This window comes from Zalophus californianus, chromosome 11 (genome assembly GCF_009762305.2).
Source record: "Zalophus californianus isolate mZalCal1 chromosome 11, mZalCal1.pri.v2, whole genome shotgun sequence".
Lineage (NCBI taxonomy): Eukaryota > Metazoa > Chordata > Mammalia > Carnivora > Otariidae > Zalophus > Zalophus californianus.
The window spans coordinates 37312756-37384844 of NC_045605.1; positions in this window are offsets into that span (position 1 = coordinate 37312756).

Below are 72089 nucleotides of genomic sequence, written 5' to 3' on the forward strand. Positions count from 1 at the left end.
CCACTAGTTATAAGAACTCATGAAATTTAGGTCCTCTTGCCTTCAAAGCCAAATGTTATGGGGATTCATCTTCCTCATGTGGGCTCCCCAGTGTGATTGTCTCTTTCTCACCCTTCTTCGCACCCCTGGCTCCCTCCCAACCGCAGACGGCCAGGGCTCTTTTAGCTCACCACTGCATCTCCACCCTTCCTACCCTCTTTGATGTGGCCTCTTCTCTACCTTTAGATGTGAAGTTTGTTCTGCCAGTCTTCAGGGCATTTTCTGTGTTATTTACGCTGATGTGAGAGTTATCTAGTTCTATCCGTGGGACGAGGCGAGCTTAGGGTCATCCTACTTTGCCACCATTCCAGCCTCTAGCCAATCCTTTTGTTCTTGATATATTTCCATGATCAACAACAGCTTAGGGAAGGATGTCCATGATCAACCTTGACTTTTAATGATAAATATTGAGGCTTTATAAACAAAGCGCAAAGGGGTGAGATTTTAGGGTGTAGTGAAAATCTCTAGAGTCAGAGGACCTGAACTGGATCTTGATTATTTCCCCTCAGGCAAATTTCTGAGCCTTAATTTTCTCATTTATAAAATTTTGATAATAAAAATAACTACCTAATGAGGTTGTGAAAGTTGTGAGATAATAAAGGTAAAAGGTGATTTGTAAAATGTAAAGTCCAAAAAAGTTAGCTTTGATTTATGATGCAACATTACATGCTGTGTATTACATGCCCAAGAAAGCTATGTAAAAGTTTACTGGAAAGTTTTCATTATTTAGAAGGTGTAATCATTTTGTGAGATGAAAGCGGTGTCTGATGAGTTCTGACCTGATGAAGGCTCAGTATACTCAGGGAGAGTGTTTCCAGTTGATTAAAAGGAAAAAGGCATTTGAGTGATGAAAATGATTGAGTTAGTATGAAAAACTCACCTGATTCCCTTAAAATAGAAATGGGCATACATTTTTAAAAGAGAATGTAAGAAAAAAAATTGAGGAAAAAAAGGGTCTCTTAAATTTTATCAGGAATCTGTGCAAAGTGGATAGATTAAATAAAAGAGTTATATGTTTCTTCCTGGACATCAACATGGTATTTGCTGTTGATACAGTAATATAGTAAGCTTAATGTGGTTTATTTGTCTAAAAAGGAACAACTTATCTTTTGTTTGGAACATAGAAGCAAGCTGAAACCTGATCTGTGTTATTTCAGTGTCTGGTTGATTTGTACTCGAGGTTTCCGGAGCAAAAACTTTGTTACTACATACCTGGCACAATCCCACTGCAGGGGTAGGGATCAAAAGGTGGAGTAAAATCTCCTGGTTGGTATTTCAGAAGATAAATTCAGAATTTTATCTTCTGAAATATAATTCAGTTCAAGAAACATTTATTAAGATTTAGTATATGTCTGGCACTGTTCTAGGTTCTAAGAATATAAAGATGAATAAAGAATATGTTCCTTACTTTGTTGATAATTTTTTTCTTACAATTTTCTTCTATTCTTCTGGCCCTCCTTTCTTTTAGTCCATGTTTCAGTCTGCTTTCCTTACCTCATGGAAGGAAGGTCAGAGCTGAAACACAGAGAGGAAGAAGTTAGCCTTTACATTTTAGAAAATTAAACCTCAGGAGGATTGAAGGGATAAACTTGGGATAAACAACAGAAGAGCAATCACTGGCTGGAACTCCATCCATCCCTCAGCTGTCTTATTGGTTGCTATCCCCATTAATGCCTCGCAAAGGTTACAATAATATCCAGAGCATTGCTAGTTGACTGACTGGCTGATATCATCTATGTCCTGAGACTCTGCTCTGTCTTTATCAACTTATTCATACGGAGACCTATTTTCAACATCTCAGGACACAAATAAACTTCTGAGTTGGAAGCTGGGACTCAACATCTAGGGGAAGGGCAGTAATATAGAAAATGAGGCAAGACTACTAGCTGTCTCCCCAGTACCTTTTGTCTCTTTTTTCCTTATAAGGATAGACACCCATACCCAGCTCCCCACCACACACAACCCACGTATCTGCCCACAGTTTAAGCTTCAAACATGATTGCCCAGCTAGAGAGCTAGAAACCGTGTTTTATAGATTCCCTTGTAGGTAGATAAATCCATGTGGGGGCGCCAGGGTAGCTCAGTCGGTTGAGTGTCTGTCTTCAGCTCAGGTCATGATCCCGGGGTCCTGGGATCCAGCCTCGCGTCAGGCTCCCTGCCCAGTGGGAAACCTGCTTCTCCTTCTCCCTCTGCCCCTCCACCCCACTCGTGCTCTTTCTCTCTCCCTCTCTCAAATAAATAAATAACCTTAAAAAAATAAATCCATGTGTTTAAGATGTGAGCTGAAGTTGTACCATTTTAGGGCTTTGATATGGATTTAGAACATTGGGCATGTATTCCTTCATTCATCTTCCCCTTTTCATGGGCTGTAACACTAAATTGGCAAGACCCAGATTCAACCCTGTGGTTAGAGCAACACCTGAGGATGGCAGAACAACAAGGAGAAGAACTGGGTCTTCGCTGCTGGACTCTCACCTTCTCCTTTATTTAAGCCACTGTGATTTTTGGCCTTAGTTTTGATAGAAACTTAGCTCTTACCCCAAAACATAAAGAAAAAAAGTCCACTTCACCTGTGCTTGGGTAGGAATGAATGGAACCAGCCTGAGGTTTCTCCTAGAGGTATTGGCAGTTTATTAGAGGAAAGACACAGACACATGGGAACAACGGAATCATTTCCCATGGCTGAAAACCCAGGTAATGTGTTATAGATCCAGAAGGTACCAGGCAGGGGTATGGCAGGTTGAGTGAGACCCAACAGCTCTACCTCTCACAGAGTTCTGGGCAAACATGGACAAATTTGGGCTGATTTGGGCTTTCATTTATTATTTTTTTTCCTTTTATTTCATTAGCACTGTTTCTTCAGGCAAAAAACAGTATAATTAATTTAATATGATTGCAATCTAGGCAAGTCCCGTTCCCACACAAGAGTATATATGATCACATGCGGATGTTCTCAAACAATCTAAGCCAAGAGTTGAGCCCATTCTTGTTTCACTCTCAGAAGGTAATTGAATTTCCATGTTCTTGTGAAGAGAAAACCAGCTTTGTAAAGTGCTGAAGGTTTTACCATCCAAAACTGGATCTCAAAACTGAATATTGTTGTTGGCAGCGCGTGAGAACATGTTCGGTCACAAGAAAATGAAACATTTCTTGTGTGAAAAATGTGTCACACTCTTAATCTCCTTTTTCACCCTCTCTCCCACCCCAGCATTGAATAGTGTATGATGATACATTTGGCTGGTGGTTATATCTTTGTACATGATGATGTTTTGAGGCTTACTCCAGCTGAATCTGGAGGCAGCCTGCTGGCCTCTGAAAAATTTTTGTTTTTTGCTAAAAGTAACTTCAAAAAGTTAGTAGTCAATAGAAGGCATTGAGTCCCTCATTCTCCAAGCAAGTTCTTAAAAATAAATGATAATGAAACACAGAGGGAATAATAAATGCTCAAAATTTCACTCTCCAAACCTACTTGTCTCTGGATTTTGAGCTAGGGTACTAAAACACACTCTCTCGATGCTTTCTGCACTCACTTAAAACAGAACAACAAACTTTATTTGAAATAATTACAGTTTTATAGTAAGTTGCAAAGATAGTACAGGGTAATCCCTTGTACCTTCATCTACTTTCCCCCACTGGTTACATTTTATATAACTATATTACAATATTAAAACCAGGAAACTGACACATTGGAACAATGTGTGTGTATATCTGTGTCATTTTGTCATCTGTGTAGATTCACACAACACTGTGATCAAGATACAGAACTACTCCATCACCACAAAGGCCTCCTTGGAGCTACCCCTTTATGATCACTTCCACTCACCTCCCTCTACTTTCCCCAAACCCTGACAGCCACTAATCTGTTCTCCATGTCTTTCATTTTGTCCTTGTGAGAATGTTGCATAAATGGAATTGTAGACCATTTACATTTAACACAATGATTAATAGGTTAGGGCTTAAGTCTGCCATTTTATTTTTGTTGTTTTCTGTTTGTTTCTTCTATTTTTCATTTTTCTTTCTTTTTTTTGTCCTTCTTCTGGGTTATTTGAACAGATTTTAGAATTCCATTTTGATTATCAATAGCATTTTTTGATGTATCTCTTTGTACCAATTTCATAGTAGCAGCTGTAAGCATTATATTATACTTGTCACTTGTTTGGATAAAGTGTAGGAATATTACTTCCCTTTAAGTCCTTTTACCTTCTCCCATTTACAATGTAATTGTCTTAAATATTTTCTTTACTTACATTAAGAACCACATCAAATGATGTTATAATTTTTTGCTTCAATCATCAAACACAATTTAGAAAACTCAAGGAAGCCTATTGAATTTATCCATATTTAAAAATCTTTGTTATTCTTTCTTCTTCATTCCAAGTGTTTGAAGATTTAAGAAAAAAATCTTTTCCTTTCTGTTTCAAGACCTTCCTTTAGCCGTTTTTTTTAAGGGTAGTTCTGTGGTGAGAAATTCTTTTGATTTCCTTTATCTGAAAAAGTACTGATTTCCCTTTCATTCCTGAAATATATTTTCACTAGATATAAAATTCTGTGTTTACAATTCTTTTATTTCAGCACTTGAAAAATGTTGTACCACTTCCTTCCGACCCCCATGGCTTCTTATGAGGAATCCACTGTCATTGAAATTATATTACCTCTATAGGTAATATGTCATTTATCTCTGGGTGTTTTTAATATGCTTTCCTTGTCTTTAGCTTTCAGAATTCTGGGTATGATGTGTCTTGATGTGGATTTCTTTTAATTTATTTTCTTTGGTATTTGCTCAGCTTCTGAGTCTGTAAGTTTATATCTTTTGCTAAATTTGGAAAATTTTCAACCATTCTTTCATACATATATATATATATATATATATGTCTTTCATATATATATATATATATCTTAATTTTGCTAAGTTAACCCTTTAGTTTTTTTTCCCTATGAGTTTGGCTTTTTAATTTATTTTTTTCTAACTTCGTTGAGATACAATTGGCATATAATATTTCATAAATTTAAGGTGTACAACATGTTGATTTGATACACTTACATATTGTGATATGATTACCACTGTAGTGCAAACTATTTTTTCTTGGAAAACTTTTTCATCCCTGCCTCTTCTTGTATCTGATGACATAAATGTTAGACCTTTTGTCTTAGTCACTCAATTCCTAAGTTTTTTAAATTTTTTTCCTCAGTTTATTTTCTTTCTGTTTGTTCAGACTGAGCAATTTCTATTGTCCTATTGGTTCAAGATTATTGGTTCCTTTCTCTGTCCTTTCCATTCTGCTGTTTAGCCCATCCATTGAGTTTTTATTTTGGTTATTATATTTTACAGTTCTAAAATTTCCATTTTTTTCTTCTGTATATCTTCTGTTCCTTTGCAGAGACTTTCTATTTCTTCATTTGTTCTTGTTCATAATTGTTCACTGAAGCATTTTTTATGATGGCTTCTTTAAATTTATATTTAGGTAATTCCAACATCTGTGTCACCTCGGTGTTGGTGTATGTTGATTACTTTTTCTCACTCAGGTTGAGATTTTCCTAGGTTTTGGTATGATGAGTGACTTTTTTTTTTTTCGAAACCTGGATATTTTGAGTATTTTGTCGTAAAAATCTCTATCTTATTTAAATCTTTTGATTTAGCAGGCTTCTTCTGACACTGCTTTGGCAGGGGAAAGTGGGAGGGGCTGCATCGTTACTGCCATGTGGAAGTGAAAGTCCAAGTTCCTCTCTTGGCCTTCTCTTATACCACCCCAGCAGGGAGAGGTAGGAGTGCCTTGTTACTGTTGGATGGGGTCCCCATGTGGCTTCTACTGATACCTGGGATGGGGAAGGGCTCATTATCACGGATGGATATGAAAATCCTGGAATCCTGGCTCCCCACTCTGTTTTCTGGCAGCACAGGGTGGGAGGTGAGGTAGGAGTGCCTTGTTATAGGTAAGCTAGGATGGAAGTCTAGGTTCCCCATTCAGCCTTTACTGATGGGAGTGTTCCCCAAGGTTTTTTCCCCTCTGGGGGGGGATCACTTTTGTATAAAGTTTTCCGTTTTTTGAGAGTGCCCTATCTCTGGTTCTTTAACTAGAGACAGCAGGTTTTTCTTGGGGTTTTGTTGTCTGCTCTTACTGGCATCTCCAGGTGGCTGGCTTCTTCAGCTTTATGTTTGGGATATATGAGGCAAAAGGAGAACCCAAAAAACTCACTGTCATGGTATACCTCCTATCCAAGGTTTGTAGCCAGTCTGCCTTCTTTGCTCCACCTTTGAGTCTTACCTTTGTTTTATATATAATGTCCAGGGTTTGTAACTATACTTAGCAGGGGAAGCAGAAAGAAGTGTGTCTACCCACTCACTTGTTTTTGCCCATAATATTTCCATAACTAATAATGATAATGGTTGCTATGTTTTGAGTTAAACCTACATAGCCAAGACCATGCTAATTTATTTAATTCTCACAGTAATCCTATGAGGAAAGTACAATAGTTACTGATGCCACATCATACCCATACATGAAGAAATTGAAACTCAGAAATAATCATGTAAATATTTAGAACAATGCCTAGCAATATACTAATAAAGGTTTGGAAATATTACTACTTTAGAGTTGTTAACTTGTTTGATGGGCCCAACTTGTAAGTGGAGAATTCAAATTCTAACCCAGGACAGTCTAAGATTATGCTCATAAACTTTACGTTGTAATTTCTCTCATTTTGAATGCAAACATTTGCATTAAGCCATTTCTACTGCATCCCAATCTATATCTTTATCCATCTCCTTGATTTCACTGCCACTATTATCTTCCCTTCACTTCCTTTAAGCTATAGTTCAGTCTATATATGGTTGACAAAGTAATTTTATATGTATTATATTTAATATTTATTTGAGATCTCATAACAACCTCATAGGCAAGTATTATTCTTGTCACTCTAAAGCTGAAATTCAGAGAAATTCAGGGACTGACTCAAGGTCACATGGATAGGAAGTGGTTGAGACAGGACTCAAGCTTGGTGTTATTTCTGCCACCTTGTGCTGCATCTGTTACCCACAGTTCACTTTCATATCCTCCACATAGCTCTACATGCTCATAGCTTACCACCCTTTGGACCTCCTAGCAGATTGTGAAGGTCTTGGGAGAGGGGAGGAGGGAGGGAAATGGCCCAGAAATGAGGAGGTGCCTCTGTGCTTTGATACAGTTGATACTCTGAAGTTGTATTAGAAACACTGCCACATAATAACACACCTTTTTCCTGTTGCTTGCCTTTCCCATAGACTCATGTTTTTAGATCTAGTGAAGAATGGAGTGATGGAGTTCATGGAGGAAATAGAGATGGTTCAGAAACATGACTGCAATAGATTCTAGTCAGCAGAAGAGGAACGAAGGCAGAGACAGCTAAGATCAAGAACAGAGGACTGGAACAATAGCCAAACTGTGGAAGGAGCCAAGATGTCCATCGACAGATGAATGGATAAAGAAGATGTGGTATGTATATACAATGGAATATTATGCAGCCATCAAAAAGAATGAGATCTTGCCATTTGCAACGACATGGATGGAACTAGAGGGTGTTATGGTGAGTGAAATAAGTCAATCAGAGAAAGACATGTATCATATGACCTCACTGATATGAGGAATTCTTAATCTCAGGAAACAAACTGAGGTTTGCTGGAGTCGGGGTGGGGTGGGAGGGATGGGGTGGCTGGGTGATAGACATTGGGGAGGGTATGTGCTATGGTGAGTGCTATGAATTGTGCAAGACTGTTGAATCACAGATCTGTACCTCGGAAACAAATAATGCAATATATGTTAAGAAAAAAAAAGAAGATAGCAGGAGGGGAAGAATGAGGGGGAGAATCGGAGGGGGAGACGAACTATGAGAGACGATGGACTCTGAAAAACAAACTGAGGGTTCTAGAGGGGAGGGGGGTGGGGGGGTGGGTTAGCCTGGTGATGGGTATTAAAGACGGCACGTTCTGCGTGGAGCACTGGGTGTTATGCACAAACAATGAATCATGGAACACTACATCACAAACTAATGATGTAATGTATGGTGATTAACATAACAATAAAAAATTTAAAGAAAAAAAGAACAGAGGACTGGAAAGATTTTTACAAGACTTATTTGCGAGGTATTTGTTACCAAAATTTAGTGCTGTGTGTGTGTGTGTGTGCGCGCGCGTGTGCACGCGCGCACGTGCACGCGTTTTAGAGAGAAAGACAGAAGGGGGAGCATTAATGACAATGATGCTCCCGGTATCTAATTTGAAAAACTGGATGGGTCATTTTGTTTATAATTGAGGTCAAGGAAAAACAGTTTCAAGGAGGATGGAGTAGTGCATAGTGGAATGCTAAACAGAAAAGGAAAATAAAGATTGTATCAAGATAATTGGATTTGAAAATTAGAAGGTAATTAATGGCTTTACAGAAATACCTGCCATAGGTGGAGATAGAAGCTGACAGAACAGTGGGATGACATGGGCAAGTTGGGACATTATTTGGAAGTGAGAAGGAGAGACTGTTCATGCAGTGATGCTGTGGCATGCTCATGGGATTTGGAATTGGAAGATCCATTTTCAAAACTTGATACTACTTACTTGCTTATGTAGCCTTTGGCAAATTACTTTACCCATCTGGGTCTGTTTTCTAGAACATGAGCAACAGTTTGCTCTGTTCGTTTTCCTGTGATCTATTTCCTCATTGTGTGTCACAGGATAAATCATGTCATGAAATTGAGGCTTTTTTCTTCCTTCTTTTAAGTGGCTCCCCCAACCCAACAATGGCACCTTCAAGTTGAGATCAGCTGGAATCAATTTGACATTTGATCAAACCATGGTTAAATGTTGTGAGAATAAGTAAGGTTTTTTATAACTCTGTTATGATTATTCATAGAGAGGCTGCACATAATATAATCTTATTTCCCATTGGCCCCTGATTGAAAGTTAAACCTTGTCACTTGATAAGGTAATGCACATAATTAGCAGGTGCAATGTATTTCTTAAAAAATTTTTTAAAAATTTGTGATTCCTTCAGAAGATATTAATGTAATTTTTTTATCTTGTATTTTCTTACATATTAAACATCTACTGAGTACTAACAATGTGCCAAATCCTGTGTTACTTCAAGTTTATCTTGTGCAGAAATATAGGATCAGCTTCCATTTAATTTCAGGTCAAGATACTATGTAGATACTATATTTTATATTTCTTTTATATTCCTATTTCAGTTTAATTCAATAATAATAAAAATGGCCCAATTTATTTCTAATCTTCACTATAACCTTGGGAGTAGGTTTAATTGTCTCTAATAGATGAGAAACTGAGCTTTAAAAAATGACAAAACAAATTTAAACACCCATAATAGAGCTAAGCATAGTAGCTGCTGAATAAATATGTGATTAACGTTATCCTGTAAACAGTGTCTTCACAGTCTTAAGATTTGTAGAGAGCGCTCTCATTGCAGGTATACAAACAAGCCTAAACCAATATTTATGCCATCAGAGTTTCCTGGAATGTCCTATATCTCTGTCCTATTTCATCCATTTACTCAGTTATTCATTTTTCCACATGGCAATGAGAATGAACAAGTCACTATGCTAATTCATATGTCTGTTGGTTCACAGGTACTGTGACTACATAGATACATTCTGGATGCACCTGCCAATACAATAGTAGGAACGATAGGAGCACCCAGAGTTGTGTGGCAGTGGGTCCTAAGCCTGAGATACACTGGAATCCTTTCAGGGACTTGGGTACTAGAACAAGATCTTCATTACTCATCAAATCTTACTCCATCAGGTCTTCCAAAAGCCAGCCTTTATCCTTAGGATCTCAACTGCTGTTGTGGGCTCTGCTTCCTCTCTCTAGCAGCTGCACATCAGGGTACTACCAAAGGTTGACCCCTCTGCAATACCCTGCCAAGCCATATTGGAACTTAAAGCAAAAGGAAAAATTTGTAATATTAACACTGTCTTTATTTCTGTTCATCTTAATTTGGGTGGAGGGGTAGCATTAATCGAGATTTTGAATCAAGGTGCCCCTTAAATTTTGCTCCGAAAGCTAGTGCCTCACTTGCCTCACCCTAGTCCCCACCCTGCCTTTCTGCAAGAGGATTAAGAACGACTTAGGCCACATTAGCACAGAAAATGGCAGAGTTCCAAAAATATGTTCTTGAACTGACCCTCACCACATAGTTTGTATAGGAAACAAAGTCCATCGTGGTGTCATTCTTTACTCAATGTGCTCAACCCTCAGTGAACGCTTTTCCTCTCCTTTTGGATTTCAAAGTCCTGCTTAATCCCTATAGATGGAGCCAGATATTGTCCAGAGGAAATAATGTAAAATGGCCTCACTGGTTTAAACGTTAAGGAAATAAATCCAGATAACTAAATATGCAGTGTTGACTTCTAGAGGCTGACTAGTGGCAAATGTGCCCACAGGTGCTATCCCAGGAAGGAGGACCCGTCCCAAACCTTCACCTCTCAGGGGCAACAGTCAAACATAGAGGAATGTCTACGTGAAGACCCCATTAAGTCCTTCTGATCCTCCCTGGAAATGGCCCAATATCTCCTGGGTCTGATATGCCTCCTTCAGGTGTCTGCGGATAGCCCTTTGATTCTGGGCTCAGTTTTCCCCTTGAAGCTAAAAAATGAAACAACTCTGAAAGGAGGCTCTTTTTAGCAAGGTTCCATCCATTCCAGAAAACAGACAGGGCTCGAGCTGGCTCAGAACTGTTCACCACACTTAATTATTGGAAGGAAGAGACCAGATTTTGTAATTAGTGATGAGGTCATACCCTGATGGGGAGAGGGGTGGATAAAGGAATTCATAGAAACTCCCGTTTCCAATTGTGCCAGCAAATTTGCGTTTTAAAGTTCTGTCCTTTTTGGGGCACCTGGCTGGCTCAGTAGAAAAAGGATGTGACTCTTGATCTCGGGGTTGTGAGTTTGAGCCCTGTGTTAAGTGGAGAGATTACTAAAAATCAATAAATAAAACAAATTTTTTTTTTGTCCACCTTTTTGTCCAACTCTTTGTTGGATCTGACGATAGGTAGCTAAAGAAAACTGGTTGATTTGGACTTGACCTCCCTAGTCAGAAGAAGCCCTTCTACTATTTCTACCTCTGCTTCTTGTTCTGGGGTCTCAACTCAAAGCTGAATCCTCTACAAAGGATTCTTTCTTCAATCCTGATCTGAATTACTTCCCTCTTCTTTGGTGCTCACACAGCACTTTTCTTAGATATGATGAAACTTTTATTTCTGCTTTGGCTCATGGTTTTTGGATTATGGATTTATGGTTATGCTTTATCACTTTCTAACAGCTGAACATAGGCAATTTGCTTAATCTCTTTACCTCAGTTTTCTTATTTGTAAATGGGGATAAGTATTATTTTACCTGATTATTATGAAAGACCTGGACTCAAATTATGAATTCACCAGTTTCCAGTTCGTCTTGGAAATGTTATGTAACTTAACTTCTCTATGCCCATTTTATCCATCTGCAAAATGGGAATAAATATTGTATCTCCTACAGAAGTTCTTACAAAAATTCAAAGAAGGGCACCTACTGCATGGAGCACTGGGTGTTATACGAAAACAATGGATCATGGATCACCACATCAAAAACTAATGATGGGGTGCCTGGGTGGCTCAGTTGGTTAGGCGACTGCCTTCGGCTCAGGTCATGATCCTGGAGTCCTGGGATCGAGTCCCGCGTCGGGCTCCCTGCTCAGCGGGGAGTCTGCTTCTCCCTCTGACCCTCTTCCCTCTCTTGCTATCTCTCATTCTCTCTCTCTCAAATAAATAAATAAAATCTTAAAAAAAACTAATGATGTATTGTATAGTGACTAACATAACATAATAAAATAAAATTAAAAAAAGAAATAGTGCAGGCAAAGTAAAAAATATTAGCTGTTAATCTTTTATTGTTGTTATTGCTGTTTTCTTGATTAGACTGTAAGTTCCCAGAGAGGAGAAATCTGTTCTTATTTATTCTCCTATCATTCAGAGACTTTTCTAGTTGGTGGTCAGTAAGTGCTTATGGGATGCCGAATATTTTCTGTACTTCTACCTCAAGTTTATGTTCAGCTTTGTACTGGAATTTATTTATGTAGTTTCTCTTCCCTTCTCTTTTGTAATGTGCTTTTATGCAAAATAATCACTCAGAAAATACCACATAAATAAGTGAAATAATACCACTGAATTCAAAGTCTCTTCACAATACGGAATCACAATATCTTTCTTGATAACTGAAATGCTGCATTTAAAATTGACGAGTTAAATTTCCCCTTTTGAAAAGTGACAAGTGGAAATCACCAAGTGAGCAAAGAATGAGCAGGAGCCCTTCTCTTGTATAACCAGGACATACTCGTGCCACACTGATGGGCCACGTGCAAGCATATCTTTGGGTACCTTCTTCCTGCCCTCTTCATCCAAAGAAACAAAGCAGACAGTTAGAAACAGGTTTCTTTTTGTTTCAAATGATGCCATTTAGGTCCAGCACGAGGGATCTGCTGTCTGTTCTCATTTTTTCTGCTCTGAGGAGCCCTCTTGGTTCCCCTTGACACCGGCACAACAGAGGCTGAGGGCCGGGAGGGAGATCGAAAGGGATGATATACCACCAGCTCTAAAAACACATGACAGCAGAAAACTAGGCTATTACTAATGCTGATCAGCTTGGAGGCAATGCAATCAAAACCTTCAATTACACCTGGGTGATTTAATCAACTCCCTGTCAAACTCGGGCTGGAACTCCTCTGGTACTGTACAAATACAGTAATTACCATGCCAGCTTGCAATAAGATATCATTTCAGTGGATTAGAAAACACATTCTGTTGTCAATTACCAACAACCGATTTATAGGCCCTGAAACAAGCAATATTTTTTAATTGCTGCTTTTGTGTCATTATCACAAAATTACTTCTGTTATGAGGCATTAAATCATCTCAGCAATGTTGGGAGTGGGGGCAGGGGGGGAGATTAAAGTTTTCACTGTTCTTTCCTGATAAAACGGGAATAGAAGCATAAAACTTGTATCCTGCTGTGTTGGATTTTGAAATAAAAAAACAACCAAAAAGCCCTAGAGATTCTCAACTATGCAAATAATCACAAACAAATCCTGAAGCTACATGAATGGATCAAAGTGTAGGAAACCAGGAGTCAGATTTATTTTGACCTGTACTTTTTTTGTACCCGGGGCCTTCTTTTTCTCCCATTTGTTTGCCAATCTTCAAGCTTCATTTTGTATACATATTTATTTCTTTTGAAGGTATGTTTCCATTGACACCAGATGTGGCCATGGTCACTGGAGATCTGCAGATTTGAAGGTTTTGAAAATTTTCAACTCTACCCACCCCCTCCCAAGCCCATTTGACCAGTCCAAAGAATAACAGTGATTTGGCCTGGCCAGCTCCACTCAGCTTGTTCACAGATGTCCTAAGATCATTCTCTTCTTATGCAAAGGGAACATCTGACATACGCCTGCTAACCCCCTCTACCCACCTACACCATTCCAGCCTTAATAAAGCTTGACTGAGTTAGTTCTAAAAGGAGGCACTTTTATTCTTCCAGACAGCAGGGCATGGGCAAAATTTTATTATTGTTGTGATTATGATTGTGATTATTATATTTCATAGTAGCAAATCTTTATAGCACTTCATCTCAGGCATGGTTTTAAATGCTTTACAAATATTATGATCATCCCATAAAGTTTGTATTACTATTATTCCATTTTAGAAATGAGAAGCTAATGCACTGAGTGTTTAAAGCTTTTGGCCACAATAATATAATGGAAGGAACACAGGATGAATCTCAGGAAGAACTGGGTTTGAATCTTGACACTACTACTTTAGCTGTCTTATTCAGCCAATTATGTATCCACTCTTACCTTTACTTTCTTTCTCTTTGAAGAGGAGAAAATAGTAGTAATAATATTTATTAATCATGTCATGCATTCTTCTACACATTTTACACATATGAACTCATTGAATCCTCACAACAACTCCCTTAGGTAGAAACTATGGTTATCTGTGTTGTGTAGATGATGAAGTTGAGGTGTTGGGAGGTAAAGAAACTTGCCCAAGGTTACACAGCAGGGAAGTGTTGATGGTCCTGAGGTCCCTCCCTTAAACATTACCTCTTCATTAGCCAGTCTTCCTAACTATTGACCATCTCTGGTTACGTCCTTGCCATTAAGATCCAGATCTATAGTCCAACCTCCTACTATGCATCACCAGTTGGACAGTGTCACAGCCATCTCAAAGTTCCCACATCCCAACTTGAAGCCATCATTATCTTGCCCCCAAACCTGCCCATCCTTCAGTACTTCCCATTCTCTGGAATAAATACCTCCATCTACCTGGTTGTCCAAGCTAAAAACCTGAGCGTAATCCTGGGCCAGAATCTCTCACTGGGACACCTGCTATGATTTCCAATTGGTATTTCTGATTTTAGTCACAACACCTTCAGTTACACACAGATACCTCACCAGCCACTCTCTGCTCCTTGGCTATCATTGACAATGTCACTGCTCTGTCTTCAGAAGCTTGCAATTATTATCAAGATAAACTATCATCTAAAGTCCCTGTAGACCACTTAACTTATTTTGTAATAAAAAGGCTGTACCTTTTCTTCAGTGTCTGCATTCACCTTCCTGGTTCGGGATCACGTACATCTGTACATCAGGATTGTATGCTTATCTTCATGGTCAGCTTTCCTTCCTTGCGGTTGGGAGGCACTTGGGAAAGTAGACTACTACAGTCCACTGAATAGGACCGCAGCCCATTTTCTGACTTACTCAGGTAGCAGCCAACTAGGGCTTGAAAGCATTATAAAAGTAAAAAATTTCAAGGATTAGAGAATGAATGGGCCATAAACTTCTAAACTTGGAAAAGATCATATGGCTCATCTTGTCAATCCCCTCTTTTTCAAAGGACACACAGTGTCACTAAAGTCACCATAAAGCAAAGGTGATAAGCAAAGTCCACAGGATGTCAAAGTTCACAAAAACAGTATGAATAAATGCATAGCAAGGAAGTAAGTCTTAACTCCCTGCAGTTCACAGTCCAAAGACACATCTTCTCTCATGAAAGGCATAGATCTCTGCCTGGCATATTCCTTCTGGGTCTTGTTCATGTAGAGTCATTTCCCTAACGGTACTTTTAAAAGGTATGCTATGGAAACAAGATGTCTCCCGTGGTTAGCTATCGTTGCTAACTTGGCCTACAGCATCCCCTTCTGAGAAAGACATAAGGAACATTGTCGTGTTGAAACCTCTTAGAAATTATGCAGTAGAAAATAATTTTAGTGTATTTAAGTCAGAGTTCTCAAACTCACTACCATGGATTCCCACTCTGTTTTGAAGTTTGATACTAATCAAAATCTCATGAAGTTGAAATTAAATGGACTGTGATGATTTAGTCACTAGTCGCATTAAAAGTGCTCAGTAGCCACATGTGGCTAGTGGCTACTCTATTAGACAACACAGATGTAGATGACTGAGTCAAACTAAACTAATTAGAATGATCAAAATAGCGCTATTGTGCTACTTCCATATAGTGATTTTGTTCATTGATAGTTCTTTCTATGTCATGTCCCAAAGGAGGAATTATCATGGAGGATCAATCAGGTAAGGTGCCATGCCAAAAATATTAGGGACAGAGCCTGTGGGTGAATCTTAAATTCTACCAGATAGGTCCTCAACAAACATATGGGTCTGGACATCCCAGAATGGCTTATTTACATTAAAAAATAGAATCTCACTTGCTCATGCCCAATTCCTGGAATTTGTTCTGGTTACTGGTTGTGAAAATAGCTGACTCCATCAGTCATGTTAACACCATACCAGAGAGTTGGCAAGAGCAAAACATGCTTCTTCTTGCCCCAGGATGATGGAGTTAGATTTGCCACTATGGCACCTGGCCAATTCTGTGAAGGATGCCCTTGAAAGTGTTCCTCCCTATAGAGAAGGAATCAGAGAGAACAAAAATAAATAGCACTAGGTGGACTCATAAAACTTGTCAAAATCTTTCAAGCATGGCATATTTGATGATTCATGGGGTTTGCAAAGCATTACCAGATTAAAACAAGAAATATCATGCAGAGCGGTCATTCCATAGCTTCAGAACTCTGCGTGGCAACATAATCCTAATGGTGCGGCCCCCAGTCACCCCCCCACCCACATCCACTCACACCATCTTAAGTCATCTTAAGGCAGGACCATGCTCATCAGCAGAGCAGTGAGTTATCGGTTCCACCTTACTTTTTCTCCAGAGACAAAGACCTTATAAGCTCCCTCTGGAAATTTGTTGAGAAATAATTTGTTCAAATTTCTCTCCCTGTGGATTGAGCCCATTTTCTCTCTCACAGTCATCAGCAGGAAGGGAGAAGCACTGATTCATCAGCCCACTTATTCTAGCCCTTCACAATTTCAGAGATGGTTGTGATAAAGCAATTTTCCTTGTGCTGTCTCCTTTCTGTAATTTGAATGTTAACCCCTTTATTCAGACATAACTAAATTTGCTGTATTTCCACTCTCTGCACATTCTCACTCAAGATGATACCTTCTTCACCTTTCTGATCTGTGACCAGCCACTGCACTTACTTAACCAATGGAAAACAGCAGAGCTTTTTTATACCCAGGAGCTGGACTGAGATGATTGCTGGAGAGAGAAAGGTTAATCAGCCCCTGAATTCAGCCTGATCAGCTGCTGGAGGAAGACTTACCATTTTGATGAGCCCTCAGCTGCCACAAGGAGAGATTATTCATTTACAACTATATGCTTGACTATAGTGTGTGCTGGTGCACTGGTTGCAATCTTCCATAATCATCCTGCCTACACCCCAGCCCCCACCCAAAACCATTCTCTACATTGTCACAGAAGAAAATGATTTTCCATTTTTCTCTGTTTTTAATAAATGTTGACTGCATGTCTAGAAGGTGCCAGGCACTGTAGTAGAAACTAAAGATAAAATGATAAACAAAATAGAGTGCTTTCCCTTGATTATAGCCTCATGAAGGAGATAGAGAGTAGTAAGGAGTCACAAATAGACTTGTGTATATACTAGGGGATTAGGTCTGATAGATGTTAGGGGTAGAGTGGGAGTCAGGAAAAGCTTTCTCAAAGAAATAATGACTCAGCTGAGATCTAAAAGAGGAGCAGTTAATTAAGCAAAGGGGGAAGGGTTTCCTGGAAGAGGAAACAATCTGTACAAAGGCCCTGTGGTGGGCATGGTGTGATAACAGAAGATCAGTGAGGCTTACAAGCAGCAAGTAGAAGAGAGACTGGTTTAAAGATAAGGCTGAAGGGATAGGCAAGGGCCAGACTTTGCAAGGACTTGGAGACCACACTCAGAATTCTGGTCTTTATCTCATGAGTAATGAGGATCCCTTGAAGTGTTTTTAGGCAATAGGATACCAGCCACTGGAGTGCTTTCAGCTAAAATATAGATTACTCATGCCCTTTTTTAGTTGAAAATTGTTAATGATTTATGATAGCCTACAGATGAAACTTTAAATATCTTACGGTAGTATTAAAATCCTCTGTGTTTAGTTGCCAAGCTTTGTCCTTGCCTCATCTTCCCCTGTACTACGCCTACCATGATTGACCCTAGGTCCTAGCTTCACTGTTCACTAAACTTGTCAGGTACCTTCTGAGACTTCTATGTCTTTGCTCATGTTGTCTCTTCAGCCTGAAAGGAAAACACTGCATGCTCTTTGAAGACAGGAATGATGTCCTCTTCATCAGTGTCCCTGGGGCCTAGAACAGAGCCAGATACACAATCCAATCTCAGTAAATGCTTATGGAGTTGGGTTAATGAATGAATGCCTTTATTGCTTTATTCATCTGTTGAATTTTTGCTTATTTTTTTTTGGAAAGGCCTTAATCCAACTATAACCTCTTTTAGGCCATCTTACCTGATTCTCTAAGTTGAAATAAATTGCTCCTATCCCCAGGCCATTTTTTTATACTGGTTACATCACTATTTTTAAAATTATGTCCTGTATTAAAGATCAGATACAGAGAAACACAATCTGCATACCCACCTCAAGAGCTCTGAGAAGTCAAGGCAGACACTTTGAATGGTGGTTCTTGGGTCACTTGCGAGAAAGCAACATGGCTTAGAGACTGGGACTGGCAGACAGATCCTCTGATACTAGTGAGGTTGTAGCTAATCTAACTAGCTCCTTAACCTTGATGTAAATTTTGTCTGGTGAGACTAAGACATGTCAAAGCAGATTGGGTGGGTTAGGTAGATGGTACTGCCAACAGTCTATTTGCATTAGAGACTTTGAGAGAGCTTAAGCCAAGGGAAAAGTCAAGCTGACAAACGAAATCTAAACCCCCGAGGGTGGAGAAGAGAGAGAATGCTAAAAACAGGGCCATATTTCTTCTAAGGATTTGTGTCCTGGCCCAGTCCCCACAGCAGCTTTCCAAATCCTGTGGGGGGAAGAGGGATGTCAGATGCTAGTGGAATTAGGAAGAGCTGTTTCACAGGGCAAGGCACTGGGGCACAGAGGCTTGCTAAATGGCAGTGCCATGAAGCACTGAGGCCTGGGGACTGGGGCCACTCTTCTCTCATACTTGTTCTTATCCCCAAGAAAAATTGTCTAGTGCCAGATGCTAAGGTTGAGGAAGATTTTGGAATGAGAGTACAGGTAACAAACCCCATGAGACTGGAGTTAAGCTTCTTTGATTACGACCTTGGGCCTGATACAGACTTGTTTTCTCCCCTGACAGGTGTGACCTGGGGGAGACAAGTTATGTATTGCAGGCAGTTGGATGTTTGATGGCTATTTCCTCCACTGAAGGAAGCTTACCTTGCCAAGGTAAAGAAGGCTACGCAGTCCAAATATCTACAAGCTTGAGAGTTCCCACCTGAGCAGGACCCCAGCCAGCCTCTACAGAGTCCTTCCTCCCAATGCTACAAGGAGCGGAGATTCCCTGAGGGCGTTTTTGCCATTTTCCTTAAACGAGCCTGTTAGTTGTGGTATCATATGGCATCAGCTCAGTCTTTGTCTCTCCTGTTCCAGCTCCCTTTTGTCTCCATCAGCTCCCTCCAAGCATCAGGGCATGGCTTTCCATACCCATTACCCACCGAGAATGCCAGGATCACATTTGATCTGCTCTGTCCCGGTGCTCTCAAATCTCCTTGTACCAGAGGCAAACGGTAGTCAGGGGTGGGATGGAAGATGCTCCTTCCAAATTCTGTGTCACAGTTTATTGCCCAGGCCCCAGAACAGTTGTACTTGAACTCAGTTGCAGGATGAAATTGCTCTTGAATAGTTAAGTCAGTTTCTTCTTTTGGCTTTCTCCACATAGGGCTCAAAACCACCCAAAGTGAATCAGGAAAAGCTCCTTTTTTGAAAGGGCTGCTCTGCTGAATCTACTGGCAATATGACTAATTACGCCTTAGTTTATTTTTGCTAGACTTTTAAAGTAATAGGACTATGAATTGTTCTTTCCTACAAGACTTAAGAAGGAGGGAAAGAAAAAGCTCTAACAAGTTTCTCTCCCTAGTAAGAAGGTTTATGGTCAAGTCATTATTAAGTTCTAATGGTGGAGTCATACCACACGCATTAAAGGTGGCCAGTGTTGTTTACCATGTCCAGGCTTCATTGAAAACACACACATACAGACACACACAGAGACACACACACACAGCCTTACTCTCTACAGAGAAAATGGGCATTATTCTATTCCCTTAATACTCTGCTTCCTTTCTCTTCCCCCAGGTATATAGAAGAGTGGCTTTCCCTGCAGACATCTAAATAGAGACAAGTAAATAATGCAGTGAGTATGTGTTGGAGAGTGCTGCTTTTTTGTTTCTCCTGATCTATACCAGATGCTTTGCACAGAGTTGTACTTATATGTATGGGGATGGGGGTGGAGGGGTCCATAGATGTTTGTTGAATTATGCCTTACAACTGGAGAATGGGTCAGAATGACTAAGAGTTGAGCAGATGTGGCTGAGTGCAAAAGGCAATCTTTCTTATCCTTTAGAGTGTTTTGGAACTATATGAGATATATTACATAGGGAAACACCTCAAAACACTGCCTGGCAAAAGGCAGGTGCTCAATAAACATCAGTTTTCTTTTCCTTCCAATCTCCCTCTGTAAATAGACTGTCTATATAACAACCTTTCCATTCTGCTCACTTGTTCAACTCCCCTTACTCCAAGGCCCTTGGGGTTTCTTTACTCTATCAAAAAAAAAAATAGTTCTCAGGAAAAAAGAGCTGATATAAATTCACATCTTGGTATGTTATGCACTACCATGTTCCCCCTCTTGAACTGCATTTTAAGCCCTATATCAAATTGTAGAATAGAGGACTTTAATCTTCTGTTAAAGGCATTTCAGGAGTCAGAATGAAACTGAGGGAGTTATTTTGGGAAGAAAAGGGCTCTTCACCCAGGTTGCTAAAGTATGCCAATATAAGTGTTTGCCTCTCCCTCCATGCATAAGAGAGGGATTCTTCCAGATGTGTGATGGGTGTGGGTGTTTATGTGCACATTCCATGTGGGAACAGGCCTAGACACCACTGGTTGACAACAGAATACAGCTTAAAAGCATGTGGTATGCATCTTCCTTCAGAAGCTAATAAAGTGTGGCCATAACTCTTCTCACTATGGAAAGAAATATCGCAGAGCCCTTTCCGTCCATCCTGATGCCAAGTGGAAAGAAGAACAACTCAGAATTCTTTTATTAAAATAATCTGGAAATCCAAAATAAGAATTTTTCACATTGCCTGTGAATTCAGCATATCAGTCCTCTAAATAGGGTACTTTCTTCAAATTGATTTAAGATTGGAGTCACTTTTCAGTGAACTTTCATAAACCTCCAGAACATATTTGTAAGGGTTTCAAAACCATTATTATCTTAGCAGCTGTGTCCAAAATTCTTCTTTGGGAAGGAACTGCTTTTATATGGAAAAATACCTTAGTAAGTCGCTGGGGTTGAAAGGTTGAAAGTGTGGTACCCTGTGGGTATAGGTAAGCAGGAGACGATCAAAAGAAGAAGGAAAAGGAATGAAAGAAAACGAGAGAAAGAAAGAGAGCTTGATAATTTGTGCACCAGGAATGAATGAGATGGGGGAGGAAGGTGGGGTGAGGCCAGTGGCTTGGGGGGAGGCTGGTGTCCACGTTGGAGGGTATCTAAAAGGACTTCTTTGAAGACAGACATGGCAAATAAGCAATGTAAGTTGTTTATGTTGCTTTGTATTTATTTCTCTGCTTTCACCAACCTTCACAGAAGGCTCACAGGAGTAGATTTTTGTAAAACTTAGGGCAAGAGGCTTGGGATTCACGGGGTGAAATTCAGTGTAACCTGCTCAGCTCAAAGGTGAGCATGATCATGTGAATCCCCTGGGGATTTGCAGAAAGCTTAGGAAGGCATTGGACTTTCCACCGAACATAAATGGGGAAATCAAGTCAGTCATATCTTAGTTACCTAAGTCATATCTTAAGTTGTCATCTGAGTTGCAAAGCTCTTGGGCAAATGAGGCTCATGTGTGATGTTCTGAGCTTCCTAGCTTATAATTTGCATTTTTAGACTGACTCTCAATGGTCTTATAAATAAATCTCAAGGAGGCTCTTGAAAGGGCAATGGGATTTTTTTTTTTAAGTAGTTCATTTTACATACATTGGAAAGATGTGCCTTTGAATGAATTTCTCTGATTAAAATGTTTTCCAAAGCTCCTGAGGTTTGGGAATGGTTCTTTTTCTTTCTGGCTCCTTTCAACTTCTACACACAACAAACAAATCAGGACCTGTCTTGTTCACTTCACAAATCCTTAAATGAAGATTTTGGAAAGAGTGGGAGAGGAAAGACAGTCAAAAGAGAAGTAAGACACTCACTTACTCCTACTTGCTTTCAGGATGAAAAGGCTCTGCTCATCCCTGAAAATTCCACAGAAAATTGGAAGGAGGGAGAGAAACAAGATTACATTGTTTGCACAGAGCTATTCACAAAAGTTATATCATGGGGTCAGAATCGCATGCTGGGTAAACCTTGAAGAAAAAAACCCTGAGAAATTCCATAGGCTATGAAAGTGGGCCAAAAACTTTGTTGCTTTTCTCCCTGCACCCCGCCCCCATGAGACCCGCACATCAACAACTTTAAAGCACATAAAGGAGGAGAGTTAGTAGTACTTCCTGAAGAGCCACCCCTGACGTCTAGGTCTATCCAAATTCATCTCCAGTTCCTTGAGGCTATTTATATCTTCTTATTCAGAGCTTTGGGATCTTAAATAAGACACAGATACAATTTCAGAGAGGTGTTTAAGATCCAGTAGAAGTCCTAGAAATGTGCACATGTCCTTATTAGTCTGATCTTATTCCCAAGGTCAAATAAGGTGCTGTGCTTTGTGTGCCTTATTTTTCATGGCTCAAGAAAAGACAAATGAAAACCCAGAATAAAATAGAACTGAGTCTGGCTGGGCAGCACGTGACTAGTTACAAATGATTTCTGCTGAGAGACCGTACCTACAAGGACCAGATGTTGATGATAATGACACCAACTGTTTTTGAGTATTTACTATATACCAGGTACTACCCAGAGGACTTGATATACACTGTTTCATTGAATCCTCACATAATCCTATGAGGCAGCTCTTATTATTTCCATTATAAAGATGAATAAAGTGAGGCTCAACAAGTTCAGGGTAAATGAGCCTGGAATTTGAACTCAGAAGTGTCTGATTTGGTCATTGTGCTAAACTCCCTGTCTAGTAGTAATCTAAATTATGCCTCCTGGTGTAAGAGAAAGGAAGACTGGGGACAGAATTGAGGATGGCCCATAGCAAAACGGTATGAGGGAATGGCCAGCATTTCTCATTCCACAAAAAGCCCTCCTTGTAGAGGACCGAGGATTCACCTGTTACTTCCATCTATGCTTCTCATCAAAACTAGCTCCCAAGTAAGAATTTAGTTTACTCATTCAATCTACATCAACTACAATAAAAATGGTAAAGTGGCTCATGATGAAATTTGGAATCTCTACAGGGAGCCCAATCTTGAGCCCAACAAATTAATCTGTGGCAGCAGATTTTCAGATTTAAGTAAGCAGAACTGAAGTGTTTTCAACTTGGAAGATGGGGAGTGAAAGGGATTTTTTTCCCCCATCAAATCAACTCAGTCAGTGAGTTCTTCATGCATCCATTGTGATTCAAAAACCTCTAAAAATATCAGTAGACCCATTCTGAGTTTCCAATGGACCTACTTTAAAAATTGCCAAAAAGACAAAAAGTGTTTCAGATATACCTGTTGTCCTGCCCCACAATCTCTCCAATACAACCTCAACATCCACATCACAGCTTTGAAAGTAAGAAAAAAAAATCTTCTTTTGGGTATCTGTGCCTTTGCCTATACATTTCATCTCTAGATATCCTATAGTGAGTGGGGAAATGGCTCAGTCCCCCAGAGTTCTTGTGTTCTAGGAATTTTGGGGGGTGGGGTAGGGGGAAGGAATTAAAGAAATTTGGAGTATATTTGTTTGGATTCCTTCCAAGCTCAGAAACCGAACGAAACGGACAGTTTTGAAGTCCCAATTCCAATTTATTCAACTCTGGATACCTTCATTAACTAGGCTTAAAGATCCTTGCTCACAGAATTGCTATACTTTTTTTTCTCTTCCAGTTTTCGTAATGATTTGTTTGGTTTTAGGTCATTAGCCAGAGAAAGGGTAAATGTCCATAGATTTAACATACAGAGAATGTCTGCTTTCATTCCTCATTCCCTCAACCTCAAGAAAAATCCTCAAGCTAACAGAAAAGAGAGAGAGAGAAATGCCCTTCACAAAACTTTAGGTTCAATGTATTTATTCAGAAATTAACACTTAGAAATATCACTGATTGCACAATGCTGCTGTTTTGTAAATAGTTTTAATCCACTTTCCCATTCTTCCGGTTGTTCTAAATTTGTGCTCTCTGCCTTCCAAGACCTATCATTTTCGTGAGTCACCCAGTCATGGAGAGTGCAAGTGTTTAACTGCCAGGATCCAGCCAAATAGTGCCTGGGATCCTCCGTATTTTCACAGACTGCTCTGGCCAGTCTGGTAATCCCTGTGTTGTTTCCTTCTGGGAAAAGCTGCAAAGGTATGGGGAAAAGAGAGACAGCAGTTGCTATATACTGAGAATCTCCTGTGTGCCCAGCACGCTGCTTTGCATCTTATACCTTAATCCTGACCACAACGTTCGTTATGTGGGAAATGTTATTAACCCCTTCCTTCAGACGAGGAAACCAAGGCTTAGAGGCCAATGTAATTAGCCTAAGGAAGCAAGAGCTGAGGTAAGGGCAAGGTTGAACACAGGCCTCTATCTCCTAAATTTTGCTCTTCCTACCCCAACACACTGCTTTCCGGAGCGTCAGCCAAAGACAGCTTTAGGAATAAATGAATCATAGGAAGGGCCTCCACCCAGCCATGATCCTCATATTTCTGCAAGACCTAACTAGCTAACGATGCCCAGAGCATGTCAACTTAGCTCTGGCTTGGTATAATGTTCCTGGGCTTATTTACAGTATGGGGCTCATTCTGGATTCATGAGCTGACTCTCTGTGCTCTGTCCTCCTGGCTGGAGTTACCTCTGGCACTGCGGTGTCATTGCTCCTTCTTTCAACACTTGGGCTCACTAGATACCAACTCCTTCCAAATGAAGCAATTAATTGAAGTCTATTAAAAGAAATTTCTGAAGCCAGCGATTGCAAAATCCATTAGCTGCACAAAATTTGGAGAGAGAATTTCCTTCCATTACCTAATGGGAGTTCACATAGTAGAGGCAAGAAAATAATAATAAGCAAATTATGGTAACCAACACCTACCAGGTGACCAGTTTTCTTTAGCTTACTGTTTACAGTAATCAAAAGGGAATCAGAAACCTCAACATCCACATCACTAGCAGAGTGTCCTGTAAGAATCTGTACTTAGTGCATGTGACATCTTTGGCTGCTACAGGGCAGGAGTGGGGTTGGGATGATTGGTATCAAATAATTCAATTTTAAAAAATAAGTTATTTTAAGCTAGTAGGCATACATTGGCAGGTGACAAGGGAGAGGAGAAAAAAATAGTTTTAATTTGCTTCTATGATCTAGGCACTTTGTTGGGCATAAACATATATACATGTCATCTTTATATTCTCATAACCATAGAAGGCAGGTAGCATGCCTCATTTTTGAGGACATGGATGTTCACAATAATTTTTAAAAGTAATTTATTCCAGCGTGAGTCCAATCATTTAAAGCTTTGTTGATGCCATACAGTTCCATGTAAAGAAATCAACACAGCAGGCATTACCCCCTAACTGCGTATCCAAAAGAGACAATTGGAGATGTGATTCCCATTCAGATTTCCAATTCAGGATCATGGAATGAGCGTATGTGTTTATCACCTCTTTTTCCTGAGACCTCATTAAGAAGATATTAGAAAAAAAAACCAAAAACCCAACTTCACAGCAATAAAATGAATAGGAGAAGGATGAGAGTTTTCAGCGAATTTGTAGAAGACAGAGAGTGGAAGGAAGACGGTCAACTAAGGAAATAGAGGGGAAGAAGACAAAAAGAAACCTTGAGCTGTAAGAAGGACACTGCAGCACGGGAAGTAGCTGACCTGGCGGGCAAAAGCAAGAGAGGCTCCGGATCCAGAAAGGTGGGAGTGAAAAGGTAACACTGAAGTAGAAGGTCTGTATCTGGAACAGATGGCCCCAGCCACACTTCTCCCTCACCTCCACACACAATGTAAATCCAGGTTCTTGCCCACGAGTGAAATAATGAAAGCTATTCTCTAACAGAATAGAATGAACTGCTAATATGGAATATGACTCAGCCATCAGAAAGGATGAATACCTACCATTCACATCGACATGGATGGAACTGGAGGGGATGATGCTAAGTGAAATAAGTCAAGCAGAGAAAGACAATTATCATATGGTTTCACTCATATGTGGAACATAAGGAATAGCAAGGAGGACCATAGGGGAAGGGAGGGAAATCTCAAGGGGGAGAAATCAGAGAGGGAGACAAACCATGAGAGACTCTGGACTATGGGAAACAAACTGAGGGTTTCAGAGGGGAGAGGGTGGGGGCATGGGGTAGCCCGGTGATGGGCATTAAGGAGAGCATGTGTGGTGATGAGCACTGGGTGTTATATGCAACTAATGCATCATTGAACACTACATCAAAAACTAATGATGTACCATAGGGTGGCTAACTGAATGTTAAAAAAATTTAAAAAAAATAATAAAAAAAAAAAAGAGAAAAGCTAAGGGAGCCAGTGTGTATTTTAGTGATCCAGAGTAATGGGGGTTCTCCACCATCATTGTAGGCCCCATAGCCTTCAGCTTGGAGAAAGCCTGCCAACTGACACATCCTACACGCATACGCAGAGCTCCTGGGCAGGCTACTTATTGCTCAGCCTTATCGCAGGTGAGAAAACCCAGCAGCACCAGACATTGGAGAAAGACTGCAACAAGAAAGAGAAAAACTAAGATAAATAGACGCGTTAGCTGTTCCCAAGAGGAAAAAGAGAGCTTAGGGAAAAGAAGAGACCTTCTAGAACACAACTAGTTTAGTATACTCAGAAGTACTCAAGAATATTTGGTACAGATAAAACAAGAATAGGATGTTATATTTTTTGAGGCATAACCAAAGGACAGAAAGATTTTTTTTGGAAATTAAAAATTGAGCACTCCTACTTACCTAAGGAATCACTGAACACTACATCAAAAACTAATTATGTACTATACAGTGGCTAAGTGAACATAATAAAAAAATAAAAATAAATACAATGCTGAAATGGAATATTCAGGTGTGAGGCCAAAGATTAAGAGAATATCCTAAAACTTTCCAGAGAGAGGGGTGGGGACAAACAGTAGCTAAACTCTCATAGATCATTGTATGAAACCAATACCTAAATGTTTAAAGTCTACAAAAACAGAAGCAATGATGTATTATTTAGGATAACCATCAGAGAACCCCAAAACAGAAATTATTAAAAATTGGTTAGCTCTGAAGAGCAGGACTAGTAGACATGAGGCAGGGCCCATGCATGGGATTGTGGCTTTTTATTGTCAGCATGCAATGCAAGTATTACTTTGGAGATTATATTATATTATATTATATTAATATTATATATGAGAAATATACAGTCAATATATAATACTGTTGATATATAATATCAAATACTATATGTAGTTATATTATCTGTGTGTGTGTGTGTATAAATGGCACACTTGCAGGCTGTATGTTTATTGCCCATTGAGAACAAACTCATCAAGCAATGTCTTTTATAGAATAACAGCTAAACAAGGTTTATTCTTGCCTATATGTATTACAGCGCACACATAATTACTGGTGAATTTGATACAGAGCCATAAAGTTATATCCCACAAGGTCTCCTAGTGGCCTGGAAAATAAACAAGCCTCCTACCAACACAGCTTTCAAGTAGTCAGTGGCTTAGGCAGAGCCAACAGGATATAAAAACAGTTGAGAAGTGGAAACTTCAAACTGAAAAACATTTGGGATTTTCTGATCTCAACTGAATGTTTTTTTAAAAACTGAATTTCGTCAAACCTTTCGTCAAGAAGGAGAGTGAGCCATAGGCATTAAGGAGAATTTGACTCTTCCTGCTGCTAACCATGCTGGGAGAAAGAAAATTCTGGAAGCTGGCTGAATTATTTTGAGCCATGATGAATTCCTTTAGGAAAAGAGAAATAGTTTCCTAATTGGTCCCCCTGCAACATAAAGGATTTGGTCTCATGTGGGATATGGCCACCGAGTAATGGCTTAGAGTACTTGCTTCATAGTAAAAAAGAAAAAAAGTCAGGTCTGCAGGACCTAAAACATTTGGCAAAAACTAAAGTCTACAAGGTAATGTGCAAAGAGGAGAAAGTTCAAGCAAATGTATGAGAGAGGGGAAAACAAATCTGGAGTAATAAAGATTAGATTCCTGCTCAGTATGTAAGAAATGCAGAAATGCTATACAATCCCAGTGAGCACTGCATTCATTAGGCTGCACCAGCAGCTGTTTGGGGCTTAAGTTGCCATTGGTGATGTTTTTCTTAGCCTGATACCTTTCAATTGACTATGCGGAAGGCATTCCTCAGAGTTAGGGCACCGTGCAGACTGCGCTATCTCACTCACAGCTGATAATTTCCCTAGAGGCAGGTGAGATGCAGGAAGACAAAGCCCAGGACTCACAAGAAAAATTGCATTAGTGCAGAAATGCGGAGCGCAAGGGGACCGAGTAGGCGAAGTTGACCAGTAATATAATAATTCAAAGACCTCAGGTAAAAACAGCCCCCTGGGATGGTGCAGTTTGTCATGCGCTCACTCAAGGAAGGAAAACAAGAAGCCAAAAATTGTGGTGAAATTGTTTTCCTGAGAGAGGAGCTGCTATAAATATAGATGCTGTGGGATAGAAGGAACAGAAGCAAGGGCAAGCCTGGATTCAGAATGAGACATAGATTCCAGCTCAAAGCATCCCTCCCAGGTATTGAGGAAAAAGCCACTGAGGTGTAGAGGAGCTTCAGAAAATCAAAACGTCTTCATATTCTAAGATGATTAATTCACACTCATGTATCAGGCAGAATCATAGACCCAGTGATACCAATGTCATTTTGGTCTGAAGTCTTTCCTAGGCGTGGAGAGTAAGAATGTAATTTAGAGGACAGAGTTAGGGGCAGCTCCCCAGGCACAATACTAAAGGCGAGGGTGCTGGACAGGCTCTAGGATGACCTCCAGGATTCCTCCCCCCTTGTGTTCATTCCTTGTACACTACCCCCTGTTGAGTATGGGAAGGACACCCTCCCGCCTGTGACTTGCTTCTAGGCAATAGACTATGGGAAAGGCAATGACATCACTTGTGTTATAGAAGACTCCATTTTAGCAGACGGGAGCAAGAAGCTCTTCTTGCTGGCTTGATGAAATAAATGGCCGTGTTGAAGAAGTCCATGTGCCCAACAATGATGGGTGACCCCAGCAACTGTGGGGCAGCTCTAGGACCTGAGGTCGGCCTTGAGCCTATAGGCTGGCTGTGACACTTGGTCATACAGCCACAAGGAAGTGAATTCTGCCAACAATCTGAATGGACTTCCTCTCCAGTCGAACTCCAAAGGAGAATGCAGCCTGACCAACACCTTGACTGCAGTCTTATGACCCACGGAAATGGCGAGATAATAAATATGTGTTGTTTTAAGTCACTAAATTTGTGGTCATTTATTGCTCAGCAATAGAAAATAAATATGGTGGGGCAGGAACAGGTGAAAGGAAATGAAGAATGATGTCAGATAGCTGGCTCTAAACAGGAAGTAGCAAAGCAGCCATGATGTCACCTACCCATTTCATCACTATTAAATAACATTCAGGCTCCCCTGATGTTCACTACCCCATGGTCTACCTAGTACTAGACATTTGTCAACTCTGAATTGTCCTCACTTTCCTTGAGATACAATCTATATGTTGTATAATTGGCCAAAGGATGTCAAAAGGTATGCTCCTAGTTTTTCAGAGTAGGAAGTCTGGCTCTGTGCAAACTTATGGGGTGGGGGAGTTTGTTCCCCTACTCTTTTTATCAAAAGTCTTCTGTTCTCGTGGGGCATCTGGATGGGTCAGTTGGTTAAGCGTCTGCCTTCGGCTCAGGTCATGATCTTGGGGTCCTGGGATGGAGCACCGCATTGAGCTCCCTGCTCAGCAGGAAGTCTGCTTCTCGCTCTACCTCTGCCCCACCCCATACTCAGGCTCTCGCTCTTGCTCTCTCACTCTTGCTCTCAAAATAAATAAATAAATAAAATCTTAAAAAAAAATGAAGTCTTCTGCTCTAGTGCAGAGCTTTTCCCCCAATGGCACAAATAGCCTCTTGTTACTACTCCTCACCTGCCTTACCCCGTGTTCTATACCTTTTTGAATTTCCTTCTTTCCATTAAATTTTGCCTTTTTCTATGTCCTATACATCAGAGCGTGCTTAATATCATTGAATTCATGCTAAGGGCAACCATTCGATATCAGCTTAATGAAACATCTCACTCCGGGAACTGTGCTTTTTTAATAGATGTCTTCAAGAAACTGGTGGACAGATTTAGTGTCCCGCCAAGTCCTCCAGGGTTTCACAAGCCCCAGCACATAGCGGCATCAGGAAACAGAGTTTCCAGAAGACTGTGTTGCCTTTCCTTCACACCGGGGCCTCTTGTTGGTTGGGGCCTATGCTAACTGGCTATTATGTTTATTCCAGAAGCAGTAACAGCAGCATCTGTCTAGTGCCTGGCAGGTGTCAGTCTTTCCCTCTCACGGAAAAGGGGAAGGACAGCTTGCCTTATGCTCATCACAAATGTATTACTCACATATTCTGAATTTTTTCAGTATTCACCATTACTGCATATATTTCTGAGCTGCAGAGAGATGTGCCTTCCTTCTGGGAGCAATGGGAGAGAAGCCAGTAAGTGGAACTCAATACAAGTTTGCTGAGCTTCCATGAGCAAGTGGAGTCTCCACACTAGGGAAGGCCCCCTACTTCCTTCTACAAGAAAGATTCAGAAATGCTCTTTGTCTCCAAGGAGATTCAGAGAAGTTGTTCCACCTAGACCACACTGTCTTGCTCTCCAAGCCCTTGTGCAATGCACTCCATCTGTCCTGAAATGCCCTTTTCTTACCCCACTTGAATCCAGAGTTAGTTTAGGGGGATGTACACCTGGAGCCCTGCCCTGACTGCCTCGCGGGTGATTCAGATGCCTACCTCAGGCCTTCGTGAGAGTGGCAATCATGACATTTCACACCTTGCCCAGAAATTGTATGAACTATCTTTCTCTGCTACCCGACAGCAGCCTTCTTTTTTTTTCTTTAAAATTTTTTATTGTTATGTTAATCACCATACATTACATCATTAGTTTTTGATGTAGTGTTCCACGATTGATTGTTTGTGCATAACGCAGAACGTGCCCTCTTTAATACTTGAGAGCAGGCTTCTTGAAGATATGAGCAGTGCTTTATTGTTCTTTGTCTTCAGAGCCTAGCTCAGTGTCTAGCACTAAAGAACGAGTTTATGAGAGAAGATGAATTAAAGTCCAAATAGGTAGTAAGGACCTGATCTATTCAAACTAAAAAGAAAGAAAGAGGAAAGAAAGAAAGAAAGAAAGAGAAAGAAAGAAAGAAAGAAAGAAAGAAAGAAAGAAAGAAAGAAAGAAAGAAAGAAAGAAAGAAAGAAAGAAAGAAAGAAAGAAAGAAAGAAAGAAAGAAAGAAAGAAAAAGAAAAAGAAAGAAAGAGTAAGAAAGAAAGAAGGGAGGGATGGAGGGAGGAAGGAAGGAAGGAAGGTAGGTAGGTGGGAGGAAAGGAAGGGAGAAAGAAAGAAAAAGAAAAGGAAGGAGGCTGTGAATCCACAGGTCAGGAGTTGAGAAGAAGGTGATCTACATTAACAACGGCCCACACATAATCTGTCTCCTCCTGTCCCATGTGATTATTGGGCAGCAAAGGTACTTTATGACATTTTCCAAAAGAGTGTCCGTGAAAGCCGCTCAGCTGAGGGCAGGGAGCCAGGGCTTTATCAACAGAAATGTTATGGGTGAGAGAGTATTATGAAACAGTGACATAGGTAGGTTTTACTTTCATGGCAGTTTCGGATTTTTTTTATAGTCAAAGTATTTTATACACACTCTTCTGTTATATGTTTATAAGTTGGTCGTTAATAAGACCTAATTTCCCCCATCTTAGATTTCCTGCAATATGTTATCATTTATACCTATTTATAAAAATGGTGTTATTTGATTAAGTAGGTCATGTCACATATTTTCAAGGAATATTAAAGTTATATTAAAATGCAAGTAACTAAGACACCCTGTTGGAAAACATCGCAGAGTGACTTTGCTGCCTGATATTTACACGGGACAAATGATATGTGGGCCGATTTCAATGTAGAATACCTAATAACATCGCCTCTTCCTAATACAAGTAAATGCAACTAAAGCAAGTAAACAAGTTAACTTATTTACCGAAAAGGGTTTCTTCTGCCCTCCTAGTTGCTGTGTCCTCATCAGAGAACTGGAATGAGTGTGTGGGAGACGGATACCTTGCCAACTCCAGGGGAGCAGGACTGTGAGGGGAGAGAGCACTTCTGGAGAGGTCTCTCAGTACGCCCTCCTCCCTTCTCACCTCCCACCTCCTTACACCCCTCCAAAATATCAGGCCCTCTCTCCTCTCTATGTGCTTATCCTTCCCTTCTTCCACAAGGAGACCCTTCCTGCTTGGCAAACATTTTTCTTATAAACAGGAACAGAGGTGCAATAGAGGGCCCCTTGCATTAGCTTTTCTATCCAGAACCGTCTTTATTCCTTCAGATACCAGATCACTTTTCTTAGACCTCCAAGCCTCTTAGATTAGTAGTTTAGAGTGTACCTTTGAACCCACTGACCATGATCCTGAGCTTGCAGTTTGTTCCTGGTGAATCTTAAAATTTAGCTTTTGCTTTAACCATGTTTCTCCACCATTCTGTTCAAGGTCCCCAATGACCTTACTAAATGCCGTGAACTACATTTTCTGGTTCCTTATTCTCCTTGATACTTGTCATGTCGGAGTCTAGGCCCCAAAGATATGGGGCCCGCATGCTCTCTAAGAAGATTGAGGCAGAGCTTTGGCAATATATGGGAACCTTCCTTCGGTCCACGTTTTCCCTGCCTCTGGCTGTGGGGCCCCTGCCTATTCCTGCCAAGCACACTTCCACCCCAAGGCTGTTGCACCAACTGCTTCTTCTGTCTGGAATACTCCTCCTTTACGTATCTGCAGAGGTCACCTTCTCACATCCTTTGGGTTTTTGCCAGCTCCACCTTCCAGAGCAATGCTCTCTACTTGCCTTTGCTCACATCTGGAGCTGTGGTTTCCTGCTCTAATCTAATCCCATTGCCTTCTATCTTTTGGGTAGTGCTCACTATTTCCATTCTCCTTAGAGTTCCCACTATTTTTGATAAAAGCTATTTATACTTTTTATTAATTTAAAATGTATCTTCTCCATCATTTCTATTAATTTAGTATGGGAAGGAAAGTTGGCCATTCTGAGAACCGAGAAAAAATGGAAGGAGGTGAGGGGATAACGGGACAGATATCTAAAGGAGGAGCATTCCAGACTGAAGAAACAGCTGGTGAAAAGGCCCTGAGGTGGAAGTGTATTGGCAAGACAAGACAAGACAAGAAACCAGGATGGTTGGATCTTAGCTGCAGCGGAGTCAACAAGGAAGAAAATATAGTAGAAAATGGGCTCAGAGAGGGAAGGGAGCAGTAGGGTATAAGGAGGGTCGCATTATGTGCAGACTTGAGGCCATTGTATGGACTTGGCTTTCACTCTGAGAAAAGTGTAAAGACATTGGAGGTTTTTGAACAGAGGAGTAAGATGATCTAACCTAGTATTTTAAGATAATAACTCCAACTGCATCGAAAATATACTTAAGGGGGAAGAATCAGGATGCTAGTGCAAAAATCCAGGTTGGAAATAAATGGTGGCTCAGACCATGGTGGTAACAATGGCGGTGGTAGGAAGTGGTTGGATTAGGGATATACTTTGATGGCAGAGTCAACAGGATTTCCTGACTAACAGGATGGGGAATGAGAGAGAAAGATAGGAGTCCGATATAACCGAACACTGAAAGATAGAGTTGCCATCAAAGATACAGGGGAGAGACAAGTGGAACAGGTTTGCAGGTGATCTGGTGTTTCTGCTATCCTGAGTTGGAGATGTCAACTGGGCAAGTCTGGAGTTCAAATGAGAAGTCTGGAATGAAGGCATATGTTTAGAATGACACTTAAGGACCTGAGACTGGGTGGGATCACCAATGTAGTGAGTTTGGTTGGAGAGGGGAAAAGGATCAAGGACTAAGACTGGGGTGCTCCACTACTGAGAAGTCGAGGGGATGAGCAAAATCTAGAGAAGGAGACTGAGAAGGAGCAGTCAGTGAAGTAAGAGAGAAAAAAGAAAAAGTAGCTGGTACATATGTTGCATTTTAATTCAACACATTATGTAGCAATCTGGATTGGGAAATTGGAACTGAATTGGAGATCATTCTTTACTTTGATGAAAACAATATGATGTAATGGAAAAAGTATTGGGAAAAAGCACATGAGGCAAGTACTTTTAAAATTACATTCTTCACACCTCACCCCCGCAACCTCAGCATAGTATCACACAGAACACTACCTTGGGTCTTTCTAGTTATTGCTGAAAAAAGTTACTACGTTACTTTAAACACAAATGAAAATCGATTAGGATTTTAGCAGGGGTGGTGGAATTAGCAATTGCTTGCAAGTTATGAATATCCTAGGACCTGGCACCTTCAGTAACTCAAGCAAGGAAGGGTCTGTGTAGGAAGAATTCAGAGTGCTAGGTGCAAGTTCAACCCTTCAATAAATAAATAAATAAAGTTTATGTTTTAAAGCAGTTTCAGGTTCACAGCAAATTTGAGCGGTATGTACAGAGTTCCCATAAATTTCCCATTCAGGTTCTACATTTTTTTCCCCCAGACTTACTCTGTGCCACAGGCAAGTTGCTTAATTGATGGTTCCATTTTCCCACCTGTAAACTGAGAGTTGGAAGAATTATATGACAGCATCGAGGTTCTTTCAGGAAGGTGTTCTGTAATGTCAAGCTCTTATTAGAGACTGTAAGATAGCTTCCTTCTACTGATTTCTGGGAAGTCAGCTGCAAATGACTGGGACTTAATGAGTTATCAAGACAGTATGTTATTTAAAAAGCAATGAGATCAGTGCCTCCACATTAATAAATATGTGTGATTGCCCCAGGGGCAATGTGCCTGCCTACCATTGCTAGCTCATGGAGGTGACGGAACAGGCACTAGGCTGGAGCTCTGGTCTCCCCACCAAGCAACCAGGTCTCCTGATTTGTGACACTGCTGTCAGAGCTCCCAAGACTGTCTCCTGGCTCCTTGACCTCGGGGCAGGTGGGCTGAGCTGCAGCCCTTCCACCAGCTCCCGTGCTCCTTCGACGGCCCATGATCTCATGAGGGATGGTGAGGTAATGGCTAGATCAGCAAACCAGGCTTCCTGACATGACCCCAGGCAGTGGAGCTACTCTGTGCAGAGAGGGCAGCCAGCCCACTCTGTCAGAAAGCACTTCAGTCTGCTGACTGATGACTGTTGAGCAGGATGAATTCAATTCCTTGCCTCACACTTTCCACAGCTTCTACAGCCAAGCTCCTGAGGCTTTGAGAGAAGAGGGAGGCCAACGGAGTTAATTACCTTTAAGAACTATCCCCACAATATCTGCTCAGGGAATTTCAAACCTCAAGGCCACAAGCTCTCTAAGTCCCAGTGTGACTCCAGTCAGATTCATGGAAGGTGGCTCTGGACCTGACAGGAAATTCAGTGCTCTGACCAAAATGTGTCTGAAGCTGAGGAACCCATCTTGAAAGCAAAATCTCATTGGTAGCAAGTGGTTCCAAAAACCAGTTCTTTAGCATGTTGGTCCTCATTATGACAGTAACACAAGTGTTTTCTAATACTTGGTGCATAAAGGGGAAAAAAGATGTGGCTTCTGTTCTCAAGACAATTACTGTGGGTATCATGAAAGATCATGGGCTGAATGTCTAACTTTGTTATTTAATTGATTTGATATTCTGTGCAAGTTATTTAACCACTCTGAGCCCTAGTTTATGTGAAAAACAGAACCATATTATGTGACCTGCAGGGTTGTGATAAGATATATAAAATTCTGCCTCAAGCATGCTCTCCTAAGCAGAAAATAAGTAGAAGGTATATTCCTATGGCACTTAGCACCCTGCTTGGCACATAGGAAATGCTCAAAAATGGTAGCTACTTAACTGAAAGCACTTGACACTGTGCAGAGCACATAGTAAGCACACTATGACTACATACATACCTGCTTCTACTGAAATGTAAAGAGTTATTTCAATCTTTTGTAAGGCCATTAATCTCACCTTGATACTCAGATCATAATGTTTATCACTTGCTTCCCAAAGGTAATACACTTTCAACCCAGTCACTGAAGATAAGACCTACTGTTGGTATCTGCTGAGACCACAAAGAGCTAATGCTGCCTAGCTATATACCCTGGCCATGAGTCCCTCTCTGTCTCCCACACAGCTTACTATCTTGGTGCCTTGTCCTTCAACAAGGTCTTTCCTCCAACTGTCTGAAAATTCTCTCCTGAAATCTGAGATTCTCTAGGTGCAATGTCAAGGCTACCATCTCTAGTGAAGTCAACCAAAAATACAGGGATTGTCAGTAGAAGAAATTCAATTAACCTGGCATCAAGCATTATGCAGTCTGATGTGGAACTATTAGAAGTATCTGACAGGCTCTCCCCTCTGGGCTGCAATCACAACCCCAAGCTCTCATAGACCCATGCTCCCTTGGATGCTGCACATAACTCCCAGGACATATCGATCCTCCCAAAGCAGGGGGCTTAGAATCAGCGTAGAGGGAGTGTGGTCCCTGTCCTGCCATCATCAATATCATCTCTGTTCCAACCGAGTAGACTTGTTTGTGCTAAAGTCTAAAATAAGTTTATACCATATTCCCCTACTATTATTCATGCTTGGTTTGACCTTTTCACCCCAACATTTGACTCAATAACTAAATTCCTACTTCTACCCTCCTGTTTGGGTTGGATATCAAGGCACTAACTCCCAGCCACCTACTTCAACTCCAGGCTTTCCCTACTTCTCCACTTTGGAATGATGCTTCATGGTGGATCCCAATGTCACTGCCTCTTTTTGTACGCTGGACTACCCAGTGTACTATGGTTGTACTATGGATGAACTATGGTTCATCAGCCTCCTTTTCTCTGGGCAGCCCCCTATTCTTGCAACCACTTATAATCCCATCACTGACCTCTTTAATTGGTTTGATATTTATTTGAAGTAGTTACTATTTTACATGTTTTATCTTTCTAGTGAGATTGAAAGAAAGGACCACATCAGATTTTTTTTCTTTTATGCCTTATGTAACTTAGTGCAGGACTAAACAAACATGGATTGTTCCTCCACTTCCTTGCAAAATGTTCTTAACATGATTCATCATTAGATGAAACAGTGATGGCACATATGTTGTTTCATCCATCTCTGCACATGTTTGACCTCTGACAGAAACCACTAAGTAAGCAGGTGAAGGTAATAAAAAGGAAGTATGGATGTTTATTGAGCAAAATATTGCAACTGAAGCCAGAAACAGAAGGAATTGCCTATAGTGGGTATTCAACCAATGGTTATTGAATTAAATATTCTTGACCTGAGGAAAAAAAATGTCCCTTTACCTCCATTCATTTAATTCCATTCAGTTCAAAAACTTTTCTTACACACTCTGTGATTAGGCAAAATGGCATCTATTGAAATTCTTGGGAACTCTCATTCTCTACTTGAAGCTGACTTTTAGATGCTCACTGGATGCTTATTATACTTTGTTAGTTAACTTTCTAGAACAGTTTTATCCAGGCATCTGGAGAACGGATAGAGGTTAGAAGTCACTGTGGAAGTTTACCTTACTGTGCTCTGTTCCCTGACTTTAAGTTCCAGATGTGTTCTGGAGACTTCAAAGCCCAGTGAAGCTTGATTACTGACTCAAAGAGCTGGACAATGCTCAGGTCTCACCTACCCATCCATTCTCTTCTTTTACTTTTCAGAAAGAATCCCGATTTATTCCAGGTGAAAATACACCCAATCAAAAGTCTGTATTTATCCCTCCATGCAGATAAGGGTGATCAGTGAGATGGAAGTAAAAATTATTGCGGGGGGATTCCATTCCCTGGAAAATGCCTTAAAAGAAGAACAGTCAGTGGGCAGGAAGTTTGAATTTGCTATTCCTCCCTCCCTTTTACTCTTAGATGGAAGCTTCCGTGGTCATCTTGAAATGTAAGTTACATTTGAAAAGGGAAGGTGCACACTGAGGATGGCAGAGCAGAATGTTAGGAGAAGCATGGCTTTGGACGGTTGTGGTGCTCCCATCCCTCCCCAGATGGCTGCCTTATATTTCCTCAACATGAGAAATAAGCCTTGGTTTTCTTTAAGTCATTTATTTGAATTTCCACTGTAAGCAGCCAGATCTGCTCCTGATTCAAAGAGTATTTCTGCCTTCATCCAATCTAATCCTATTGGTTATCTCCACTCAAGGGTCTACATTAAATATAAAGTGTTCCTGAAGAGATTTAAAAACCTAACTTCTCTGTGGGTCTGGATGAAAAGCTGGAGACATGGAACTCAGTAAGGCTCTTACGAGCCCCTAATATGTGCTCAGAGTTGTGCCATCACTGTAGGAACTTCTAGGGTAGCCTACCTCACTTAGGTAAGCTGTATTGAGAAGGATCTATTAAGCTCCATGGGTCTAAATTTAAGGTAAGGAAAGTTCTAGCTGCTTTTCTTGCCATCACTGCCAGTTACAGTCTTTGTTATTCATTAGGTGAAAATGATTGTAGAACATGGAATATACCCAAAAAAGCAGTGAGGCTTCCTCTGGAGCTGGAAAAAGTAATGGCTAAATAGTTCTGCAAATCATAAAAAGTCTCAGCAGGTTAAAAAACCCTTAGACCAGGGTTCTCCAACTACCTGTAGGTCTTCACTCTATTACCCTTTGCTTGTTGAGAGCTGATAAGAAGCAATTTCTGTAAGTTTAACTTGTAATAAGACATAAAATAAAAATAATATAAGTAAAACTTCCAGTAAGTGCCTAATGCATCACAGGTGTTGGATAAATATTAGCTGAATGAACACATAAATGGACTAATAAATGAATAAATGCACTCTAATTTTTGGTAACATGGAACTATGTTCTATCAAGCTTCTGTGCCTTTGCATGTACAATTGCTTCTAGTTAGAGAGCCCACCTCTTTTCTTTACCTGATTAAATCCCACACATTCTTCAAAATCCAACTCAACATTAAAGATAATATGCATCTATGATCATCTCCTCAACACCAATGAATTGGCCTCTTCTGTCCCTATGTTCATTGCATTAAGTTATTGATATATATAATGCTGCCTTCAATGTTGCACTTATATTGTGTGATGATTTTTTTATGCATGTGTTTCTCCCTTAATATCAGGGAAAAAACAGAAAAGTATCAGACACATCCTGAATGCCTGCTGTGTACCTAGGCACTGGGTGAGGGTGCTTCCTATTTCCTCACCTGCTCCCCACAGCCAGCCTGGGCTGCAGGTAACAGTCAGTATTCCTGGATGACAGAGGAGGGGTGCCTGAACCTTCTTTCTCAAGGGCTTTATTTCTCAGAGATTTTATGGGCTAAGCCATAAATATAATCTTCAGTTCCTCACCATATAGAAAAAGTCCTCAGCAACCTCTTTCAGAAGAGCCCCTTTTTCTGATCCACCACATCACCTTCTAAGTCATCATAAACAAGGGAATTGATTTTTCAGGGCCTTCAGAGAAACCAAATGCGAATGGATCAGAAGGCAATAGCAGCAGCCAACAGAGACTTCCTACCAGCAATTTCATCTCTGTATTTACAGGTTTCTAGTAGATCCCATGCTGAAGGTCTTGAGGCATTTAAGACCAGAGCTTGAAGCCTTGCTAATAATCCCAGTTGTTTATTTCTTTATCTCTCATCTCTCCACAGTAAGAATGTCAGTTTTTTTTATTATGTTATGCTAGTCCCCATACAGTACATCATTAGTTTTGATGTAGTGTTCCATGATTCATTGTTTGTGTATAACACCCAGTGCTCCATGCAGTATGTGCCCTCTTTAATACCCATCAACTGGGCTAACCCAGCCCCCCATCCCCCCTCCCCTCTAAAACCCTGTTTGTTTCTCAGAGTCCATAGTCTCTCATGGTTCGTCTCTCCCTCTGATTCCCCACTTCATTTTTCCCTTCCTTCTCCCACTGTCCTCCATGCTATTCCTTATGTTCTATAAAGAAGTGAAACCATATGATAATTGGCTTTCTCTGCTTGACTTATTTCACTTAGCATAATCTCCTCCAGTCCCATCCATGTTGATGCAAAAGTTGGGTATTCATCCTTTCTGATGGCTGAGTAATATTCCATTATTTATATGGACCACATCTTCTTTATCCATTCATCTGTTGAAGGGCATTTTGGCTCTTTCCACAGTTTGTGGAAACTACTGTGGAAACTATTGTATTGTGGACATTGTTGCTATGAACATTGAGGTGCATGTGGCCCTTCTTTTCACTACATCTGTATCTTTGGGGTAAATGCCCAGTCATGCAATTGCTGGGTCATAGGGTAGTTCTATTTTTAATGTTTTGAGGAACTTCCACACTGTTTTTCAAAGTGGCTATATCAACTTGCATTTACACCAACAGAAGAATATAGTTTGTCAGTTTAGTGAGTACAAGGGCTTGGCATGGTTCACCTCCTTATCCTCAGCAACCAAAGTGGTAATATTTCCTTATAGTTTACTATTTAAAAATCACTTTGGTTAAATATTTTTTCTCTTAATTAGAAAGAAAACCAGATGATAACTATTTATCAGTCATTCATGGATCAATATAAATTGCATAATAAAATAATTTTACACCTAGCAGAGAGTAGCCAGTGGGGACATAGATATGTTGATGGAGTGGAGGAGGGAAGAAACTTTGGAACACAAATCAACTCAAGAGGAAAGGTAGGACTTTGAGATGCAAAGGACATCATCAGTATCTTAGATGACAAAGGAAAGGATGACTTGGGACTCAGGATAGGGGGCCCAAAGACCAAGTTTCCCTCCTTTGCTATTTTGTTTAAGGTCCCGGTTGGGGCTCCATGGATGCCACCAAAATCACCTCACATGCTGTCTTCAAAAGTGTAGCCCCTCCTTTATCATTCTCAGGTGTGTGACAGCTATATTTGAAATTATTTTCAACTGGAGGAAAGCTCTACACCCAGTGACTAAGGAAATGAGACTGTATCATGGAAGGGATCCTAATCATAGTAGTTAGTATGGTGCATACAAAGTTGAATGGGACATCAGCACTAAAAGGCCATAAGCTCAAGATCAAACTGCATGTGGGCAAAGAAATTCCTTTATTCACTATTCATTCATCAAGCATTTTTCCCCCTGTTCTAGGCAATGTGCTTAGCATAAGGCACAAACAAAGTCCAGTCCTAGCCTTTAAGTAACTCACAGTCTGGAGGAGGATGTGGGAAAAAGAAACAATAGATAAAATGAATAATTGCAAAGGCCCCTGCAAAAACTTGCTCTTGGACAGATTTATTCATAACCTCTACACATTCTATTCAACATTTCAAAGCAAAGCAGTCCCTTTAAAAGGGCACCTAGGAAGGTAAGAAGTTCAGATATTTATTCTTACTGGTTGTATGATCTTGCAGCTCTGACTCTTGTAGTTTGTGTGATTTTTGGGCATGTCACCACTTCTTGCAACCTATTTTCTTATCTGTAATAATACGTAGGTTCTTGTGCAGTGTGACTGAAATAAGGTATATAAAGACATGAGTATAGGGACTGACCTATGGAAGGATTCTAGAATTGTTAGTCACAGCAGTCCCGCGTTCCTCAGTTCTGATGGGCTGGGCATATCAGGAAGCCTGCTGATGGCCTTTGAGAGAGTGGAAATCATCTTCATCTGCAAGTAGTTTGCAGGCAGGGCATTGAGGGAACAGTGTATGGGGGGTGAAGGGGGGATCTGAGAAATGCAGTACAGCTGGGGACATTGAGATCCACAGGAACCAGGAGTGCTGATTGACAAGCAGCCTCAGGAGACAGGTAACCTGGAGACCAGGGGCTGAGAGTCAATAATGGTCAACAAATGCTAGGGCCTGGCAATATAAAGGTGAAGAGGACTCCGTCTCAATTTACCAGCCCTTGGTCCTCTGGGGGAGATGAACACACATACAGATTTGTTTATACAGTGAGGTAAGCGTAGTGATGGAATAGTACACAAAGGGTTATGAGCAAGTTTGCTCAACTCATTTTTTTATGCCTGTGAAATGGAATAATGATAATGCCACTTACCCTGGAGGGTAGTTGTGAGAACTGAATAAGAGAATAAATGCATACAAATATGTGTAAATATGGAGAACTATATGTATATGTGTTTTTATATATAATACACTCACAAATGTAAGCAATTTATAAATTATGTGATGCTAGAGAAATATGAATTTATTTCATAATTAATCATTCATCTCTAGTGTAGGCTCTCTGAGGAAAATGATGGCTCTTACATTTCTCTTTATCCTTGAATAATGTTGAGAACAGCGCTAAACACATAGTGACAAGTATTTGTTAAAATAAATATAATCAAAGCCCAGACTATCAAGCTATTAAAAATCCTCCTCCTTTCTGTCAATCCCATTTTGCCAGCTCTTGCCCCTCAAGAGCTACTCTTTGGGAAAAAAAGTCTGGGAAACCTGATTTTCCATATGCACGGATGGGTGGCTTTCCTACTAGCTTCCACAAGAGCAGCAAGTTCATCCAAAGACAGAATTTGGCCTGGGGCAATTGCAGTGGGCCAAGTTCTCTGCTCCAAAGATCAGCTGTGACCAGAGGATTACCTGGGTATTAATGACTGGCTGTGAGAAGCTGACTACCAGACCCAGCCTAAGAAATACAGAGCACTGAACTTCTCACTCACTTTGTAGCTTGAAAAGAACAACCACCTGAAATTGTAGTATTTCCCCCTCTTGAATTCGCTATATGAGGAATCAGAAAACATATATAAAGAACAATCCATATGACTGGCTCAGCTTTTTGGAGATATGTTAGAGGATATTTTTTCCTCCACAAAAATAAGCTCTGATCTCTACGCTCTCTGCATTTAGACATAAATGTCTTTGCAATCAGTTTATTTTGACCACGGGACTAACAGTTTTATGAAGAAAAAAAGTACTCTCATTTAGAATTAATCATTATATTACAATCAAGTTCTGATTATCTGACCCCAGATTTTTAAAGTTGTGGACTATGAGGTTATTTTTTGTTCTGTTTTCCATTTGTGACTCTATGGCTCTTTCTTTAGTTGTTCAAGTCAAGGCTTTTTTGACCCACTCAATGCCCCTCGAGTAATGGGAGATTTTCTGTAAAGATACACCTGCATAGGCCCACAGAAGAGGAGACAACTTAGTCTCAAGAATTATAAGTATAGTTTATTCAGTTGGGTCACATGGGAACAAAATAAGCCATCAGTATCTTAGAAAGATCTAGAGACCGGTTGTTCTTTCCGACTCTCTTCAATGGTATCTCTATTCCCTCATACTTGCTTATCATGGAGCCATCTGTAATTCATGGCATCACACCCAGTATTAAATATCCCTTCCAACTGTCTTGTTGTTTTGAGAGAATCTGACCAACTGGACTTCTCTTTTATTCCATAAGACACTAGATAGCTTAAAGATGGTGGCCTTTGAGCCAGACACTCTTCCCTGAAAACAGATTTAGTGGTCAAAATTTAGCAAGCAAACTGACTTACATGGTCAAATTATGGCTATTCAGTCTGCCTTTTCAAGAAAGACTTTGTATGGGCACCTCAGAAGATTCCCAGTCGGGTTGAGTTTCACATGCCCAAAGCGGTAATGAGCTCATTTACTTAACCTTTATTGATTTCTTTCCTTCCTGTTTTATTTTCCCTACTTCCTCATTTATGCTTCCTGGGATCACCTTCCAAATCTGCAATCAAGTTTCTGTCTCAGGATCTGCTTTTGGAGAAGACTAAGATAAAAGAAACTAAGATAAAAGAAATGTAAATATGAGACAATCCACTTGTCATATACTAGCTGACATCTTAAGAGCTTCACAAAAGTATAGAATCTTGTCCTCCACAGCATGAATCTGACCCTTTGGAGGCTAAGCCCATAGATCTCCATTTGTAAAAGCATTCAAGGAAATTCTAATAGTAAGCTAGCTTAAGAACTGTAGTGATACACAATCATAAACTTCCAAAGTTGTTTTGTTATATGACTTCTATTGCTCTATCTCTGTAAACTAGCCATCATTTACAGATACCATGGGCTAGGAACTCCTTTTTTTTTTTTTTTAAGATTTTATTTATTTATTTGAGAGAGAGAGAGAGCATGAGCAGGGGAGGAGGGGCAGCAAGCAGACTCCCTGCAGAGAAGGGAGCTTGATGCAGGGCTCATCCCAGGACCCCAAGATCATGACCTAAGGTGAAGGCATATGCTTGACCAACTGGGCCACCCAGGCACCCCTAGGAACTCCTTTTTGATAAAAAAAAAAAAGAAAGATGCTAGTTGTTGTTGATGGTGGTGGTTGGTTGATAAACCTGAATGTTTTCCTTCCTTTCTTAACAACTCATTTTTGTTTAGAAATAAATGATAAGAAATTAAAATAATGTTATTTAAAAAGCAATTTACAAGAAAACCCTAGACATTCCTCTTACTCAAGGCTCCTCTGAAATTAAGTTTCAAGATACAATTAAATGTCCCCTTCTACCATTTTTATCCTTATGTACCAAAACTAAATCCTCCCTTCTTAATTCTCCCAGGACATTCATTATAGTATTTCCTCTGAAATTTTTTAAGCTGTTTGTTATAGTCAGTAAGACTAATCTGCTTAATTATGAACTATTTGAGGGCATTGTTCTTGCTATTTTTAAGTTTATCTTGGAAACTCCAGTTCTTGGCATACAACAGATGTCCAACAAATATTAAACATGTGATCCTTTAAAAATATAAATCCAGACTAACTAATCCTCTGCTAAATACTTCATATGGATTCCTACTGCATTTCAGATAAAATATAAACTTCTTAACATAGCTTAAAAGTTCTACATGAGAAAGTTCTGGCTTCCACTCAGGATATAGAAAATTAGAGCATCATTTCCACACTTACAACAAGAAAAAACTGAATAATCTATAGAATAATAGCTTCTCTTCAACCCATCAAACTGCTAAAGTCACTATCCTGAAATCGAAGAAAACAAGTGCCTCTAAGGGGAGATGTGACGTAAGCTCTTGCTACGTCAACAGATGGAACAGATGCTGAATACCACATAAGCTAGGAAGAAAAACTGGTAAGTTGAAGTTTTTAACAAATTACAAAAGGCCAAGCAAGAGCATCTGCTCTCAGTTTCACCTGTGACCGAGTCAATGTCAAGCCACCTCTAACTTGCAGACTGAGTCCTCTTCAATTCATAAAGAAGAGAGTGTAAGAGGCTACACATTGGCTTCAAATGCCAGTTCAGTTCTCCACTCCTTCTTTACCAGATAGCCATGCATGTTGAAAATTACTGAACAAGCCTTAGTAAAACCTGCCTTTTGATCCCCTTAGCACCCAAGTGTTGGTGAGTGTTGGGAGCAATGTTTCACATACAGTATGAGGTTGTGTTCTATGAAGAAGACATTAAATGAAAGAGAAACTTGTCAGTCAGGGCCCTATGCTTCTCTGTTCTATGATTGTTCCCTGAGAATGGCTGACAAAAGAAAGGGAGGTCAGTTATCTTACTAGCTGGAGAAAGATCACTAGAAATCCAGATGGAGGCAGCCCAGAGGTAGATGGCTCAGCGGAAGTTGGCAGCTGCATGGACCAAGGTGCATCAGGACACAGAGCACAGGACTCCAGGGGAAATGAGCAGCCAGTGAAGTAGCACAAGAGAACACTGGAAAAAGGGGTTGCTGAGGGCTTCCTAGAGTAGAAGGTCTCAAGTGCTACAAAAAGTGGCTTAGTTCCAAAATGAGGCAGTCCACTCCTCCCATCCTGAAATGTTCTTGAAGAAAGAATGGACTTTCACAAGCCTATAAACTGGTGGAAACCAGGGAAATTACAGGCCTATACCTTTAAGCCTTCTTAAAAAGACTCAGAAGTATATGAGGTTGGGCATCTCTGAAAAGAACTGGACTACCTATGTGAGCAGGTGGGAGGGGTGGCCCAGAGCTATTGAAATTTAGGAAACATTATTGTAAATGTTAATACTTTTTCTCACCCACCAGCTGGTGAAGCTGGATGGATGTCAGTTACACTCGCTGATTGATTGAGCTGTGATCCCATCATCGTGGCCACTATACCATTCCATCTGGCACTTAGACTCCATGATTGGGATTGTTTGGGAAGATGGCCAAAATGATCATATCCGGCTCACTGCAGTCTGCTTCAGCAGCTGCATGTAAACCCAATCCATGGCCCAAAATATATTAATCCAGACAAAATAAATTTTATTTTGGGTTTGATTTGGAAGAGATAATATCAAAGATGGGAACATTTTACATGAATGAGTGAACATAATCAGTGTGCTAAATTATAAAGTTCAACTTATGCTATTTAATAGAAGACTATTTAGAGTTATAGAAATTCCATACGGGATCATATCTCATGATTATTATACAAAAATATAAAACCAAATTACAGTTCACGCTGATAAATGTTGGGTTAGTTAAAGACACTCCAAGGTCATAAAATTTAGCAGTGTGCAAAATTTGCCAAGGCTATGATGAGACTGTGGACTTTTTTTGTTTCTTTTAAAAAATAACTTTTATAGACCATGTCACCAAACCAGCAATTAATAAGAAAGAACACATCCTTAAACTCTGCTCTCAGGTAATTTATATGCCAGTGTTCATTGTTCATAACCCAGGCTTTTCTTAGTGAATCATAACATTGTCTTAATTATCACTACCAATCTCTGGTAATTGGTTTCCTTCCGTCTCATCCAGGAATAGGTTTTAAACCAAACCTTTGAACTCTTTTGCAAAGCACATATCCTAAATGTCACATGGGTTGTCATTGTGAGAGTAAATTAACTTGAGTTTTCCCTCCGTTTTCTTAGGTAATAAGATGTTCTTAAGTTCCCAGATGCCAGGTGCAACAATGAAAAAAAAAAAAAGACTTCTTCTATTACAATTATCACAACCTCTTTAAATGCTCAGCACAGCTTTTCGTTCTGGATTTTGAAAAGAAGTAAATTAAGGTTTAACATTTCTGGAGTGCTCAGAAACGGAGTCCCTTATGAATATGATCTGCCCTGGAATTCTTCCTTATACAAATGGGCAACAACCAGTTGCCACAAGCTTACATTAAATTTATGGTGGTGGAAGTCAAGACAGGCATGGAGTGGTCCTTCTGGCCTTGTCTTAAAGAAAGATGCTGGCTGTAACTATTCACAAAACTATTGTGACCGAGGTCATTTGTTTTGAAATACAGACTTTTTCTTAAGAGTTTTTGGGGTAACTATGGTATCAGATAACCAGCCTGCCTCAGTTTTGCACTGTTCAACCAATTGTTTTGACATCATATAAACCCAGTCAGAAAGAGAAATGAATAATATTGCATTATTTGCCCTTCTTCAAAGCTGTGAGATAGTGGGGAGGAGGTTGGGAAGATGGCAGAGTAAGAGAACCCTAAGATGACCTCATCTCATGCATAAAAACACTCACATCAGTGTAAATAACCCAGAAAATGACCCAAAGACTGGCAGAACAAAGTCCACAGCTGAAGGTAGAGAAGAGGCCACATCAAAGAATGGAGGAAGGGCAGAGAAATGGTGGAGAGTTAAACAGACTATGGCTGTCTGAAGTGGGAAAGGTGCCATTGCCAAGGAGAGGGGAGAGAAACAGACTATATTCCCAGGGAGCCCAAACAAGGAAGATGAATCTCCATAACGTTTGTCTTGGAAAACAAAGAGGAAGCAAATTTCATGAATTCTTACAATGAGTGAGACTTAAAGCCTGGAATTTTAAAAATCAGTGGGCTTGGTTCTGGGTAGGGCAGGAGGAAGCTGAGTCCCGCCCCCCGTGCCCCCCCACCCCGCCAAGGAATAAAACAACACACAGCCCACAGAGATACAGCACAGAAGCAGCAGTTTGAAAAACATCTGGGACATATGAGAGGGAGAGTAGTTTACTCATTTCAGAGTGTGTTCCTGAGATGTAGGGATCACTGAGGTACTATCCCAGGAGCAAAGGTGCTGGCAGGCACCATCTTCCTCCCTGGCCTCCCAGCAGAAAAATATGGCCACCTGTGGGTACCAGCATAGCACTAACATTCACTACCTGACTTGCTTACACCAAGCCCCACCACCCCACTGTGCTTCCATGGACCCATCCTTCCCAGTTAAACTTGCCTCAGTCCAGAGCTGCTGGTCCCTTCTTCCAGAAGACTAGCACAAACTTTGCCAACACTATATCTACCCCTGCCCCTGCACATTATGCAGGTCGTCAGCAGCCCTCTGGGGTGGAGGTGGCAGAGATGGGCTCTGTGAAAGCCCAAGGCACACCTTGGTAAACCTGTGCACCCTGACCATTTTGTTCACTTTGCAGATCAGCCCAGGCCAGACTAGACCCTGTGTAGAGGCAGGTCTCATTTTGTAAGCAGACCAGCACATACGTTGTTAAAACTGCATGACCCACCCAGCCAGAAACAAACACTGCCCACAGCAGGCAAAGACAGCCTCTGCAGATGGATGAACTGAGGGAAAAAGTGGCCAAGACACAACAACAGGCCTCACGCAACACACATAGGAGACACCCCCTGAAATGCCAGTTTTTGGTGAACAAGGGACACTGCACTGCAGGGCACCATGTGACCTCTTCTTCATAAGGCCACTACATAAACAGTAGGAGACATAGCTGACTTTCCTAACACAGAGAAACAGACATAGAGAGTTAGACAAAATGAGGAGACAGTTGAATATGTTCCAAATGAAACTGGACAAAACCACAGCAAGAGACCTAAATAAAACAGATAAGTAATATGTCTGATAGGGAATTTAAAGTCATGATCATAAAGATACTCACTGGACTTGAGAAAAGAGTGAAGGATATCAGTGAGACATTTCACAAAGAGATAAAAAATAACAAATCAGAGATGAAGAACACAAAAAGTAAAATTAAAAACACACTACATGGAATAAATTAAAGGCTAGAAGAACCAGAGGAGTGAATTAGCAACCTGGAAGACAGAGAAATGGAAAGTAATCAAGCTGAGCAGGTTAAGAGAAAAAAAAGTATGTAAAATGAGAATAGACTTGGGGAACTCAGTGACTCCATCAAGCATAATAACATTCACATTATAGAGGTCCCAGAAGAAGAAGAAAGAGATTAGGGGCCAGAAATTTTACTTGAAGAAATAATAGCTGAAAAATTCCCAGATCAGGGGAAAGAAACAGATATCCAGATCCAGAAGGCACAGAGATCCCCAACAAAATCAACCCAAGGAGGTCCACACCAAGACACATAATAATTAAGATGCAAAAATTGGTGAAAAAGAAAAAAATTTTAAAGCACCAAGAGAAAAGAAGACAGTTATATACAAGGGGGAAGAAAAACAAAACAAAACAAAGCAAAAAACCATAAGGCTATCCACAGATTTTTTCAGCAGAAACTTTGTAGGCCAGAAGACAGTGGAAGGATATATTCAAAGTACTAAAAGGAAAAAAAATCTTCAGCCAAGAATACACTATCCAACAAGGCTATCATTCAGAATAGAAGGCTGTCATTCAGAATAGGAGATAAAGAGCCTCTCAGATAAACAAAAACTAAAGGAGTTCATGAACACTAAACCAGCCCTACAAGAAATGTTAAGAAGGATTCTGAGTAGAAAGGAAAGACCACGAGTAAGAGTAAGAAAAGCAGGAAACACAAATGCAGTAAAAATAAAGTATATCTGTAAAAATCAGTCAAGGGGGGCACCTGGGTGGTACAGTCGGTTAAGCATCTGCCTTTGGCTCAGGTCATGATCCCAGGGTCCTGGGATCGAGCCCCAAGTCAGGATCCCTGCTCAGCAGGGATCTGCTTCTCCCTCTCTGTCTGCCGTTCCTGCCCACCTGGCCGTTCCTGCCCACCTGTGCATGCTCTCTCTCTCTCTCAAATAAATAAATAAAATCTTTTAAAAAAATCAGTCAAGGGATTCACAAAATAAAAGGATGTAAAATATGACACCATATACCTAGAACATTGCAGGGGAGAAGAATAAAGAATGGGTTCAAACTCAAGTGACCATCAACTTAATATAGACTGATACATACAGAAGGTGTTATATATAAACTGAGTGGTAACCACAAATCAAAAATGAGTAATGAAGGGGGGGAATCGGAGGGGGAGATGAACCATGAGAGACCATGGACTCTGAAAAACAAACTGAGGGTTCTAGAGGGGAGCGGGGGTGGGAGGATGGGTTAGCCCGGTGATGGGTATTAAAGAGGGCATGTTCTGCATGGAGCACTGGGTGTTATATGCAGACAATGAATCATGGAACATTACATCAAAAACTAATGATGTAATGTATGGTGATTAACATAACATAATAAAAATATATATATAAATGAAGAAAAAATAAAATAAAATAAACCCTAAAAAAAAAAGAGTAATGAATATGCAAAGAAAGAAAAAGAAATCCCAGTATATCACTACCAACAGCCAGCAAATCATGAAAGAGAGCAAAAATAACCACAAAACTAGTAACAAAATGGCAATAAATACATATCTGTTGATAATTACATTGAATGTAAATGGACTAAGCACTCCAATTAAAAGACATAGGGTGATGAAATAGATAAAAAAAAAACAAGATGCATCTGTATGTTGCCTACAAGACACTGATTTAAGACCTAACAACACATGCATATTGAAAGTGAGGGGATGGAGAAACACTTATCATGCAAATGGATGTCAAAGGAAAGTCAGGGTAGCAACACTTATATCAGACAAAAAAGACTTTAAAACAAAGACTGTAACGAGACAAAAAAGGACACTAAATAATAATAATAATAATAATAATAATGGGGACAATCTAACAAGAAGATATAACAATTGTAAATATTTATATGCTCAACATGGGAGCACCCAAATACATAAAACAGTTAATAACAAACATAAAGGAAATAATCGATAGTAATACAATAATTGTAGAAGACTTTAACACCCCACTTACACTGATGGGCAGACTATCCAACAGAAAATCAATAAGGAAACAATGACTTTGAATGACACACTGGACCAGATGAATCTAAGAGATACATTCAGAACATTCTATCCTAAAGCAGCAGAATACACATTCTTTTCAAGTGCACATGGAACATTCTCCAGAATAGATCACATATTAGGCCACAAGACAAGTCTCAACAAATTCAAAAAGATCAAAGTCATACCATGCATCTTTTCTCAGTATAACACTATGAAACTAGAAATCAACCACAAGAAAATATCTGAAAAGACCACAAATACATGAAGGTTAAATAATGCTACTAAACAATGAATGGGTCGACCAAGAAATCAAATAAGAAATCAAAAATTACCTGGAAACAAACAAAAATAAAAACACAATGGTCCAAAATCTTTAGGATACAGTTCTAAGAGAGAAGTTTATAGTAATACAGACCTACCTCAAGAAGGAAGAAAAATCTCAAATAAACAACCTAACCTTATACCTAAAGGAGCAAAGAGAAAGAATAACAAACAAAACCCAAAACTAGAGAAAGAAAGGAAATAATCAAGATTAGAGCAGAAATGAATGATATAGAAACTAAAAAAGACAATAGAACAGATAAATGAAAATGAAACCAGGAGCTGGTTCTTTGAAAAGATCAACAAAATTGATAAACCTCTAGGCAAACTCACCAAAAAAAAGGGGAATGGAGAGAGAACTCAAATAAACAAAATCACAAATAAGAGGAGAAATAACAACTAACATCACAGAAAGACAAATTATTTTAAGAGAATATTATGAAAAATTATGTGCCAACAAATTGGATGACCTAGAAGTGGATAAATTTTTAGAAACATATAACTTCCCAAAACCGAATCAGGAAGAAATAGAAAATTTGAACAGACCAATAACCAGCAAGGAAATTGAATCAGTAATCAAAAAACTCCTAACAAACAAAAGTCCTGGACCCAACAGCTTCACAGGCAAATTCTACCAATCATTTAAGAAGAGTTAATACCTATTTCTTCTCAAACTTCTTCAAAAAAAAAGTAGAGTAGGAAGGAAAACTTCCAAATTGATTCTATAGGCCAGCATTACCCTGATATCAAGACTCCACACACACACACAAAATAAAAAAGCGAGAGGTATAGGCCAATATCTCTGATGAACATAGATGCAGAAATCCTCAACAAAATACCAGCAAGCTGAATCCAACACTACTTTAAAGAAATCACTTACCATAATCAGGTGGGATTTTTTCCTGGGATCCAAGGGGGGTTCAATATTTACAAATCAATCAACATGATGCATCACATCAATAAGAGAAAGGGTAAAAACCATAGGATCATTTCAAAAGACGCAGAAAAAGAATTTAACAAGGTACAAAGTCCATTCATAATAAAAACCCTCAACAAAGCAGGTTTAGAAGGAACATACTTCAACAAAATAAAGGCCATATATGAAAAACCCATAGCTAACATCATACTCAATGGTGAAAAACTGAGCTTTTCCCCTAAGGTCAGGAACAAGATAAAGATGTCCAGTCTCACCACTTTTATTCAACATAGTATCAGAAGTCTTAGCCACAGCAATCAGAGAGCAAAAAGAAAGAAAAGACACCCGAATTGGTAAGGAAGTAGTAAAACTTTCACTATTTGCAGATGAGATGATACTCTATATAGAAAACCCTATAGACTCCACCAAAACACTAGAACTGATAAATGAATTCAGTAAAGTTACAGGATATGAAATCAGTGTAAAGAAATCCATTGCACTTCTATACACTAATAATGAAGCAGCAGAAAGAAATTAAGAAAACAATCCCATTTACAATTGCACCAAAAATAATAAAATACCTAGGAAGAAACATAACCAAAGAGGTGAAAGACCTGTGCTCTGAAAACACTGATGAAAGAAGTTGAAGATAACACCAAAAGAGTGGAAAAACATTCCATGCTCATGGATTGGAAGAACAAATATTGTTAAAATGTTTATAGTACCCAAAGCAATATACAGATTTAATGCAATCCCTATCAAAATGCCAACAATATTTTTCACAGAATGAGAACAAACAATCCTAAAATTTGTATGGAACCACAAAAGACCCCAAATAGCCAAAGCAATCTTGAAAAAGAAAAACAAAACTGGAGGTTCTTTTGACTCCAGACTTTAAGTTATAGGACAAAGCTGTAGTACTCAAAACAGTATGGTATTGGCACAAAAATAGACACATAGATCAATGGAGCAGAATAGAAAGCCCAAGAATAAACCCACAATTAATCTTCAGCAAAGAAGGAAAGAATATATAATAGGGAAAAGAGTGTCTCTTCAACAAATGTTGGGAACTGGACAACAACATGCAAAAGAATGAAACTAAACCACTTTCTTACACTATACACAAAAATAAACTCAGAATTCCTTAATTACCTAAATTTGAGACATGAAACCATAAAAATCCTAGAAGAGGGAACAGGCAATAATTTCTCTGACATCAGTGGTAGCAACATCTTTCTAGATACATCTCCTGAGGCAAGGGAAATAAAAGCAAAATTAAACTCCTGGGACTACAACAAAATAAAAAGCTTCTGCACAGCAAAGGAAACAACCAAGAAAACTAAAAGCCAACATACTGAATGGGAAAAGATATTTGCAAATGACATATTTGATAAAAGGTTAGTATCCAAAATATATAAATAACTTATACAACCCAACACAGAAAACCCATATAATCTAATTAAAAATGGGCAGAAGACATGAACAGACATTTCTCCAAAAAAGACATCCAGATGGCCAACATGACAATAACACATGAAAAGGTGCTCAACATCACTCATCACAGGGAAATGCAAATGAAAACCACAATGAGATATCTCCTCACATCTTTCAGAATGGCTAAAATAAAAAACACAAGAAACAAGCATTAGAGAGAATGTGGAGAAAAAGGAACCCTCATGCACTGTTGGTGGGAAGGCAAACTGGTGCAGCCACTCTGGAAAACAGTATGGAAGTTCCTTAAAAAGTTAAAAATAGAACTACCCCCAAAATACAAAAACACTAATTCAAAGGTATACATACACCCTTATGTTTATTGCAGCATTATTTATAACAACCAAACTATGGAAGCAAACCAAGCGTCCATTGGTAGATGAATGCGTAAAGAAGATGCAGTATATGAATAGGTAAAGAAGATGTGGTATATATACTGTGGAATGTTATTCAGCCATACAAATCTTGCCATTTGTACCAACGTGGATGAATCTAGAGAGCACAATGCTAAGTGAAATAAGACAGAGAAAGACAAATAACCATATGATTTCACTTGTATGTGGAATTTAAGAAACAAAACAAAGGTGGAAAAAAGCAAGCGAGCGAGCGAGCGAGAGAAACCAAGAAACAGACTCTTAACTATAGAGAACAAACTGATGGTTACCAGAGGGGCAGTGGGTGGGGGATATGAAATAGGAGATGGGGATTGAGGAGGGCACTTGTGGTGATGAGCCTAGGGTGATGTACAGAATTGTTAAATCCCTATATTGTATGCCTGAAACTAATATAACACTGGAGGTTATCTACCCCAGAATTTCGTGAGAAACTGTTTTTGCTTTTTCACAGGCTCTTTGTTCTAGAATTCAGGCAGTGACTGGGAAAATGGTACAAAACAAGACTGTGATCAGCAGTTACAGTGTCACCCTTCCCTCTGTCTATGAGCTCAGTGGTGGGGGAGGGGAGCCTCCAATCCTCACCCCGGCCCAGAGGTGTCTCAGCTCTGGACTGCAGCTGTCCAGTCCCACAAATACCCCAGACATGCTCAGCTGTGTCTGATGCCAACAGCAGAAAGCTTGCCTTCTTTCCCAGGAGGCTCCTCAGGGCCATCTAAATTGGTCTTTGATGGCCAGAGTCACCAGCTTACCAAACATTCATAGAAGTTTCTGAATATCCTTTTGCTCAGGGCATGCTTAGGCCCACTCTTCCATTCTAAACATTGAGGTTCTGAAAACCCCTAATGGGAAAAATTAGGGGAAAGGAAAGAAGTGAAAATAACATGTATTGATTACTTAATATGCAAAGGCACATTGTTAATTTCTTTACATACAAATGCTATCCGCATAACAATCTAATATAGTTTGTTTTTCTATCCCTATTTAATAGACAAAGAAATTAAAGTTTAGTGGCATCAAGTAACTTGACCAAAGTTATCATGTTAATAAGTATCCAAGTTGGGATTTCAGCCCAGGTTTAACCTCAAAGAACATGCTATTTCTACGACACCACAAAGAACTATAAATTAAGAACAGAAGTGCCCACAGAAAGACAATCTATTAATGGGTTGAATGCTAATGAACATTAGTCAGTTGATAGACATTAGCTGTGACACATTTGCCAGGAATATGACCCTAATTTTTGCAGAATCTTGCTATTTATAGGGCATTGAAAATTGCTTCCTTCAGTTCTGGCTGCACAATGTATTAATCACACTTTGGTACAATATTACTAGTTACTAAATTCTGATGTTACAGTATCCTATCTGCATGAGGCCACATAACTGGTTAGAAAGTGAAATAATGAAGCCATTTAAACTATTGCTTACCCTTGATGGCTAAAAATGGAACATCGCTAAATTTTTACAGAATTAACTGATTTTGTAACTAAATAGATTAAATCAACTGATTGATTTAGCCTTTGAAATTCCAAGACTGCAGTTTTTATGAAGCATAAAAGATTAATATCTACAACAGTGGTCTTCAACCCTTATATAAAAAAAAAAGGACCCTGTTAAAACTTTGTTTAAAAAATTAAAATAATACCAGTACATGGTGTTTTTAAAAAAGTCAATTGGTTTAGAGATGATAACGAGAACCAGTAATCTTCCATCTTACCCTTTATAGTTAGAGTACCCTTGGCTTTAAGTCTAAGAAACACAATTAAAACTGACTTAAACAATTAAGAAATTCATTATCTCACATTCCAAAGTCCATATGCAGGGTGGACTCCAGATGTGTGTCAGGACTGTGACCCCACTACTCAGGAACTCTCAGTGTATGTAGATTTGTCCTCTGATAGTCACAAGATGGCTGCAAGCTCCGTCTGTTTAGTGGAAGAAAGAGATTGTCTCTCCCGTTGAGGAACAGATGCCCTTCTCTACAGTTTGATTAATCCCCTCCTCCCCACCGTGACTGAAAGTAGCCAGTGAAACTTCACGCACTGTTTGTTCAGATCAGTAATTCTCTACTTTATCAGATCCAATGCCCTTTTTGAAAACAAATTTTTCATATTCCCCTCTTTCCTAGCCTGATACCATGTGATGGATATCATAACCCATTTACACACACCATTTCAGAAAGTACTTATATTACCAAAGCTTCTCAGACTAGTTCTGTTGTTTCTTGACCCTTACTTAGGTAAAAGCTGAATCAAACACTCTCCTTCCCAAACCCAGGCCCATCCAGTATGTATAAGCTTGCAACCTAAATATCCAATAGTCTCAGCATTTGTTTTGATTTCTGTCTGCCTTGATCAGTTCTGAAAGGTTCTCTGCTGCCATCAATGTTCACTTTTGCCACCCGAGCCTTAGGGGAAGAGGTATCCTATTGGAGGAAGGATCTTGAGCCACTAATCCTCTTTTCTTTTCTGAATGACTCACCAGTACTCACTGATTCTTACTGATTTAAATTCAGGCCATTGTTTTCAAGAAACTGCTATTCAAGTGAAATCTCTCTGGGATCTCAGGTCCAGAGAAGGAAATAGAGAAGCATAGAGGAAGATGCAAAGTTCAACATCATCTATTTTGTGAAAGTACTTCTCAGAGATAGTTCTTAGAGACCCTCTCGTTTTGAATTTCCTAAATTCAGTCATTCCCTGGGTCCAGTTTTCCCTAACTTACCAGAGGAGAGAGAAGAGAGGCTAAACTTAAACTTAGGGTCTAAAGCTTAGAGGCTAAGCTTAAACTCCTAGGGTCAGGGACAGCATGGGCAATTTCTGTGTGGCACACCGTTTACTGCTCACTGGGACACTGTTGGGCAGCTGTTTCTGTACCCATTCCATAGGTGATGGGACTGTGTCTCCGAGGGATAGAGAGCAGCAAGGACATATGGGGCTGGAAGTTGAGCTAGTCTTGTGCGTCCAAAGCGCAGCCTCTTTCCAGGCATCAGTGAAGTCACTCTCTCCTGTCTGCCATCTTGTTTTTATTTTTACTTTATGTTAGAGCATCTCGAGTTCCCCTGGTCCCAGAAAAATTCAGACTCATCTAATCTCCCCGTCTCCAAGGCTTGCCTCCACATTTGGTGCTTAAATTCCTTTCCCAGCAGTCACCTGACTGCTTAGACAATTCCAGTGTTAGGGAATTTCTGAGCTGGAGGCAACCCAGCACATCTCCAGATGCAATGGTTGTTAAAGGGTTCTTTCTTTGCATCCCCAAAACTTGGCACACTGGTGTCACTTCTGCTCTCTGAAGCCTCCTTAGAAAAGTCTCATTCCCATTTCACATGGTGGCCCTGCAAATATTTGAGCCAAAGTTCATTTGATTATCTCCCATGCACAATGAATGGGTCTACTGCAGATCGATTCATCAACACCTGAGGTATTATGTGAGTCTTCGGTGCCCAAATCTCTCTGCCCTCTTCTCTAACATCAAGCTTTGTCTAATACCCCTTTACAAATGGCTCCCATTTCCTAACTTCCTATGACCTACTCCATCCTTATCCTGACTTCTAATTCTTTTCTCATATACCTAGGTTCAATTTTTCTTCCAATTAGTGTTAAAATCCATGCTGGCTCTTGTCCAATGATTACATATTTACATTTATCAACAGGAACATTTCATTGAATGCACAAGAAGGGAGGCTTGACAGCAGAAGAAAAACATCTACAAAAACCAGTTTGGTTTTCTTTTCCTGCCTTAAAATTTATTCTCTTGAGATAATAGAAAAATTGTATTTTATAAAATATTTTTGCACCTTAGAAACAGTGTAAAAGCAAATAAGGAGAAATTTCTGGGTAAGAAATCTGAGTTCAGGTATGCTGCAAACCAGTGGTTCTAAGTATGGTTCACAGACAAGCAGCATCAGCATTCCATGGGAGTCTGTTAGAAATGTAAATTCTTGGGCCGTCCCTTAAAACTATTGAATCAGACACTCTGGGGTGGGGCCCGGCAATCTGTTTTTACAAGGTGATTCTGATGTTCACTCAAATTTCAGAATTGCTGTAACTTACCTGGGCTTGTATTCTTGGTAATTAATAAAAACAATTAACACCTTTGGCATTCTTTACAAATTTGCAAAGCACTTTCTCCTACATTATTCAAACTCTCTGGCCTTACTGCTTCTCATGAAAACTAATGAGGTTGAGCTAAACCATGGGTGGCAAATAAATTTCATATTAGTTGCCAACTCTGATCAATTAGTACTGATTCCCTGGACAATAATGGCTTCAGAGTCATAGAGATTTACAAAAGTTATTTAACTGTTAAATTTCTGTTTCTTCATCTGTAAAATAGGAATTATATTACTACCTACACACATCCAGGCTCAATGGGAAAATACGCTCATTTGGTGATGTCTGCCCTGATCAAGGAAACAGGCAATGGAGGAATTTGTACCACATAGTAGCTTATCCTGGACTGGAAATTCTCCATTTTAAATGGAGGGGGTAGAGGGTAGGGGTGACTTAAGGAAACAAGCCCTTTATTTAAACAAAAGTCAGCCAGTTTTGAGCAGAGAAGAGTTTCTAAGATAATTTTTCATAGTATCTGGGCCCCAAGAAGATACTGACCAAATTTGGGGGAAGGAATCTCCTTTTATCATTTCTGCTCTTGGGTCCCAGATAAAACCATACAAAATAAAAATAGATGAATAGCATAAAAGTTATCTCTTCTTAAAAATACAATACCTAAAGAGTCTAGCAAATGAACAAAGGATGTTCCAATAGCTCAAATATTATAGTAAGATAACAATAAAGATTCTAAGGTAACTAACCATGATCCAATGTAGACAGCTGGACGTAAATATCCAGACACTTCTCTGGGGATACTTTCCTTCAGGCTTTCTGTACATCTTCTGGTATCATCTATCCCACATGTAGGAGCTGACCTTCCTAAAATCTTGTCTTCCTAGTAAAACACCCAAAACTTAAATGCCCCCTTTTAAAACATTCCTCATCCACTTGGATCCTCCCACTCAGTTCTGTTTTCCAGTCTGAGGGATGAGCTTAGCTCATCGTTGACACAAAGTGAGATGATGACTGACACCTTTGAGCCCCAGTGACGATTTAGGCTTTGCTGGCTCAGATGATGAAGTCCACTGTCTATCTGTTGAATGACTTTATTAATGAATCTTTTTTTTATAGTCTCAGTCCACTGAAACACACACACACACACACACACACACACACACACACAGGGAAGTGGTTTTGCAGGAGTCTGCATATTATACTTTTCCAATACAATGATAGATGAATCAGATAATAAAAAGATGGACAAGAGAAATTAGTACACACATAGTAGGAGATTGGACATGTGCTAATAGCTCCTGTAAGTCATTTTTTTCAATAAGACACTCAGAGCATCCTGGGAATTGTCAACACACTCTCAAAGGGCACAAAATAAGGTGCTTGCAATATAAAATCATCCATTCCTGGTGGGCCGTAAGAAACCTCTGTATATTCATGGCTCAGTTTTCCCAAAGGAACAGCAGTATGAGTTAGGTAGCTAAGAAAAGAACATTGTATTTGGAGTTGACCGCTACCTTCACTAATTTGCATATCCTTCTTCTCAGAGTTGCTATGAGACCAATTCAAGATGGCAGTGTAGAAGGATCCTGATCTCACCTCCTCCCATGGACACATAGAATCAACAGTGACATATGGAACCACTCCCTCTGGAAAACAAAAACAAAAACAAAAAATGGCTGAACAACTCCTACATGTGGGGCAAATAAGAAAAAAACCCGCATTGAAGTAGGTAAGAGAGGCCGAGACACAATCTTGTCATAAACCCCACCCCCAGCGCAGTGACCCACAATCAGGAGGGAATTCACAACCCTGAGCTTCTCCCTGAGGAGCCAAGGATTCGAACCCCACATCTGGCACCCCAACTTTTAAGACCTGCACCTGAGAGAGAAGCCCCCAAAACACCTAGCATTGGAAGTCGAAGTTGCTATTGCGTGCTGCTTTTGTGAAACCATAAAATGCTGTGCAGATGGGGGTGTTTCCATATTGGATCTTTCACTGGAGATATTAATAAACCGTAAAGTAATCATTTCAAACTAGAGTTACAGTAAGGGCACTATAGAAAGTCCATGAGATTTGGATTTTTTTTTTTTTGGACAGTTGTTATCTGACAGTTATTATTTTGTTTTGTTTTGTTTTGTTTTTGTTCTGTCAAATCAGGAGAATGGGTACTAATGGCAATCTGCCGAGTAGAAAATTATGGTTAACTTGACATCAAGGGCCTCTTTTCTAGGCACTTCTCCATGTAAGCCACATGTGGTGTTTTGTAGCCTGGCTATTGCCTGTTCATTGGCAAACAATGAGTTTCAGAGGCCTGGACTACCCAGGGCATATTAGCAGCCCCAGCTCTGAGAAGTGTAGCAGAAGAGCAGCTCCGGCAATACCCCTGAAGGCAGCAATGCCCGTTGCTTGGGCACTCATTAGCATGAACAGAGGACTCAGTAGGCAGAAAAATGAAGTAGTTGGGGAGGAAGACAGGCTTCTCTCAGCTGCTGGCCCTGTGCCCAGGGCAGCAGGCTATTGCCTGAATGATATCACTTAAAAGGGGGCAGGATAACCCCACCTGTCTCTAAATATATCACTCACTGGACTTGTCTCTTATAACTCATTCCTCAAATGAGAGAATGACATAATGCACACAATATCCGGGACATAATTTATACGAAATCCTGAAGCACAGTGTCTGGCACACAGTGAGGTGTCAATAAATTCAACTCTCGGAAATATTCATTGTCCATGAGATAAAGCATTCAAGCTACTTTAGACAAGAAGCAAAACTGAACCATGAACAGTCATTCATACTCAATTCCACACTGGCTCTTAAGATTCAACAGTCGTGGGACCCCTGGGAATAGGGACACAGAGGAAATGGGTGGGGCACTTTGATTTGAAAACTGCAGGGACGGATAAAGGATGGAGGGTCAGTAGGGCACTATAATGGGACAAGATGAGGGTACCAGGATCCTACTGAGAAAATAAAAGTGGAGAAGGAAAAAAACAAGTGGAGGAGAAAGATTAAAACTATATAAAGTAACAGAAAGAATCCTCTCAAGAATCAAGAGATGTGGTCCCCATCTAAGCTATGCCCCTAGCTAGCTGTGTTACCTTCACAGATTACCCAGCCTTTCTAGTGTTGCTGTATTCACCTAGGAGGTGGGGCTGTGGGATTAGATCTGCCCTTAGAGCCTTCCAAGAGCACCAAAAACAAAGTGTTCCTACCTTTCCTTACATCAGACTCTGAATGTAATAAGTTCGTAGACTAGAGGGAAACTTTGAAGAGTTCTATAAATGTACAAACTGTCAAAGCTATATAAGGTGACTTACAAATGAGTCAAGATAAGAAAAAAAAATCTATGCTTTATAAAACCCACGTGCGTGTCTGTTGTCTCCAGGCTCCGGTAAATTTTACCCACATCTCGCATTCCTTTGCCATTTAAAACCAGTAAATATACCTTGAAAATGCACCTTTAAAATAAATATGTTTCACCTGGTAGAGAAGAGGCATGTCAGAACCTTTGCAAGCATTCAGAGTTTGAAAATAGATATGCTCTAACATTGTTTGGTTTATTGTTATTTGTGATATATAATGTATTTTGAAATTTTGAATCATATTGAAGAGGGGCATGAAACGTTATACTTATCAAGATAAGGAAGCGAGTTACCAAAAAGAAAGAAATGAACAGGATGTTTAAGGTGAGGATGTTTGCGTTTTTTTTTCTTCTTTTGTTATTTTTCTAAGGAAATTAAAAGCTTTCTGTCAACCTCCCTGTTGTAGTGAAATAATAATAAGCTTAATATTTTGGAGTATTCCTACAAAAGGGGTGTTTGGAAATTCTCCCAAGTTCAGCCCAATGATTTACAAAAATAGATAGAAGTAGAAAATGATACAGGATTGTCAGGACCCCAGGGAGATTTCCAAGCCAGTGCCAGAAAGCCAGGATACAGAAAAGGAGCAGCTGATGACAAACTTGTATATAAATGAATATCCTCACAATTCACCTAAGCTTCAAAAAGTATATAGTTAACATTCCCCTCCTCAGCTTCCATCAACTTAGGTGCTTGGGAGCTGTGTCATTTATAGTAGCATTCCTTCAGTCTTCACAGCCCTAGAGGACGCCGCTGCGCTCCCACTCCTAGGCTATGTGTTTTGAGCCGCTTTGCCAGCTGGGGTGATGAATGGGTTTGCCACCATCTATCCACATTCTCTGGCCCAAAAGCAAACACAGTTGACCAGGAGTGCAAATGCACAGGCAGCTGTCTGAGGTCAGAAGTACAGTCTGTGGTACTGGCTCAGACTAAGGCTCGTGTATCCTCATGGGGAGGCATCCAACCAATATGGCGGTGAACAATTCTTCTGATTTTTTTTTTTTAGTTTTTTTTTTTAATTTTTATGTTATGTTAATCACCATACATTACATCATTAGTTTTTGATGTAGTGTTCCATGATTCATTGTGTATAACACCCAGTGCTCCATGCAGAACGTGCCCTCCTTAATACCCATCACCAGGCTAACCCATCCTCCCACCCCCCCTCCCCTCTAGAACCCTCAGTGTGTTTCTCAGAGTCCATCGTCTCTCATGGTTCATCTTCCCCTCCGATTTCCCCCCGCTTCATTCTTCCCCTCCTGCTATCTTCTTCTTCTTCTTCTTCTTCTTCTTCTTCTTTTTAACATATAATGTATTATTTATTTCTGAGGTATAGATCTGTGATTCAACAGTCTTGCACAATTCACAGCGCTCACCATAGCACATACCCTCCCCAACGTCTATCACCCAGCCACCCCATCCCTCCCACCCCCCACCACTCCAGCAACCCTCAGTTTGTTTCCTGAGATTAAGAATTCCTCATATCAGTGAGGTCATAGGATACATGTCTTTCTCTGATTGACTTATTTCACTCAGCATAACACCCTCCAGTTCCATCCCCATCATTGCAAATGGCAAGATCTCCTTCCTTTTGATGGCTGCATAATATTCCATTGTGTATATATACCACTTCTTCTTTATCCATTCATCTGTCGATGGACATCTTGGCTCTTTCCACAGTTTGGCTATTGTGGACATTGCTGCTATCAACATTGGGGTGCACGTACCCCTTCGGATCCCTACATTTGTATCTTTGGGGTAAATACCCAGTAGTGCAATTGCTGGATCGTATGGTAGCTCTATTTTCAACTTTTTGAGGAACCTCCATACCGTTTTCCAGAGTGGCTGCACCAGCTTGCATTCCCACCAACAGTGTAGGAGGGTTCCCCTTTCTCCGCATCCCCGCCAACATCTGTCATTTCCTGACTTGTTAATTTTAGCCATTCTGACTGGTGTGAGGTGATATCTCATTGAGGTTTTGATTTGGATTTCCCCAATTATTCTTCTTAAAATACCTCTTTGATCATCATTGCACTAGTTAAAAATCTTCTGCAGTCACCAGATGAAAGATCAGGGTTTAAAAAAGGTAAAATGTATTCCTGTATGTTACAGCAAACAATTACAAAATGAAATTTTAAAAAATACTCTCTATAATAACATCAAAAAAACCATCTAATACTTGGTAATGTACATCTAAAAATGATACCCAAGACCTGAAAATTGTAAAATATTGCCGAGAGAAATTAAAGAGAACTTAAGTAAGTGGCATGATATACGCATGAATTAGAAGATTCAAAATTGTTAAGATGTCAGTTCTCTACAGACTGATCTGTAGACTTGTATTAGTGTCGGTTCTCCATAGTCACAGAACCAACTATATATATGTTATACATATAGTTTAGAGCACTGATTATATACATTTGTCAGAATGCATGGCATTGTAGACTTAAAATCTGTGCATTCTATCATATGTAAATTGTGCCTCCTGTTAAAAGCATGGTCTTTAAAATCAGGCAGACCTGAGCTCACATCTTTGTGATCACAGACAAAGTGTTAGTTTCCTCATCTGTAAAATGGAAATAATTCCAATTTCACAGGGCAGCCAAGTATAAAAATCAGATTACATTTGTAAAGAGATTAGTGGTATGGACACCTCTCAGATCCTCTTCATATCTCACTCTGGGATTCCTTCTAACCCACCTGTCTTTGTCCACTGAGAGTCCCAGGCTTCTAGTAAGACAGATCCTTCCATTTTGAATCAAAGTTTAGGAACATAAAGCTTCCCTGATGTGTTGGGGAAAACACGGGATTTCAAGTCAGACTGGGCTAAGAGTGGGGCTGGGTTCCTGTCCCAGCTCCACCTCTCCACCTCGTCCCATGACTTTGACCCTGGGCAGACATCCCATCTAGCCTCCGTTCCCTGGGAGAACTATGTCTCCCACTCATGGTGGGCTGTGAGCATTGAGATGATGTATGTAAAGCATTTAAGCACTCTGGTAAACAATGCTTATTATTATCATAACACAGGTGAATTTGGACAAATCACTTAACTTCATTAAACCTTAGTGGGCTCACTTTTTTTAAAACAAAGTTATTAATAACAGAATTGTCTACCTCATCAGGTTGGTGTCAGGCCCATTGAGATAACAGATGTGAAAGACATTTTTTTAAAGACATTTTCTATATTATAAAGAGCTATTCAACAGTAAGCTATTGTTAACATTCTCAATGATACACAGAGCTGAAAGCTTTTTTTAAAAAGACTCCAAAAAAAAAAAAAAAGTGAAAAAAGACGGAATACAGCCATGGTGTTACCACTGCCTTTCTGTGACATTTATAAGCAAACTGGAAATCATCCAACTGCATGAGTTAATTTGATTCTGCTTTGACTTGCAGAACTGTGGTTTGTGCATTCTGGTTTGCCTGTCTCTTCCTCAGCCCTGACTTGACATGCTGAGTCCACAAGGCTTGGGATGGACAGGACCTCTCCATCCATACTCTGCAACCCAGGGCCTCTGATGGCTTTCTTTAGACCTGGCCCTGGTCCTCCACCCATTTCCTTCTAAGAGTTTCAAATCTCCCATGGGAGAAATATCGGCTCTTGTGACATAAAGCCAGAGTGTGAGCATTGCTCAGCTGGATGTGAGAAATGGTCCCACGAAAACAGACACAGGCCCCTTCACCCGGGGAATTGTCATGTTACTGATTGCTTGAGAAAGAAACAATTGTCTGCCATGGGAAAGACTCTTCCCTGGCAGGCCTGCTCTCCAATAGAAACATGTTTTAGGAGGTGGGAGGAGGTGCTTGATCTGTGTGACATTCCTAAGAGCCCCAGGAAGGAGGCTCCTGATGCTTATTTATCCAGTTACTTCCAGAGTCTAAACCTGTTGGTTCCAGAACAGCAGGCCAGTCCTTCAGCCTCTCAGGTTCCTGGTTGAATGGTGGTAATAGTTGCCCTCTGGGTTGCAAGGTATAAATGTAAGAGAAAAAAAGTGCAATGCTTAAAACAATGCCTGACACAGAGTAAGAGCTCACTAAGATGTGAGAAGACCATATAAGTTATCATCTTCTATAATCAGGACACTTTCGAGAGTGAAAGGACACTGCACAGACTGCGTATTGGGACAGCAGGTATAAGCAGGACTGTCACAAATGAACCAATTTGGATAGTGAAATGAGGGTATAATATTAGCTAGTATTGGTCCTGGGGTTGGGTCATGCAGATACCAGGGGCTGGGACTGGTTGCTTTTGGTATGTCTGCCTGCGACTGGTCCCCAGAGTCGCTGAGCACTGCCTGACCCTTGGGTGCAGGTGTGTCTCCCCGCTGATCTTCCCAGCCCCACAGGGTCAGTAGGAAGAACAATTCCCAAGTGTGGGCTCTTTCTGCTGTTATAGGTGAGTCATTCTGCAGCATCTGAACTCTGTCCCAGGTGCCCTGGAAAACTGGGGCTAAGAAAATCTCAGTGTTATAGGGTCCTTTCCTTCACTGATATTCCACAAGGACAGGCCAGAGAAAACCTCTTATTAGGCCAGACCCATTAGTTAACCGGTTGGGATAAGGCTGAAAAATAAATGCACTGTGATCCAGATTAGGAATCTTCCTCTACTCAGTACATCCTACCAAACTGAGAGCTTGATGTGGGGAGTAGGTAAGAGGTCCGTTTTCTGTGTTCTCCAAACCATCCCCTATCATAGCCTCCAATGGGCATTAGAGCACTTGGTATGGACAGGTCCTCTTATCTGCTGCCATCCCTGCCTGCCATGTTCATTCACTTGTTCATTCATTTATTCAGCCAAATTCTGTTCTAAGCACTGGGGATATAGTAGTGAAGAAGTTGCAAAAGTCCTTACTTGATTACATTCTGGAGTTGTGCTGTTCAGTATGATAGTAGTTACAAAAGGCGGGGCGCCTGGGTGGTGCAATCAGTTAAGTGTCTGACTCTTGGTTTCAGCTCAGGTCATGATCTCAGGGTCGTGAGATTGAGCCCCGTGTTGGGCTCCACTCAGCGTGGAGTCTGCTTAAGATTCTCCTTCTCCCTCTGCCCCCTCCCTCACCTCTAAAATAAATAAATAAATCTTAAAAAAATAGTTAAAGAAGACTATTTAAATTTAAATTAATAAAAGTAAAATTAAATTAAAAGTTCAATTTTCTAACTCACCATAGCCACATTTCAGGTGCTTCCTAATCGTGTGTGGTTCATGGCTACTGTATTGGACAGGCCAGTAGTAGAACATTTCCACAATTACAGAAACTTCTATTGAACCTCACTGTTCTAAAAGGAGAAGAGTAGAAATGTAATAAACAAGTAAATGGACAAATATGTTATAAATCAGATGGTGATAAAAGTGCTTTGGAGAAATATGAAGTCAAACAAGGTGCTTAGAGAGTATGCTGGAGTGAGGGAGGTGGGGGATAGGATGGTGGGTGGACATCTTCCTCATAATCAGAGCTGATAGTTCTGTTAAAATATCATAGTATTTCCTTACCAGTTGTTCAACAAGCATGGCCTGGAGCCCCTTTATTGTTACCTTGTCCAAGTTGGCTGTCCTGGCCCCTCTGTTAAAAGATGAACTCCTAGCTCAGCAGCAGGCAACCAGGACCCTTGATCCTGCTCTCTTCTGATCCCTTGACAGTTCTGATTTGTCAGTCCTCATGATCTAATGTTTAAAAATATTTTGAATATCACCCTTGCTGAAGTGTCATTTAAGCATGTAAGGAAATGACGGGAGTAGTAGTAAGGGTATATAAAGAAAAATATTCCGGGTGGAGAGCACAGCAAGTACAAAGACCCTGAGGCTGGAGCATACTTGGTATAGTCCAGGAAAAGCAAGATCATGGTGAATGAGGCTTCCAGAAAGTAATAGAAGATAAAGTCAGAGAAATAAGGGACGTCGTGGATCATGGAGGGCCTTGCGGGTCATTTGTATCACTTTTTTATTGCCACCAAAATGTTGCATAAAAAACAACCACAAAACCTAGTAGCTTAAATCAATAAGCTGCTTCTACTGCTCCTCATTCTATGGTTCAGCTGGGCTCTGATGATCTTGGCCAGGCTGGGCTTATCTCAGCTGGATTTTCTCACTGAGGATCAGGAGGTGGCTTGGTTTAAGGCTGGCTATTTTAGAATGGCCTCATTCCCATGTCTGACTGTTGACTGGCTGCCAGCTGGGGCAAGGAGGTGACTAGACCACATGTCTCTCACCGTCCTGCAGACTAGCCTGGACTTGTTTACATGGGCACAGCAGAGTTCTGAGAAAGGCCCAGGCTTGGAGGTGGCACGCTATCCTTTACACTGTGTTTGGCCAAAGCAAATCACAGGACCAGCCCAGATTCAAGGTGTGGGGAAAAAGACTCCACCTTTTGCTGGGAGGAGTTGTACAGTTACTTTGTAAAGTAGGCAGATATAGAGAGGAGTGGGGAGTTGCAGCCATTTATGTGATAATTTAATTCATCGTTGTAGAGATTCTGACTTGTACTTGAGTATCCAGGTATGCCATTAAGGTTTGTCAATAAGGGGAAAAGGAATATCACATGATTCGAGTTATGTTTCAAAGTGATCCCTCTGGCAGCTGTGTTGAGGATAGACTGCAAGGGGAAAGGCAGGGGGACCAGGTAGGAAGTGTTGTAACAAACTAGGAGAGAGATGAGAGATGGGAGATGACACTAGGGGTGCAGTTGTAGGAAGTGGGAGAGGTTGGATTAGGCTCATGTCAAGCCAGTGGATTAGAAGTGAATTAAGAAAGAAGAGTGTCAAGGATAGCTCCGAGGCTAGTGCCCTGAGCAGCTGGGAAAGTGGAGTTGCCATCATCTGAAGTAGAGAAAGCTACAGGCAAAGCAGATTTGTGAACAAAGATGATGAGTTTCTGTTGGACTATGAAGCTTGATGTATCTATGATACACTAGCTTGGACTTGAGATGGAGAGGTCAACGTGAGGGTTGCTGGCGTGTGTTGGTACAGGCATGAGATTGGATAAGATCACCGAGGAAATGATGGTGGTGGGGAAGACAAGACCAAGGGTTGAGCCCCGGAGCCCTGCAACATGAAGAGAGGAAAACTTCAGAGCGTCTAAAAAGGAACAACCAATGAGGTACAGGGAAAACCAGGAGATAAGGGGTTCTGGAAGCCATGTGTGGAAAGCACATGAAGAAGGAGGGAGCAGATCAGCTGGGTGACCACCACATCCAGCTTCCATCCGAGAAGTTCCTGGAAGATGGGATGGCTTTGGAGTGTTTCTCTGGAATGGAGTCTTATGTATATTTATAGAAAAACATGTGGGACTTAGTCTTTGCTCAAGCATGTGGGTGAAAAATAGGAAGGTGGCACAGTTGCAGACGAGTGGCCCACTTACCTCCTGTTGCTAAAATTCTTCAGAGGCTGCTTCTGGCTCCAGACTGGAACTCCGGGCCTGTGGCTGCTCAGAGGTGCATGTCCCTCCACAGAAAGCCAAGAAAACAGAAGCACCACCGCTGCATGGAATGTTGTAGACACTAAGACATGGTGGGTGAATGAATGAATGAGAGAATGAGAGAATGGAAGGATAGGTGAAGAGTGACGGTGGTCATGAGCTTCGGTTAGTGAACGAGAAAACAAAAGCCAACAGGCAGATCCTGGGGCCTGAGAAACGTTTCCACAGTTCCGGCCTCTCTCCTTGTATCTGTTCATACTCTCCTCCACCTCAGAGACCCAGCTCCCTGCATTCCCTTCCTTGCTCTTCCTGAGAGGTGGATGGATGCTGCACACGGAGAAACACCATATGGCTTTAAGACCCAGTTCTACCAGGTATTAGTTGAATTAATAGCTGAGTTTCATAAAATCCTTATGAAGGTTTTTTTTTTTAATGAGGCTTATGAAAACACCTTGTATACTGTAGAGTGCCATCCAAAGGTAAGGAAAAGTATTTTCCAGACAACCAGCTAGAGAGGAGTGTCAAAGGGGAAGGGAGAGAGTTAAAAGACAGCCTCACACTGAGGAAAACGTGGGTAGGTGGGAGCACAGACCTAGGAGAAAGGTGGCAAAGCAGAGTGGGCAGCTGAGTGAAAGATGGCGGCCAGAAGTTGTTCTCAGGAGAACATTATTACTCCCCAGTGCTTTATAAACTTTCTGCACCCCTGACATTCTTGGCATGAGTGGATTTTATTTCCCCCCAAGGAAAGCAGCAGCTTTGAGGAGGATGATGTGGGGTAGGGGAGGCCACAGTCTGAGGAGTGAAGACACCAGGAGCCTGAGGAAGTGAGGTTGGGAGATGCAGAGAGCACAGCAAGGGGCTTTCGATGGTCACTCACTGTGGAGTGGAATTCAGACCAAAGAGGAGGACAGTTTCTGAGGGGGAAGGCAAGGCTAGAGCAGCATCTAAGTACACACCTGAATACAGTGTGAGGTGAATTATTTGATGTATATAATAGATTCTGTAGGAGTTCAAATGAGGCTGGAGTAATCTAGAAAGGATTTATTGAAGAAACGTTTTCCTCCCATTTTACCCTCTTTCCTACCTCCCTGATCTATTACCATCTTTTGTTTTCCTTTTATTGTTTCTCTCTCTTTTCCCCTTTCCCTGAGAATGCTTGGGGGTAGCTTTGAGTCTCAACAGTTGCCTCACCCCACCCTCACTGGCCCCCTCTCCCCTTGGGCCTTCACCTGCCTTCACATTGCTGGGAAAGGGCCCTCCATCCTACGAGGCCAAATGCATCGACTTGTGCGTGACACTTTCCCCACCCCACTCCATACTCTTCACCCTGTCAGACAAAAAGGAAAAATAGAGGCACCGTGAGGATAACCCAGAACAACGTACACAGTTTCCAACATAAACTCTGCCGCTCAGGCCTCCCACCCTGCAGAGTGTCCAATAACTTTTGCTGAGCCATCCAAGCCCAAGGAAAAGCAACCCACTGTGAAAGAACAAAGGCGGCTTTAGCCCAGGCCTGTACCCACCAGTCAGGAGAGGCAGGCGACATCACCTCTGGGCAAGCGTGGTCCTTGGAAAGCTGCCATGTGGGCTGTCCTGAGCATGACAAGGCAAAGAAGGGGCCCAACAAGCCCCAGTCAATGAGAAACAGATCTGCCCTAAAAATAATAATGAATGAAAAGTCACAGTCACAAAGTCTTGCCTCTGAGCTGGTCTGGCACACAACCAGACCTAATGATATATTCAGAAGGAAAAATCTATGGTCAGAATTTGGAATCCTTTGGGCCAACTAGTCATCAGCAAACAGGTCCAAAGACCTTCCATTGGTTTTACCAGCAGGCCTTCCAAGAAAGAACTCTTGACCCCAACAGCTGTCCTCTTCCGATAGACTCAGCACAGTGCTGAGTCACTGAAGTAGCTTGTTTGGGAGCAGAGGGATGAACTAGATGAACCTGTGCGGTTGTATCGTTCCCCGTCAAACAGGCAGTGCTAATGAGGCTGGGACCTGTGATTGAGAAAGAATCTATTGGGAAGGGAATGAAAGCACATATCAGAAGAAGGGATACATGCACCCCTATGTTCATTGCAGTACTATTTATAATAGCTCAATATAGAAGCAACGTAAGTGTCCATTGACACATGAATGGATAAGGAAGATGTGGTATACGTAATGGAGTATTAGCCATAAAAAAGTGAAATCTTGTCATTTGCAACAACATGGATGGGCATAGAGGGTATTATGCTGAATGAAATAGGTCAGATAGAGAAAGATAAATACCTTGTGATTTCACTTATATGTGGAACCTAATAAAACAAATGAACAGAAAAACAAAACAAAACTAGACTCATAGATACAGAGAACAGACTGATGGTTGCCAGAGGAGAGGGGGTTGGAGGAGAAGGTGAATGGGTAAAGGGGAACAAGAGAGACAAACTTCCAGTTATAAAATAAATAAGTCATTGGGAAGTAATGTACATAATATACACATATACATAATACACACAATATATAAACAATAATATTGTGGGAATATAAACAACAATAGTGTGTTAACTTTGTATGGTGACAGATGGTAATTAGACTTATTATGGTGATCATTTTGTAATGTTTTTAAATGTTGAGTCACTACATTGTGCACCTGAAACTAATATATCATATGTCAATTATACTTCAATTTTTAAAAATCAGAAAAAGGGAGTAATAGGAGGAGTCTCCTTCTCAGTCCTCAAGTACTTGGTGAGCTCTCCTTGAGAGCCGAGAACGGTGGGAGAAGGGTACAAAAGAATAGCATACACCATCCTACCCTCAAGATGCTTATTAGATTATCCATATCTAAAAGTTTTCTAAAATATAAGTTTAAGGAAATGAAAGATTATTATTATTATTACCAAAGATAGACCTCTAGCTCTTGGGCAAACAAAGATTGGTTTGGTGGAGCTGCCTGGAAGTCTGTATTGAAAAAGTCTGTGATGGCTTGTGTGGGTTCAGGCTCAGCAAAAACAAATGAGTTCCCTGATACGTCAGTGTTTTATAATGGACAGAAGGGAATGCTGTCTATTTAGTGACCTGAGCTCCAGGAAGGGGAGGGGGCAAAGTTGAACAGAACCAGCGCTAGACTGTCACAGCGGCTCATCCTGCCCTGGGAAACAGGATGCATGAGCACAGTGCAGAAGGAGCAGGGGTCTCCTGGCACACAGGTTCCCAATCGTGGGAAGGCAGAGAAAGGAAGGGAGAAGCTGGGAAGGCTGCAAGGCTCCACAGAGCAGCACCATACAAAGACACATTTGGT